This window comes from Pyrus communis, chromosome 8 (assembly GCF_041283825.1).
Source record: "Pyrus communis isolate YQ-2024b chromosome 8, ASM4128382v1, whole genome shotgun sequence".
In the NCBI taxonomy this organism is placed as follows: Eukaryota; Viridiplantae; Streptophyta; class Magnoliopsida; order Rosales; family Rosaceae; genus Pyrus; species Pyrus communis.
In genome coordinates, this window is record NC_142572.1 from 5,813,206 (window position 1) to 5,885,294 (window position 72,089).

Below are 72,089 nucleotides of genomic sequence, written 5' to 3' on the forward strand. Positions count from 1 at the left end.
AAAAGATTAATTTCAATAAAGATCTCTAAACAAGACCCTAAAGTTTTTGTGATCACTGAAACCTAATTCTCAGGTTTAGAAGAATAGTTTACTGAGACAAATGCCTAAACCAGGAGTAAATAGGATAAAATTTGGTAGAAAGTTTGAAAGAACAACTTTAACATAAACTATTCTCCTAGGCTAAGTGACATGGGTGATCAAGTTTAGTATGATGAAAAATCAATTGTTGAATGGAACTGTAGACATCGAAATTTCTGTGAAATAAATGATCACCAAACACATTAAATTTTGGCATGTGAAGGCTTATGAGGCATGTTAGGACTTACGTAGCATATGACTTATCAAGACTGGACGAGTCATCAAGGACACATCTCAACACTTGGAGGAAATTAATATTTGATTTTAATTTAGATTGAACAAATTAATTAATTTAAATTAAAACAAATAGAAATGTCAAATTGGGCAAGATTGATTATTTGATTTTATTTAAATTAAATAATTGGTTTATTGATTGACTGATGGAAACAAACCACGAGCCAAGCCACAAATCAAGTCCTGGTTCTTTTGTGAATTAATCAGGTTCACAATCAAGGTCAAATCCATATGTAGGCAAGGCTTGAGAAGTCTATAAATACAAGGCTCCAAGACAAAGGAAAGGGGCCAGAAAATCATTTCAAGCCCAAACACTAAAGCTTTGAAAATCTAAAGCTCTCAAGCATCCAAATTCTCAAATTCCTGAAGACTCCCAAGAATTTAGAAAGCATTCTATATTCTTCGCCAAAACCTTTGAAGAATCAACAAGCACCACCACACGTGTCGGTTCTTCCTTCGCCACAAGCTAAATCCTTGAGGCAATCGTTCATAGAAGATCAAGTCATCGTGACCTTTAGATTAACAACCCTTACGTTACACACCTTACATTTTGGAGATCGAATAAGAGGATCAAATTGTAAAGAGATTGTAACCCTACAAATTCATAAATATAAATCATTTATTTTGTACATGTGTTCTTGTCTTATTTGTCACAGGACATTCATGTTTACAAATTTGGCACGCCCAGTGGGACAATCTCTACCTTTCGTCTCTTTCTCCGTTCAAGAAATCCAAACACACTTCGAAATCGATGGCTTCCAAAAAGGGCCAAGTTGTTTTTGCAACCAAGGGAAAGAGCGTCAGCACTTTCACTGCAAGCAAAGAATTCATTGGCATCACGACCCAGAGTAAAGCAAAAGCGGTCGCCATTTCAAAATTGGTGCCGCTAAGGGAACAAAGGGAACTTTAGAAGCGCAAGCCCATCATCAGCCTAGCCTTGCTAGGGGCACCAAAGGTTGCTGTTGTGGCACGCGCGAGGGTGTCTAGAAGTGACGAGCAGGGATCTTTCATGTCAAAGAGTTCACGGGATTGCTCATTGTCACCGGCTTCAAACGCGGACTCAAGCACATGTGCCTACTAGGGATCACCGAAAAGCATTTGCCGCATGGAGACTTTGCCTGCACCTTCGATGTTCGCTGAAAAGTCGCATCTTTTGGTTGCTCAGGTTATAACCACCAGCACCACCTCCATTGAGGATCAACTTGCACAGATGAAAAATGCGATCACGAAGCTGACTAGGACAGTCGAGGAGAAAGATGTGCAGATTGTTACACTCATGACCAGGTTAGAGTCACAACATGATGAAGAAGTCGACCTTGACTTAAAGAAGAATTAACATGATGAGAAGTTTAGTGAAAGAAGGCGGGTCATGTCGACAAAGTTGGAGGGAAATAAAAGCCAAGGTCTAAAGCTACATCAGAAGGCTCTCCTTCCATCTAACAACTTCAAGACATGATTGCAAATACCATCAAAGCACAGTACAAAGACACTTCATGGGATGCACTAATGTACTCTAAGCCATACACAAAGATGATTGATGGTTTACGGATGCCAACAGGTTACCAATCTCCGATGTTCATGCAGTTCAAAGAAAAAGGGAACTCGAAGTAGCATGGCGCTCATTTTGTTGAAACTTGCAACAACTTTGGGACAGAATGAGACTACCTCTTGAAGCAGTTTGTTCGTTCCTTGAACTATTTCTATAGCACCCGTCACACCGTCGGCATGATAGAGCTCATGAATACAACGCAATGGAAAGATGAGCCGGTCGTCGACTACATTAACTGATGACGCTCATTGAGCCTCAACTGCAAAGACATGCTTTCAGGCATATCCCTGATCAAGATATGTGTACAAGGCCTACATTAGGGATTGCACTACCTTATTCAAGTCATCAAACTGCAACCATTCGAGGAGTTAGCCACCTGCGTCTACGACGTGGAGTTGAGCATCACCCGTCATGGGAAGAAAGACTTGGTTGTTAACTACAGAAAAGACAAAGTCTGTGGGTAAAAATGGACAAATCTGTGAGAGAGCTTGTCAAGGAAGCAATGGTGGTCAACATAGCTCTCGTTAAAATCTCTGAACAAGACAAGGTGAAGCGGACCAAAGCTCTTCATGACCAAGAAAGGCTCAAACGCACTTTGAAGGAGCTTGAGGAAAAAACTTACCCATTCATTGACTCTAATATGGCTGCCATGTTGGAGGACTTGCTCGACAAAAAGGTGATCGATTTTCTCGAGTGTAAACAGCCGAAAGAGATGAATCGCACCGACAACCTAAGATACTACAAGTAACACCATGTCAACAGTCATCCAGTTGAAAAGTGCTTCGTGTTGAAAGATTTTATCATGAAGCTGGGCCAAGAATGAGTCATCGACCTATGCCTTGATGATGTGGTGGAGTCAAACCATACCACCGTTACTTTTGGCTCTTTTGACATGACATCTTCACCTCGATCACTAGGGGCATGCTCCAAAACCATGCAAGTCAAGCCAAATGCAGTTTAAAGATGGACCCATGTCACTCTAAGGAAACCGTACAAGAAGTATACACCTCGTCTATAAGTCAACCAATCAAAGATAAGGCAAATAAGCTCTTGTCAACCTCCAAAGCTACATGAAAGTGTTGAAGATGATGAAATTTCAATATGAAGATCGTCTATCCCCATCAAGATCCATAATTTCCTTACCGAAGACTTCTTCAGTTAATCGATCAAGACTCCTTGCTATGAAGTTTACGAGGAACACTTCTCCAAGATCGTTTAATAAATTCACATCAAATGCTCCTCGCCTACACGAGTTGAAACTACAAGATGACACCAAACACTTATTGCCTGCATGAGTTGAAACTGCACTAAACACAAACACACTCATTGCCTGCACTAGCTGAAACTGCAAAAGGCACCAAATACCTAACAAACGCTCATCGTCCGCACAAGCTTAAAATGCAACACCAAAACGCTCCTCGTTCACATGAGCCTATAAGGTGACACCAAAACGCTCATCGTTCACACGAGCCTACAAAATGACACCAAAATGCTCCTTGTTCGCATGAGCGTAAAAAGTGACAAAAAAATGCTTCTGGCCCGCAAGAACATAAACTGCATACGACACAAAAAAAATGAAGATAAAGTTCATTGAGTTAAAAACTCGAAAATGGTGACTTAAGCAAAAGTTAGGACACAAAAAAAAAAGAAAAAAAGAAAAAAAAAAAACACACACACAAAATTTTTCGAAAGGGTACGTAGGCCGCATGAATGTCGAGTTCAATCAAATCAAAATAAAAATAAGGGTTCCAACCTTTGAGATGAAGATGCAAGCCTTCAAACGTCTTCAATACATCGGTGTCTTCCACAGACGAGTAAACGGTAAGAGCAATGTGGGGCAGAGAATCTTGGAAGCAGTGTGGTCATAGAGGCAATCTAGTCGCAAGAGCAATGTGCGTTAGAGGCAGTGTAGTCCTCGAGGCAGTGCAGGTGCAGATGCGGCACTTGCAGCAATGGCAGCTAGCAGGGGCATCATAGCTGGTCTTCACAACGGTATCACATCTTATTGTCATAACAATGTGTCATCGCAAGCAGTGGGGTTTTATCCTATTCACAGTGGCATCAAGGCTTGTCATCACAGAGGCATCATAGTTTGTCTTCACATTGGCTCATCTTCGTAGTCAGCTATATATCTTCGTCTTCGAAGATAATGGTAGTGATTACAATCCAGCGACTCCCTTGCAGTGAGCAGCCTCATTTACAGCAAGCAACCTCACTTGCGGCAATCATCCTTCCTTGGGGTAGTGCAAGCAGTATTCCTTGTGGTAGTGCGTGCAATCCTACGTCAAACTCTCTTGTGGCGAGCACACTCCTTTGCTGCGAACAGTCTATCTAGTGACGCACAATCTCCATTACGTTGAGCAGCCTCTTTTACGGTGAGTAACCCCTCTTGTAGCAAGAAACCTTCATTGTGGCTGTGTGTGCAATCCAGTGAGTCCCTTGCAGCAGTGGCAGTGCGTGCAGTCCATCAAACTCCCTTGCAGCAGCGACAATGGGTGTAGCTTAGCAGCAGTGGCAGTGCGTGCTGTCCAGCAACTCATTTGCAGCAGCAATGACGATTCTATAACGATGACTTTGCAACAGTAACATAGTAATAGTCCTACAACAATAGACAACAACAACAATAGAAGGCAATGATAGCGATATAAGATAGCGATTGGTAGTAGCAGGCAGCACAGAACCAATGCCGAAAGCCGTAGCAAACCCAAAAAAAAGGGAAGTCGCCACATATAGTTGGAAATTGCGCTCGAAGATGACACGCAGGCTCGAGTGGCAAAACACACTAGAATCCAAGGAGGACGACGTAGAAATCCGAAAGTGCATTCACCTGCAAAGAAAACTAGAATGAGGATCCTCGTCGGATCCTCTTTGTGAGGATCCTGGGGATCTTCCAATGACATTTGTTTATCGTATATCATACGGTCAGAAATCATTGTAAATTTTTTTATTTAAAATTGAATTAAACAGTACTTGACGAAAACTGGTCGCATGATATACGATGAACGAATGTGATTGAAGAATCCCTAGGATCCTAACAAAGAGGATCTGGCGAGAATTCTCTCTAAAAAAATAATCATAAAAATGGGAGCAAAATGATAGAATATTAAAAAAAAAAGTTCAAAAAAAAAAAAAAAAAAAGCAAACAACGAAAAAAGAAAGAGAGGAGAGAAGAATAAGAAATATGCACCAATTTGCTATAAAATATATAATATATATGTGGATGGTGATGTCTAAGTAAGGTAGGGGGCCCACTTACAAATTCCATATTCATTTGGCATAGTTGTTCCAAAAGTTGAAGGCACATGATGCAAGGGCTATGCACGGCTAAAGCATGGAAATGCTGGGTGTGAAAGCATATCAACATTAGAAGGCTCAACTGCACGCTTTTGCCTTAGAGACATCTTCAGTTTGCCGATGCTGCTTCCTTTTCTTTATTTGGAATTCCCATTAAACTCTACATTGATGCAGCGGGAAACAGTAGAATTACAGTGTGCAGCAATTATCAAGCGTGCAGCGGCAGTAGCAGCACCAGCAGAGTCATAGTGGGCAGCAGTAGCAAGCAGCGGGGTTGCAGTAAATCGCAGCAACGGACCTAGAACGCAACAAGAAGGAGCAAGCAATAAGAGCAGTCGCTGTTTTGTAGGGAACTCACTTCGCTACAACGTCCATTCACCGGGGCATATGTATCGGTCGCAACTAGCAACAAGGTTGCCTCCATTGAATCGTCAAATCATGTTCGCCATCACAGAAGTGTTACTTTAGCTTTGTGCTCACAACCAAACCATGCATTCGTCAGGGCCGGTCTTGAGTTTTTTGGTGCCCATTGCGAAAGCTCAAAATGTGCCTTTTTTTAATATGGAAACATATGTTTAAAAGAAAAAAAAAATTAACGAGGGCTGGAACCCAGTCGAAGCTGGAGGGGGGGCAAGGCCCTAATGCCCAAATTATATTACTTGAGAAAATATACAACGAGGGGGACATAGTACCTAAACCCCAACAATCAAAAGTACAATAATGTACAACCATTCATAGCAAAGCTCCTTGAAATTTCAACCTTTAGGAAATTGTCTTCTGACATGTTTTGAAGCAAAATCATCAATTATATCATCATACTCCAAGTTTTCAATCTCATCCTTTTCAATGTATAAGATTGTTAATCTATTTAGCCTATCTTGAGTCATAGTAGTCCGCAAGTAAGATTTTAATAATTTCAATTTTGAAAAACTTCTTTCTGCAGATGCCATGTCACAGGTACAATTAACAGTACACGACAAGCAATCAAGACATTAGGACACATGTCAGTTTCTTTTACAAAATTTGCTATTTCCATGGATATCCAAGGATTATTCTAGAGAAATGCTTCTTCAAGTAACATCATTTGCAAAACCTGTAATTCGGAACATAAATCGACTCATCTACATCCATGGTATTTCCATGTTTCAAATGTGCTTCAAGATTCATACAATTTTCTTTTAGCTCTTGATCATCCAATGAAATTAACTTTGGTGCATCAAACAAGAAGTTAAAAATATATTCAAAAGCCTTTAACTGTTCAAACCTGTGTTTCAGTTGAGAAAGAACAATATCCACTATAACAAGAAAATAATATGTTCTAAATGATTCTTCAGCAAACTGTTGTTCCCTCTCATTACCATCAACTTCATCATGATGTCTTTTTCTAGGTCTATGGCGTTTAGCTTGAAAAATATGGTCAATTTCCGAATCATGTGGAATTTCTTTAGCATCACTCATGGCAAAAGCAAAACTAGTTTCTCTGTAGTTTTCAAAAAAACGTAACAAGTGCTTCCAATGCCTTTATAGCAACATCAAGTTACAAGTCTTCAGATTGTAATTTTGTGCTCACCATGTTAATCTTCAACAAAATGTCATACCAAATAACCAAACTTAATACAAAATCAAAACTTGAAAGCTCTCCTGATGCTAAACATCCTGCATCCCTACTCAATTGGGGATTCTCAGTAATTTCCACCAACTTAAACAAAACATTTCTGACCTACGCTACTTGGGATTTAATTGCTTTAACACTTTCAATGTGACTTTCCCATCGAGTAGTTGACAATGACTTTAAAGTTAAACCATCAATATGTTCAAGCAAAATATTCTTACACTTTGTAGAGTTGGAAAACATCGTATATATGCATTGACATGCTCCAAAATAAGATTTTTCTTTAAGACATGAACTAGCCATATCACAAACTATTAAATTAAGACAATGAGAACTACATGACATGTAAAAGGCTCTGGGATTTATGTCTAGCAATTTTTTCTGGACACCTTGGTGTTTCTCTCTCATGTTAGATCCATTATCATAATCTTGTCCCCTCATATTATCAATATCAATCAAGAGACTTTAGGACATCTTGCAACTCATTAAAAAGTCCTTGTCCTGATGTATCTTCCACACTTAAAAAACCCCAAGAAATACTCCCTTATATTTATTGACCTACTTGACAAGTCAATACATCTCAAAATTAAAGTCATTTGTCCCACATGACTTGCATCAGGAGTACAATCAAGCATGACAGAATAAAAATTTGGGTTCTTTTACCTTTTTAATGATTGCAGTTTTGACTTTTGAAGCTGAAGTAGCTATCAACTCATTTTGGATTTTATGGCTCAAATAGTGATGAGGAATCTCTTTATTCTCAATGAGTTGAAAATGCTTTTGCATTATTGGATCAAACTCCGCAATCATTTCAAGTAAACCTAAGAAGTTGCCATTAGAGTCTTCATAAGGTCTTTCATTTGTTCCACGAAATGCTAAATTATGTGTGGCAAAACATTTCACAACAACAATAATTCTAAGCATCACTTGTTTCCAATGATTTGTCTCTTTCTTGATTCGTATTTGAAATTCTTTGTTAATTGTCTAATTTTCTGTCAATCTACTTTTCAACCCAACCCAAGTTTTCAAATTAGTGAGATGCTCCTTACTCTTTTCATGTTGGTCAAGCTTCTCACCAAGATGTCTCCAATCACTAATTCCATCTTTTGCTAACTCACTTTTTGAGGCAATTGTTTTAAACAATTTACAACAAAAGCAAAAGACTTTATCCAACTCTTTTGAGTACATGAGCCATTTCCTGTCATAAATTTCACTCGTTCGTAATTTTCGATCATAGTAGTGTGGGGAAAATTTTCTAGATAGTTTGTCCTTAGGATAAATGAGATTAGTTTCTCAAATTAGTCCATTTTCTACAAGTAAGTCTATCATTTCTGCATTAAGACCATCCCAAACTCTTGGATCATAAATGTTTAAATGGAAAATAGGTTCAGGAGATTCAATATTTTTCTCTACACCATTATGACCATCATCAACATTTAAATCCACACCACCATTTTCATGGTCTTGAGACTCATCACCAACATTTTCCTTTAAATCACCACCATTTTCACGGTCTTGAGACTCGTCATTAACATCTTTCTCCACATAACCACCAATTTCATGATCATGAGACTCCCCAACAACATTTTGTGACTTTTCAGCAACATCATTTTCTCTTAAATTTTCAACCGACTCATTCTTTATAGAATTTTTTTTTAATTTTTTTTTATTAAGAGATCCTTTTAAACTTTCGGCAATTTCGTTATCCTTTGCCAATTCTTCCTTCGCCACAAGTCAAATCCTTGAGGCAATTGTTTATCCAAGATCAAGTCATCGTGACCCTTAGATCAACAACCCTTACATCACATATCTTACATTTCGGAGATCTAATTGGAGGATCAAGTTGTAAAGAGATTGTAACCCTACAAATTCATTAATACAAATCATTTATTTTGTACACGTGTTCTTGTCTCATTTGTCATAGGAAATTCGTGTTTACAGGAGCATTGATGGACAAACAAAATATCAGATAGTTAATACCATGAGGCATGTGATGATGTTCTCATCTGCGACTAAGTTGAATGAAAATTCTAATAGAGGGATTGCTCAGGCTATAGTTGTAGGCCTCGAGGTATAACTTTTGGGATTACCAAAAAGCGTGGGATATTGTATTATGTTTTCAAATTATGATATTCCCACACATGGTTTATTCAGCTTCGCCTTCATACTCTAAAAGAGTTACCAAATTGGTTTAGGGTCTGTTTTCGTCTCTTGGGACCAATGCAGAATATCTTCATCAGCCAATCCATGAATCATTTTTAGAAAGGTTCAGGGAATCCAATGATGATTATCCTGATAAAATGAAACTATTTCTGTGGTTCATGATGATCTATGAATTCCCTTGAATCCTGATGTCTTTGGGTCATTATTAGCATATCACTAGACTATGTTAGGCTTATATAGCTTGAGATTAACCCAAACTTGAACTCAAGCCTTAATCAAGATAAACTAAAATTAGCTCAGCATAGTCAAATAAAACTCCATCAAGGAAAATTGAGCTGAACATGTTCAATTATTTATTTTGCTAAAACAATTGAGCTGAATTCATGATATTTGAGTTAACAATACTATAGTTTAATGGTATTTCTTAATTGTATATATGTGGAAAATCTTAGATTCGACTACAGCTTTAATAATAATAAAGACCTTTTAATATTTGTGTTGAGTTTAATACTAATTATGATGGATCCATTATGTAAACCTACATTATCCCCTTTCTTTAAAGGAAAAATATCAATATTGTAATGTATAAAGACCCAATTGACAGTACTCATGTATGATATTCAACATATGATCTTTTCTGAGGTAGTTAATAAACCATAAACTCATAAACTCTTATAAGCTACCTATCCATATGAAAGAAAACTAACTTGTAAAAATTGTGTTGGAGAATAGAATTTTACATCGGGTATATAATAAAATAATACACAACATATATATGGAAGATTTAACTCCTAATATCATCAAGGCTCATTAAGATAAACCTAACACCTAGTAATAGGTAGTTAAGTTGCGTCAATATCAGTGATATTGTTAGTGTACATGCTGGGCCTATAACATTTATTATGTTATCAGAGCAAGCTATTCTCTCTACACGTTAGAAGCTTGAATTATTGGACTCGAATGTGCTTCCTTTAAGTTGGGCCTTTGAAAACATTGGCGTTGGCTCTAGCTACTAACTATTGACTGATTGGACTCTAAAAAAGATTGGCATTAGCTCAAGTATAATGATTTGACCAGTTCAATATGTGGGAATAGGTTTCCTGTATGACCCCGTGTGGGGTGACTCGTGAAGAGGCGTGTTGGGAATAGAATCCCACGTTGAGCATATGACAAAATAATATACAACTCCAGGAGATTCCACCCCTAATATCACTAATGCATTTTGTGATAAAAATCAAAACCTAGTAATAGGTGATTTAGGACAATTTAGTAATATTGGTAGTAGACCATGTTGGGCCTATAAAGTTTATCAATTTGATTTGATGAGGACGATGTATGATCAAATACAATCCCGTTCCTTCTCCTCTCTGACAAAAGCTTAATGCTTAACCAATAATAGGCTCTCGGGTTAGAAATTAAGTGTATCTTTATAGGAGCAGAGACCTCTACATACACACCCACACACACACACACACACACACACACACACACACACACACACATATAAATCTATATATTATATTAATTACCAACACTCATGTAATTCTCCTATTAGAATTCATATACAAACCAACTATGTTTCTATGTTCAATACGAAGTGTTCAAGCCAACATTCATACTTCAAAATAATCCGCACATCTGTAAGATTAGTACCCCTCTCTTGAGACTTTTCTGTACCAACTAAATCCTAATAGCCGGCCTAACGATTTTGGTTTTATGATCATACTCTAACAAGTCCTACATGTGCCCGAACACAGTTCGTATTAATGTAGACAAATACAAAAGACTATACAATATGAAACCACTATTATAAGCACTTCTATAAGAATTTTTTCCTTTATATTTTTACAGCTCTAAAAAAGTATTGTTATTAAATTGTATCACACATAATTACATGCATATACTCTCTCTCTCTCTCTCTCTCTCTCTAAAGAAAAAGAAGCAGAAGAAAAGGAAACATGATAAGAGTGTGTAAAGTTCAATGCATGACATATTTTATCTGACAATGAATTGAACCATATAAAATAAAGATCTGGGCTTGAGTTTAAGAAATGGAAAGAATAACTGAATAAGTGATGTAAGTTACAAAATATATGCATTGCAATATAAAAATACATGGAATAAGTACACAATTTTCAAACAAAGAATAAAGAAAAAGTATGATCTCACCCAGATGTAACAACCGCATTTTTTCACTGGTTTGGTTCGTTTTTAACAAATCACAATCTATGTCATTGTGATTAACTATCATGCCTATAAGGCTTACCATTTTGCGAGAGTTGGGAGAATAACTATCATGCCAAATTTCAAAATTTTAAGAGCATTGGGGGGAAGCTGTATGCATGGGAACTGCTAATTAGAATGTTTTGTTGAGGCTGATCCCCATGCCATGTGAACCAGAGCCACAACTGGCTAGGGTTCTGGTTACAAAGACATTAGTTATGTTATGGCACCTTCCTCCACAAACGGGTCCCCGTGGGTATAACTGTGCTGCTCTTCTCAGATGAAATGGCAGCATTTGAAGCCTGCCCTGGCTCTGTTGAAGGCGAAAGAGGTTGTGTTGTTTGCTTAGTCGACTTCTCTTTTTTTTTTTTTTTTTTTCTTATTTAATATGTAGGCGAATCGAGAAAGGTTTCGAAGTAAAGATAAGCGAACTTGACTTCCAATGGGTCTCCCAGTAGCAGACTTTTAGCATTTATCCAAGCCTCTAAGAAGTCCAATATAACTGGAAGGTGAGGATTAAGGAAGTTACTGTCAAATACCCTACTACATCTCCGCTTCCAAATAAACCAACACACAGTAATGCAGACACTACTCCAAAGAAGTTTACTAGATGACAAACATGCTTAAAGCTCAAGGCTTGGCCTGCTTTCGATGGCATTGGATCACGTGACCAGCTGTTGTCGTCTTTACTTAAAGTGCACAAGCCTCCCTTTCCGGACACCCTAATATACGTATCATCAACTTTCTCTCAGCCTTGATTCCCAAGCAGCATGTAGCTGGCCATGGCCTCTCATCGATCTGCATCTTGCCAAACGCCAATATTACAATCTCAGAAAATCTCTCAGGGCCTCTCATCAGCTGCCTCGTTTTTCACACCTTATACGTATCGCTTTCCCCTGATCCAGCTTAAGCCTTGCATTCCAAGCCTCCCTTCTTTTTTTTTTACGTTCTTTTTAAGGTTCCAACTTGGAGAAGAAGTTTATTGGATAATAATTTCATGCATTTAGCCTTTACCAATGCCTCAAAGTAGAAAAAGATTTATCCTCTGTTTTACCGTGTCTTTATCCGTGCAGTTTATTCTGTTTTATGTGGTGTATATCTTTATTCAATAATGCACCAATTTTTTTTCTTTCTAAATATCCCTCTAAATATGAAAATTTGTGATAGTTAAACATAGATGAGGGTTCAAGGCGAAACTTTACCAAATCAATTGGGGATGTTCTTTTATTATGTGACACATAGGAAATGTTCTTTTATTGTCTTATGTCTTCAAACACATGTGTATAATTCTAAATTCAGTCTGATAATATAAACATCTGTTTCACAAAAGAATGTTGTTCATCCTTATATTTTGTATTGGTATGGCCAATTGTTTGCATACATAAAATGCTGTGTGTGTTGATTTACATGCATGCCAATGGCACAATTTTGTTGGAAAAGTCCAGCTGGGTAAAGTTGGACTGCACCCAGCAAAAGTGTTGCTCTCCTAGGCCTACCCAGAGTACCGGCCTTTAATTTATAAATGTTATCCTCATCTAACTTTTGTGGCATGAACGTTTATTAGATTAGTAACCCTAACTACTCTTACTGCTTAATTTTCGCTTAGGGACTTAATAGGTTAGAGAAACCATTTATGAACTTGAGGTATACTATTATAGATAGATACATATATCATGACTAAATTAGTTGGACATAATACCTCATACCCGTGTTACAATCATACTAAAATATTTCTCAATGTTATAACAAAAGTTTCTGACACAAGTTAGCTGAGTTCTTTCAGAAACACTTTTTTTGTTTCATATATAAACAATTTCAGTCGTCATTTTCTGCTTGCAATAATATACATGAAGAATTGGTTAAATGTAACAGAAAGACTGATGAGGATATGCATAGAATAAAGTTGTAGTGTTTGCTTGTGATTTAGGACATCTCACAGGAGCATATGGCGCTCATGGCTTATTTATCTAGTCAAATATTCACGTGTGATTTTTAGATTGTGTGACATAGAAGGCATAAATTATTTGCAGACAATCATAACACGTGTATTTGCTTTCAACCTCATCCAGCAATAATCATCATAGATATTCTGCTCCTTCATGCATATTAATATTTAGCCTACGATACCAAATTCTTTGAAGTTGTAACCATACGTTTGTTCAAAGTTTCTTGAGCATAAAGACAAATGTACAATAGTGGGATATTGAAATCAGATCAAAGAGTGGGGTTCGTCGATCATTTGGTATTATGTACAGTTGTAAACTTTGACTAGATTATTCTTAGCTTTTAGTGAGCTCAGAATTCACAAAGTGTGTGATTCTCTACGGATTTAATGCCCCTTTGTCACCTTTGAGTCCACCCCTGTTAAGTCATATCTTGAAGAGAATGACGCAAATGCCTACTAGGACTGTCGGCAAGTAAAGTCTAATATGTACATGGATTTTGGCTTAAGAACCACATCAAAAAAGTGTTGCAACATGGCTTCATTACCCCATCCTCTATAATCTTGTAACCATTACAAGAGATGAGTAATATTCTCTTGCCAAATAAATATTACTGTATGAATTTGGGTTGCACATATAGACAAGAATCAACATAATTCACTGTTGAGTAACATAACCATAGAAAATTTGGCAAGGGAAAACTTTCCTATTCATAAGTTTGGTATATATGTTATGTCTTTGGTTTATCCAAGGACTATTGGAAGAGAAGCGAAAACAAGACTCAGGTGCATGAATTTATACTTTTAACAACTTGAGCGACAAGCCTATTATTTGAAATGTAAGGTCGACATACTATTGTTATATAAAATCTTAGTATTTGAAGGTATAGTGTATACTTCATCTCAACTAGTAGTTAGTAGACCTGGCAAAAGAGTCGTATTTGTCATTTTCGTGTCATACTTATTATCTTAAAAAATTGTACCGCACCAAACCCGTCATCTTGGCGCATTCTTAATAGTGACTCGACAACAACCTGACCCGTTAACATGTTAATCTGAAACCTGTTCGTTTTGTATTATTTCATATCGGATTAACGAGTCATGTAAGCAATTGTCAGGTTTAGTTGTCAATTTAATAACTTAATGACACATTGCCTTACAGAACAACGTTACCATTGCACGAACAAATAACCTCTATCCTCCTGTTAAATAAATGACCTCTAATTCATCATCAGATCGGTGTTTAAGATTTGGTAACCTTTCAAAAGCACAAGCCTAACCTAAGTTCTGATTGCTTGACCTCGTATAAGATGGTAGGTTTTAGGAATCTCATTGCATATACCGAACCAAATTACTGTGCTAGCTAGTTGAAGTGGCACGTCGATCGATCATATATTAATCATATGAGATTATGTGGTATACCTTCCAAATTCCAACTATTAATAATTGATGGAATTATATTCGTCAGCCAAATTGTTTGAGAATTTGTGAGGTTGCTGCTAGGGTTTATAAGCCGGCACCGACTAGATATGTCACCACCAGACATGATGGGGGCAAATTCAGGACAAATATTCTCACAAACTTTCCAAATCAATTGCATATTTTTAGGTCCTACAACATCGCAGACCAAAACACATTCAAATACCATGGACTTAGTCGCTTTTCTGTATAGAACAAGTTTGGTCGACAGTCCCATCTATTTATGCATAAAGAACAACAATTGCAATTAACAAAAGTAACGCATTACACTAGCCGACAACGACAAGAAATATAATGTAACAACCAATTGGTCTTTGTGATAAACAACGATTAATATGTTCACCTAATACGGGATTTATCAAATCGATAAAGGAATTTCAGCAAGGGAAATTGTTGTAATTGATTTAATTTGGCTATGTATTTTTCAACTCAGTACAATCTTATTTTTTTATAAATTTATTATTATTAAGAGAGAGGAGAGAGTTCGAGATTATTACAATAGTTTAGGGGGGAGTATTGAACACGAGAGGCATGTGTGGAAACTCAGCACCCTATCCACTATGATATTGGATCACATGCGAATTAATGCAATCTTTTTGTTTGTGAGGACTATCTCAAATAAGGGTAGTAAAAGTTCCAATAGTTTATATATCTAATGTCATTCCATATTCGAATTTTCAATTCTCAGATTCGAGGTCATTTCTTTATTTTGGTAAATAAATTCAGTTTATAAGTAGTTAGAAATTCGATTCCAATATTATTTAAATTTTCATTTCTCAGGTTCGAAGCCAATTGTCCTTGTCATGCTAAATTTTTGTAAAAAGTAATTTTAGGAAGACCAACTTTTAAAATCAAATCATTGTTGTGGTCTATTTTATCTGACAAGGTGAGTGAGGGCTGGCGACAAGAAGAAGAGAGAGAGAGAGAAAGAGATGTGTTTGTAGAATTGTAAGGGAATGTGTGTTGTTATCCCTCCTACATTGTGCCCTTATTTCTAGTAGTAAAAGGAGAGAAGATATTCCTTCTTCCCCAAGTAATACAAGTTGTAATAGGAAAGGATAACTAGAATCAAATCTAATTTAGGATTTACACAATCACAATTAAACTAGGAATGTTTACAACACTCCCCCTTGAGTGTGTAAATACTCAAGGTAGATTCAGCGTCATGCAAAAGTTGAGGAAGTCGACTCGTAGGCACTGATTCTAAGGAACAACGCTTATTCTCAATAAGGTAGGAACTTGCATAAGTAGTAAGTCTCACTAAAAAACCCTAAGGTTATGGCAAAAACCTAAGGAGGGATAAAATCCATAGTCTAAGGAAAAATGCGTGAGAAATGCAAAGTCAAAAGAAACGTCTATGGGACATCATCAGGGATATCGCCAACCCAAGGTGGGTACCTCGTTAAAACCTAGTTAGGTAGCAAAAACCCAGTGGGAAAAATGCTCCTAATCGTAGGGAAAAAGAGTACATTAAGATCAAGCAAGTATCTTCAGGATACTCCCCCTGAGTTTGACACAATTCCAAAGAGAAATAACAATGTTACAACTCAAAAAGTTTACGCATACCAATTCCATGAACAAGCTTCTGAAACATTGTCTTCAGCAGTGGTTTGGTGAAGAGGTCGGCCAAATTGTCTTGTGAACGGATTTGCGTCACTTTAATCTTCTGATGCTCTTGTTGTTGATGTGAAAATAAGAACTTAGGCGCAATGTGCTTGGTGTTGTCTCATTTGATATAACCTTTCTTGAGTTGTTTGATGCATGTTGTGTTGTCTTTAAAGATCGTCATTGGGACATCAATGGCGAGATAAAGATTGCAGGAGCTTCGAATATAGCCCACTACTGCTCTCAACCAAAAGCATTCCCAAGTTGCTTCATGCAAGGTAAGAATTTTAGCATGGTTAGACAAAGTGGCAACTAAGGCTTGCTTAGTTGACCTCCAAGAGATTGCGGTGCCTCCAACAGTAAAAACATAACCCATTTGAGAACGCGTCTTATGTGGATCAGATAAGTATCTTGCATCGACATAACCAACAAGGAGAAAATCGACTCAAGAAGCAGAGGGTGCGACATTACTCGAGGATCCATAGGGATAGAACAAGCCCAAATCCGTAGTACCCTTAAGGTAACGAAAGATGTCTTTCACACCAGTCCAGTGTTTGCGTGTTAGTTTACTATATCTTGCCAAAAGATTAACAGCAAAGGAGATGTCTGGTCTAATGCATTAAGCTAAGCACAATAAAGCGCTTATCACACTTAGATAAGGAACTTCAGACTCAAAAATCTCTTCATCATCCTCATTCGGACGGAAGGGATCTAGTTTTGCATCTAGCGATCGAACGACCAAAAGAGTACTCGAAGGGTTCGCTTTATCCTTATTAAAGTGGTGCAACACTTTCTAAGTGTAGTTCGATTGATGTACTAGAATACCATCCGAACAATGCTCTATCTTAAAACCGAGACAGTATCGAGTCTTACATAGATCTTTCATCTCAAATTCTGATGAGATTCATGTTATCGACATATACTGCAACATTCGTAAATCCGGAATGTGACTTCTTAATGAACACACAAGGGCATGGTTCGTTGTTCATATATTCCTGACAAGTCAAATAATCACTTAGACGGTTATACCACATTCTTCCAGATTGTTTCAAACCGTAGAGTGAACGCCTCAACCGAATTAAGAGCGTGTTCCGGGGTTTAGAAATATTTGAACCAGTCAATGTAAGTCATTCGGGAATTTTCATATAGATTTCCGTATCAAGATCCCCATAGAGATGCCCGGTTATTACGTTCATCAGATGCATATCCAGTTTTTCGAAAACTAACAAACTGATAAGATAGAGAAAAGTAATCACATCCATAACGAGTGAATAAGTTTCATCATAGTTAATCCCGAGACGTTGTGAGAAACCTTGTGCAACAAGACGAGCTTTGTAATGCACACTTTTGTTCTTCTCATTACGCATCCGAACGAAAACCCATTTGTAGCCAATGGGCTTCATATGTGGAGAAGTATGAGCCACAGGTCCAAACACCTTATGTTTTGAAAGCGAATCGAGTTTGACTTGGATTGCTTGTTTCCAGTTTGACCAATCAATTCTACATCAACATTCATCAACATAACGTGATTCAATATCACTGCTCAACATGATCTCAGTAGCTACTGCAAATGTTAATGCATCTTCGACAATCATCTCATTTCTATGCCACACATTATCTAAGCTAGCATAATAGACCGAAATCTCACGATTTTCTGGAGGAAAATCCGTCTCTTCAAAGACACTCCATAATCTAGAATTTCCTCATGAGTTAGATAGAATGAGTAAGCGATAGTCGGATTCACAGTAGGCTCTTCGGGACCTTGTGTCGTGGGTTTCCTCTTCTGGGGGTGTGAATCCTTTAAACTAAGGGTTCTGCCACGTTTTTGTGTAAGAGAAGATGATTGGCTAGCCTCTAATGTACGTGGATCACCAATATTAGCATCCCGAGCCTCCAGGAGGGAAATCCATCGTACATTTGGTACATCTATCTTTGCAAGCGTATTCACAGCTTGAATATGTGATCTTGTCACGCGCACTAGATCGGTGAAAGCATCTGGTATGCTCTGAGCTATGCTTTGGAGATCTAATATGCGTTGCACTTTAGTTTTAGACTGAGCGATGCAGGGATCTAAATGAGACAAAGTGGGAGTCGTCCACGATAATTCAAGTCGTTCTTCATAAACGTTGACGTTCTTATCTCCCCCCTGACGACAGGAAGACTGTCTTATAAAAGTGACAATCCACAAAACAAGTAGTAAATATATCGCTTGTCAAAGGTTCTAAGTAACAAATAATTAAAGGAAAATTATATCCGACATAAATTCCCATCCTTTGTTGAGGCCCTATTTTTGTACGTAAGAGCGGCGAATCGGCACATATACCACACAACCAAAAACGCGTAGATGCGATATGTTGGGTTTGTATCCAGTAACCAACTGAAGGGCACTAAATGGTTATGTCGTAACAGGCCTCAGGTGGACAACCTTTGCTGCGTGCAATATTGTATGACCCCAAGCAGCGATCGGGAGCTTGGTACGTATAACCAACGATTGAGCAATCATTTGTAAGCGCTTAATGAAAGCCTCTGTCAGGCCATTCTATCATATCCCGACCCGAGCTCCACCATATCCCGGGCCCTGCCTCCGCCATTGCACGATATTGTTCGCTTTGGGCCCCGACCACACCCTCATAGTTTTGTTTCTGGGAACTCACATAAGAACTTCCCAGTAGGTCGCCCATCCTGGAACCGCTCTTCCCCGAACTCGCTTAACTTCGGAGTTCCGATGGAACCCAAAGCCAGTGAGTTCCCAAAAGGTCTCATGCTATATGGATGTGGGTAATTACATTTAAGGCATAGAGGATCCACTCCCCTGGACGATGTGGGATCAAACAATCTACTCTCCTTAGGGGCCCGACGTCCTCGTCGGCACACTTCCGACCAAGGATTAGCTCTGATACCAAATTGTCACATCCCGACCCAGGCTCCAACACATCCCAGGCCCCGCCTCTGTCGTAGCACGATATTTTCATCTTTGGGCCCTGACCACGCCCTCACAGTCTTGTTTCTGGCAACTCACACGAGAACTTCCTATTAGGTCACCTATCTTGGGACCACTCTTGCCCAAACTCGCTTAACTTCGGAGTTCAGATAGAACCCGAAGCCAGTGAGTTTCCAAAAGGCCTCGTGCTATATGGAGGTGGGTATGTACATTTAAGGCATAGATGATCCACTCCCCTGGGTGACATGGGATCTAACATGTTCTGGGTATGAACATGGGGTACAAGATGTTCAACTTCAACCCCAACTGACATGCAATAGCCATCAAAAGTTTTAGATGTGAATTCTCCAGCATTATTCAATCGAATAGATTTGATCGGATAATCAGGGTGGTGAGCCCTGAGCTTGAAAACCTGAGCCAATAGTTTGGAGAATGCAGCGTTCTTTGTGGACAACAAGCACATGTATGACCAACGTGTGGAAGCGTCAACCAAAACCATAAAATATCTAAATGGTCCGCAGGGAGGGTGAATTGGTCCACAAATGTCCCCCTAAATCTGTTGTAGAAAAATAGGAGGATTTGAACGAATCTTGTCATAAGAAGGCTTAGTAATAAGCTTTCCCATGGAACATGTTTGACATGCGATTCCTTGGATTGAACCTGTACTTCGGGTTAGTGGATGCTCGTGTGAAGATTTGAGGATACAACGCATCGTTATTCATCCAAGATGTCCTAAACGATCATGCCAAAGTGTAATTTCGTGCTCAATCCCAGTAGTAGAGCCGGCCACATAGTGGCATTCTATGGGGTGTATGGTCGTAGTACATAGACCACTCGGGATACACTCCATCTTCTCTAGAATACGCTTCTGGCCATATTCGTAGGAAGTTATGCACAGAAATTCAACTCCGTTTTCTACATGGGTTTCAACGTGGTGATTGTTATCTCTAATGTCCTTGAAACTTAACAATGTTTTTCCGGAATGTGGAGAATAGAGTGCCTCAACAATGGTCAAGATTGTACTATTGGAAAACATTATACATGCCTTACCGTATCCTTTTATCAGGTTGGATGGGCCTGAGAGGGTTGTCAGAAGTGCATTCTTAGGTATGAGATTAGCGAAATAGATGCGTTCACACAAAACTGTGTGTGTGGTTGCACTATATACCAGACAACTAACTTTCCCACTAGTCATACCTAGAATGTAAAATTAATTTGAATCGGTCACATGCATAAAAGTTCATAAAAACAAATATCAATTCAAAATAATTTCATTTATTCAGGGATAGTAATGAATTAAAACTTAATATCAAAATAAAAATAAAAATAAATTAAAAAATAAAACAAATCACCAACAAATAATCCAAACATAAAGAAAAAATTGTTCAAAAAACAAGAGGGGTGTTCGGCCACTAAGTGGAATTGGGCCCCAATGTGCAAATTTAACTAACTAAAATTGTTTATGTCTAAGATTCCAATCTTCCATAGGGGTGGTATCTTCCTGAAAATCAGAAACCTTCATCTTTATAGTCTCTAAGTCGTCCACTTGCACAAAGTTTGATTCAAACTTCTTACGACAAGAATGATATTCATCTACAACCTTCTTGGGAGCTCGGCAAACATAGGACCAATGGTCTTTTGAACCACAGTGATAGCATATATCCGCATCCATGGTTTCAGGTGCTTTGCCCTTATTCTTGAAGGTCAAGGCCTTGGGAGCGAGATTTGGGCGCTTCCGGGCTTTGTTTACTCCCTTGGATGGGCCTTGACTCTAGTGACCTTGGTGGGATGGCTTTTGGCCGCCCTTACCACGCCTCTTTTGGCATTTTGGGCGTTGGTTTGTGCTATAATGTGCTTCAGGCACAGTAGTCACCCCAGTAGGTCAAGCTTGATGATTCTTCATCAAAAGTTGGTTCTGCTTTTCAACGAGAAGTAAAACAGAGATCAAATCCGAGAACTTAGTGAACTTCTGAGCTCTATATTGTTGCTACAAGGCAATATTAAAAGTAGAGAAGGTCGAATAAGTCTTCTCCAGGAGATTCTTTTCAGTCAAAGTTTCATTACAAAACTTAAGAAGTGATCGGATTCGAAAAACTTCATAATTATATTCATTCACAGACTTAAAGTCTTGGAAACACAAACGTTGCCAGTCTTGTCTTGTTTCAGGCAAGAATAAGTCCTTTTGGTGATCAAAACGATAAGCCAAAGCGACCCATAGTGCACGTGGATCCTCCTCAGCAAAATATTCAGTTTGCAAAGCATCATGGATATGTTTACGGATGAAGATCATAGCAATGGCTTTTTTCATATTCACCAACAGGGTTGTCCATCTCTTCTTCAATAGCGGGACATAAGTTCTTGGTAGTGAGTTGGACCTTCACATCTTGGACCCACTTGAGGTAGTTCCTTTCAAAGACCTCCAAAGAGGTGAAGTTGGGTTTGTTCAAATTCGACATGTTCCTATCATAAAGAGATGAAAAAGATGTGGTTAGTGTAGTGGAGAAAAAATCAATTCATTCACATAGGAGTAGAGCATACAGGTTCTATTAAACATGTATTGGTTTCATTTTGCATGAAAAAACTTCGGGTTTTCATGGCTGATGTTTTTAAAGGAAAACTTCAGGTTTTCAAACAAGGCATGTTTATAAGAAACTTCAGGTTTCAAATTAATTATGAACTTCATGTTCATATATTCCTACAGGCAAACACAAATATATACAGAAATATGTAACAAGAATATGCAAAATATAACTTTTAGGTTTACGATTATAATTGAATTAATTATTTAGACTTCGGGCCAAATTAAAGTGTGGGTGAAAAAATATAAAACCCATTGGTCCTAAAATAATTAGACGAATAAAACTCGGGGCCCAAGAGAAAAAATAAGCCCCCGGGTGGCTTAAAAAAAATTGGTCCGTGAGACCTAAGCTGAAAAAATTGGGTTGTGGGTCTCGAGTGGGACTGCAGGCTCAGGGGAGGATTGGGCAAGGGAATGGGCTGCTGCAGGCAAGCCCAACGGTTTTAAAAAAAAAAAATTCAGCAGGCCACTTCAGGCGAGCCCAAAAAACAACTTTTTTTTTTTCACACACGAGCTGAGAGAAACAATTTGGGCCGGGGAAGCTCCAAAGTCCAACGGACTGGAGCAAGATGTCAACAGAGGGCCAAGCCCTAGTGGCTTGGGGTCAGGTTAGTAGCCAAAAAGAAAAAAGTGAAACAAGTCGAGTAATAGAGCCCAATTGGGCTCGGGTTTTGGAACCAAACACCCCAGTGTGTGCTGGGTGTGTTTCGCCAGAGAAGAACGCCTGACTTGTCGCTCTTAGCGGCAGTTCGGGGTTGGTTAGGACTCAGGTTGAGTCATGGTGGTCTTTGATGACCACGGTGGTGAACGAAGATGATGTAATCTCAACATTATACAAACCAAACCCTAGAAAATTTAAATTAGATTTTCGACAAAATTTCAACAAGATTCAAGTGAATCTCATCCCAATTTCTGATGTGGGACGACTTCTGGTCGTCGGAGACATGAACCAAAGGTTCAGGGCTGCAGGCCATGCCGTGGTTGATGTGGACGGGGACACCATGAAAGGTGTCAGGTTTTCTAGGTTTGAGAAGCTCAGAGCTTCTAGCTCCGTGGATCTCGACTTGGCGTGGGAAGTCTGTCTTCATGGTGATGGTCACAGGTTTGAAAGAACCCTAGGTTTCCCCTTTTTTTTTTTCAATTCAATTCAATTATTTGCACATTCAAAACAATAATATGTTAATTTAATTCAATTTGATGCATATACAAATATATTTGATTCAATTCATAGTAAATAACAAATTCACATAATTTAATAATTATGAATATAATGCATACACAATTTATGTAGAATATAAAATTTGAAAAACGTAAAGTTGGGTCATGCATTATGGTGAATGTTCATGCTATCAGGGCTGCAAAAATATCGAGATAAAAACCGTTGTTTTGAAAGAACCCGATTGCGTGATGATATGGATGAACTGGTTTGATGCAGAAATAAATTCTTCAATGTCAAATTCCTAAGCGCATCGGTATGAGCGTGCTGATGATGTGTTGTGGTCTATTTTATCTGATAAGGAGAGTGAGGGTCGGCGACAAGGAGAAGAGAGAAAGAGAGAGATGTGTTTGTAGAATTGTAGGGGAATGTGTGTTGTTATCCCTTCTACATTGTGCATTTATTTATAGTAGTAAAAGGAGAGAAGATATTCCTTCTTCCCCAAGTAATACAAGTTGTAATAGGAAATGATAACTAGAATCAAATCTAATATAGGATTTACACAATCACACTTGAACTAGGATGTTTACAACAATAATGTGAGTTTGATGATTGAATTACTACTTAAATATTGATTAACGTGTTTAAACTAACACATTATTTAATTTGCAAATTTGATCTACATGGCATCTACAAAGCTCCTTTCCTATGTAATCATTACTGATAACTCTAGGTTATTGAAGAAGTTGGGTAATATTATAAGTTAGGGTAGTTTGTAAATTTAGTTTCTAAATTTAATCTCCCATGCATTACCCTATAAGTTATTCAATTTTGGAAACTACAAGCACTTCATATTATTTCAACCTACCAAATTTCGAATGTGAGTTGAGCTTCCCTTTTCCTTTTCGCAGTGGGGGATGACTTTTAAAATTGAAGTGTGGATTTAAAATTGGTCTCTTGCTTTTAGGATATATCTAAAAAATAATTTGATTATTGTATTTAAAAAGAAAATATAACAAACACTATTTTTCTCTCCCAGCACATTCTTACTTAAAATTATATTCATTGTTTGAGTATGATTCATTCTATTTATTGTTTTCGTATGATTTATTCTATTAGTATGATTCATTCTATTTAATTGGGAAAGCTTAATTTAGAAGACTTGCAGCTATTCCCTATCAGGTGTATGCATTGGTCAACTTCTCAGTTTCTAACCAAAAGTTTAACAAAGACAACTGAATATTAATCAGGATTTAACAAGCCACTTGTCATAGTTTTTTAAACTCACATCCTCCAAATTTGTCTAACAGTAGTGCGATTCAAACACCTATCTTTATTTTTCACTCATTTTAATTTTTAATCGTTAAAAATTAATAAAGATACGTATGAAGTAAAAATGTATATCGAATAACATTATCCTTGTCTAATTATCTCACATCCCAGCGGTATACGTCTCGTGCTTCGTCAAAAACATGAGCCTCGGCCACCAGAAGAGGTTGGGAAGTCCCTTTTTCAATAATCTTATTTATTTTCTAATCATATCACCTTTAGCTGAAATTTTGTGAATAGTAGTGCCCTGTCTTCATTCTATATTTATTTAAATTTAATTTTTTATATTTCACATCAATTGGTCATTAGAATAACGATTTTGGGAACCCTAATAACAAAAAGTCTTATACTGGGGCTAATCCTTTTTCTTGAAGACGCTAATTAAGTTTATGGTTTTGACCCTACACACAGCCTCTACCAAAATAAACCTCACAAAAAAAAAAAAAAAAAAAAAAACAAGATAAAGTTGGCTTCTTGGAAGCCACTCTAAGGAGGCTGTGAGTTTATTTAAACACCCTCGGGATAATATTCTGTTTCAAAAAAATCCTTCAGGGTGAAGCCATCTCTTGAAAAAAATATTTCCCATATATTTTAAGCAAGTCTTTCTTTTTTCCTTGTTCATTTAATTGTTTTCTGCTATTATACAGATCCTAATTCTACATGTTATATTAGTTTTTAACGTGAGTTTTAATACACCTGTCTTCTATAAGTAGCTTCTGCTGTAGGTACCAAAAACTTGAAGAAAAAAAATGGCAGATATGGCAAAGTACAAGGTGGGAAATGAATTGGGTTGTGGTTTTATGGGTGGGATTTTCCAGTGCAGTAGCTACTGGCCTAGAAAATCATCTGTTCATTCACTACCCTCAAATACTAGCACAAATGATTTGAATGCACCAATCAGTGAATATTGTTCTTCAAAGTACAATGAATCCAAGAACCAACAAACCGAACCCACAGAGGGTAGTGCTACTGTAATTTCCTTGAATTCAGGTAAACCTTCTTCGAATTTGGACTCAAAACATGCCGGGAAGCCTAGCTTGAATCATCCTGGGCCTTCAGCTTGCCACCAAAAGGTTCAACCAAGAAGACATTCAGATGCTGCAAGAAGCTCAATTTTTTCATCCAATGGAGCAGGGCAAATTAAGGTGTCACAGCACCCTGACTTGGCTAAAGAGATGAAGCTACGAAGAGCGTTCACTGCTAGCTCTGCAGAGCTCAGTAGGAAGATCAGTGATCACCAGCAAGCCAATGAAACCGAAGCTCCGGTCCAAGCCACTTCAAGTAGTTTAATTTTTACAGGACAGTCTAGGAACTTGAGGAAGCCCGGCTTTACCAATCAGATAGCAAGCAATAGTCCCAGTGCCATTTCAACCAAGACTCTGGCTTATCATCCTAGAAACCTCGAAGACTCGAATTCCACACCTAGCCGAAAAAATGGCTTTGGAAAACTAGGAGGCAATGGTGTGATGGGCAACATTGTGAGGAGAAACAGCGATGACCCTGAGGTTTTGAAGTCCATGGGAAATGAGGCATACAAGGAGGACAGATTCGAAGAAGCCTTGGGTTTGTATGATCGCGCAATTGCGTTGGATTCAAACAAGGCAGCCTACTATAGCAACAAAGCAGCAGCTTTGATTGGTTTAGGTCGTCTCATTGATGCGGTTTTCGAGTGCAAAGAAGCAATCCAAATTGAACCCTCTTACCACAAAGCTCATCATCGGTTGGCAGCAACATATCTCAGGTAACATATTTTCCTACATGACAAAAATTCTCAGGTAACATATTGAATTCTTTTAAGACATTTGCTTAGTCAAGAACATTAATCTGTCATTTAGATTGGGAGAAGCAGAGAAAGCATTGGATCACTACAAGCACTCGGGTCCATACGCTTACTCGAAAGACGTTGACCAATGTCAGGCTCTTCAAAAATGCCTCAGTAGATGCATTGAAGCTCAGAAATTACAAGACTGGAATGTTCTGCTAAACGAAACCCAACTGGCAATTTCCTCAGGTGCCAATTCAGCTCCACAGGTAATTAGCTTTTTTCTTTAGTCAACCCCTAGCTATGCCAAAGGTTAATTAATCTAATCTGTTAATCAGAATAATTTATCTAATGTTGTTTAATCATGGTTAGGTGTTTGCTTTACAAGCTGAGGCCTTGCTGAAGCTTCAAAGACATCAAGAAGCCTATGCCACCTACCAAAATCGACCCAGTTTTGGCACTGATATTTGCACCAAATTTTTTGGCGTGGCAAATAGTGCTTACCTGTTAATGATAGGAGCTCAGGTTTACTTGGCTGCTGGCAGGTTAGTTAGTTAATTAATTAATTAATTAGTACTAATTAATATAATATAGGATTTTAAATATGTCGTGTATTGCATCACAAGTTAGGTTGGTCCCTATAATTTATTTGCGGCCAACTTAAGTACACTTAGCATCCTGATCATTAGTAATTTAGTAGTAATTTATCTTAGGTCAGGTAAGATGTTATGTCAAGATTTTAACATCTTAGAGCTACGGGGTTGGCAGGTTTGAGGACGCCATAGGTGCAGCTCAAAATGCAGAACGGCTAAATCCATGTGACAAGAATGTCGGTATGGTGGTGAAGAGGGCTAGAGCTGTTGCGTCAGCCCGAGTAAGTGGTAACCTTCTCTTCAAGGTATCAAAGTTTTCGGAAGCGTGTGTAGTATATAGCCAAGGACTACAGCACGATCCACACAATTCTATTTTACTATGCAATCGAGCAGCTTGTCGTTCTAAGCTCGGTCAATTCGAAAAGGCCATTGAAGATTGCAATGCAGCACTTGATTTGCAGCCTTCTTATAGCAAGGCCAGGCTACGCCGCGCGGATTGCAATGCCAAGGTGCATTGTTGTTACTTGAAAGCCAAGCACACTTTCTGCACAAAAAAATTGAGTCTGTAATAACCCTTTACTAATTAGTACACTTCTATTTCTCAGTTGGAAAGGTGGGGAGCTGCAATTCAAGATTATGAGATGCTGATACGGGAAACTCCTGGAGACGAGGAAGTTGGAAAGGCTCTGTTTGAAGCCAAGATCCAGCTTAAAAAACAACATGACGAAGATGTTGAAGACGCGAAATTAGGATCAAATTTGGTTCTTGTTACCAGCAATGAGCATTTTAGACACTTTGTGACATCCCCAGGTAGCTGAATATTCTTACGTATATTCCAACTGCTGAATGTTCTAATTTCTGCTTAAGTAGATTAGAAAGAAGTCAACAAAACTAACACTTTATTGTCTCAACAACAGGGATGTCTGTGGTGCTGTTTTGTAACAAAACTAAACAAAAGGAAGTGTTTCAAGCCCTGCACCAAGTCTGCAAAAGATTCCCATCTGTCAATTTTCTCAAGGTTAGTTATTACTAAGATTATACGGCCAACAGGAAATATTCACAAACAGAACTTGTTGTAAACTTTTGATAAAAAGTAAAATGAGGGACACTAAACAAACAATAAGTTGTCTATAAATCACGGTTTAATGTAAAGGTGGGCATAGTCTAGTTTTGGCCGGGACCAAAAATCGCACTGATGTCAGTATGAGATTTTCTCTAAACCGAAACCAAAACATCGACCCCACCAACCAACCCGGTCTACTTTTGAATACAAGTTCGTAAACTTTGGTTCCCTTCCAATTTTACTTTTACTACAAGTTTGTTACCAGTTCTGTTTCTACTTTTTTTATTTTTTTATTTTTTTATTTTTTTATTTTATGAAAGTTCTATTTCTACATATTTAATGAGATTATATTAGTATTGTTTTTTAACTTTCAGAGTAATTTTTTAAATTAGGTGGAGGTTGAAGACCACCCCTACTTGGCCAAAATGGAGGATGTGAGCACAATCCCAGCTTTCAAGATATACAAAAATGGATCAAGGGTCAAAGAAATTCCAGGCAAAAACCATGAATTATTAGAAAGCTCAGTCAAATTGTATAGCAGCTGATCGGGATAGTTAAATTAAACAGAAGATAAACAAAAATTACAGTTTATATAAGGTGACTGGCAGTCGAAACTTCACATCTTGCAAAAGAATAAGGCCACATGAAAAAATTGATTGGGCCAATCATATCTGCTTGATAACTTTGCCTGCACTGCACATAAAGCGAAAAGGATGGGAGGAGAATCGGTGTGATCATAGGTGAAATTTAGAATAAGGGAATTTGAGTGGACTTGAATTTGTATACCTTCATGATTGTTTTTTTTTTTTTTTTTTTTTCTTTCACTTTGGTTTTTGTTCTCCCATATGTTGCACACCAACATGTGCCCTGGGAAAAGTGAATTGTGGTTGATTAGAATTTAGAGGAAGTTTTAAATATTCATACTGTCTGTTAACTCTGTTATTTTTGTTATTTTCCTAGAAGTGATAGTAGGTAGAGAAATCGAACAAGAACTTTATTATTTTGATGATTATATATATATATATATATATATATATATATATATTCATAGCAGAAAAATCGAAACTAGGACATTAGGTTGAAGGTTAAATGCACTTAATTAACCACTTGAGCTACAACTTCTTTTTGTTTGATCAGAGCTTAGGGAATTTATTTTATTTTTTTCTTTTTCACAAACAATATTATCTACACTAATGGGGTGGGGTGTGAGTTAAATCTCACAATGGGCTAACAAATCGCCTTTGGCAAGATCGAATCTAAGACCTCTTAGTTACAAGTGAAGAGGAATATCACTAAACTGTAGTACTAAGTGGTAGAGCTTAGGGAATGTTTGATGACCATTTCATTTTACATTTCACCTTTTAAGACCAAACCTAACCTTGGGCTAAATGCTATTTTTTAGGTTTTATTCCCCTCCCCCCCCCCCCCCAAAAACCGAACCCAACACGTGTGGACTAACAGCTAAAAACCAAACAAAAGTCAAATCCCCCCATGATTTAGCCCAGAAAATGGTGTCGGCACCACCAACGGAACCCCACCCACATGGGCATCTCTCCTAGGGTTTATTGAATCCAACGACTGAGATCGAATATAATCAAATATAATGGTAAAAAAAAGATCTAACGGCCCAAATTTAAATTCAACAGCTAAAATAATTAAAAAAAAATATTTAACTCAAAATTCACCCAAATTTAGTGATTTTTCAATATTTATCGGAATTTAAATATTTTTAAGTTAAAATGTTCAAAAATTAAATTATGATAGTTTACATAATTTTTTTTAATTTACTTTAAAAAAATTAATCTAAATTTATTCTTTAATAATCTCAAGCTAAAAAATTTAGATCATAAGACTTGAAGCAAAAAAGCTACCTAAATTTTAGGTTTTAGCCCAAGAGTTGAAAATGGTCCAAGGACCTATTGATAACTATTTCATTTTTTTTCTTTTTCTTTAAACAAAAATTGAAAACTTGTCTCGTTAATACTTTCAGTTTTTTGTTTTAAAAAAAAAAAGAATAATGAAAACTTGTTTAGTAACAACTTTTAAATAAATCAACAGCTCCTATTAGCAATGATTGAACAACAAATTATGAATTGCCTGAATGATGTGTTGGGAGCTAAAAGTCCAATAGTTTGGCATAAGAGATATATCGTTGATGGTTGTTGATTTTGAAGTGGCGAATTAAGGTTTCTACTGGGTTGGTAATTTTGAGGGATAAGGGAGGCTTATGGAAAATATCAGAATAAAAGAAATGCTAAGGCTCAAATTAGGGTTTTACAGCACTTAGAGTTCACTTGCTCTGCTTGGTGCGTTATATGCCTTCCAAGCGCGCTAATGGCTTGAATTTATAGGCGTAGGAGTTCCTCAAGGTACCGTTTGGTACGTGGGACGGGACGGAACAGAGTGGGACAAGGCGTTCCGTCCCACGTTTGGTGCGCCTAAAACGGCTGTTCCACGGGACGAGTTTTGGGTGAATTTTCGTTCCACCTCACCTCCCTGGAACGACTCGTTCCACATCCGTGGAACACAAAATTATAATCTCTCCGTCTCCTTCTTCTTCCTCCTTGTTTCCATCCGAGGGCATCTTTGCTCCCGCTCCGTTCCGTTCCGTCCCATCCCGTTCCGTCCTGTCCCGTCCCGTCCGTCCCATCCCGTTCCGTCCCGTCCCGTCTGCATACCAAACGATACCCAAAGTCCCAGCTAGAGAATCCTTGGTTTTCTTTCTTTTTCGTGTGTTGTTAAGCATTCCTTTCTTCTTTTTTTACATTGTTGCAGCCACATAATGCCTCTTTTGATTTGTATTGTAGAGTGTTGGTAGCCTCGTGCGTTCTGCTCATAATCCCTCCTTTCGTGCACCAAATCTCATAGCAAAACTCAATCTTTGGCTAAGCTCCTTCTCCATTTTCTCTCTTGGTTTCCTATGCGAGCTTAAATTGGTAAGTTTCTTCTTGCACGTTAAAACGGGGTGTAAGGTTCAAGGTTGGATTATGTCAACGCATGAATCCAGGGAAAGTGGGTTTTGAATATGGTTGGGTTTGAAGTCTTTTAGTAGGTTTGTAAGGAAAAAGTAAGAAATTATGTCTCACATCCTTCTTAAAGTTGTGGGTTTGGACTTTGGTGCTCTCAAGCAGCCCAAAACCTTAACAAGCTTTAATTTCATACAGACCCAATGGACATTCATAACTTGTCTACACTACAACCCACTTGGCAAGTCCCATTATGTGGATTGGGCCCAGTTAAGCGTGTTGGGTAAAGAGTAACTAGGCGTGATTCGAATAAAAATGTTAATGTATTAATATTATAAACTTGTTTCGATATAGCCTGACATGATGAATACACGTGGTTTTGTATGGGTTTAGCATAAATTTATTGACTGTCCGTATTATGAATTTTATTTTTTATTTATTTTATTATTTTTTTTTGGCATGCATGATTGTGAATTTGCATACCCTTTGCACTTTACGCTTGAATTTGAGTTTGGTTTGCTATGAAAATATAATGACTAGGCTTCCGAATATAATTAGGCTTTTAGGTGAAAATTTTGAGTCGTAACAGTGATTATAGTTGATCAATCATATGATTGCTCTTATACAACTGAAAAAATGTGTGTTCTTTGGAATATTTTATTTTGTCAAGGGTTTCACAAATGTGGTTCTTTGAAGAATGTAAAGTCCATGACACAATTAAATACAACATAAGTTGTTGCACTACTGATTGCACCAAGTTAGGCTATGCCCTCCAATTGGGCTCGTGGTCCAATCGTTTCTTTGAATTTCACTTTTGGGTCTTCATTGCGATCTGGACCTGATACATAGAGATTTAGCCACAAATTTCGGCTTCGTCCCAATATAGGCAACATTTTGACTGAGTTTTATTTTTGGGGCTTATTGTACAAGTTAAAAACATGAAAAAAGTGGATAATATGCATGCAGCAAGAGAGTTCAAATCTTCTGCACTCAAACTTTTCTTCAAACTTTTCTGTAGCTTCTTTGTGATCTATCTTATTTGTTAACACATAATCATTCATTAAAATATTAAAGATAAACTAAACGAAAATGACATGTGTCACTCAATAATACAAGTCACAAAAGATTTTGAGAGTAGGAGATTTGAACTCGTAGCAGGAGTGACAAAAATGTAATCATTTAGGTAAAATTTTATTAAGTTTGAAATCACTTATACTAAGATGAGATCTAAGAGTAAATAACACCTGATAAATGGATAATACGCATTTGTGAAGATTGGCAAACAAGTAATCGTGAAGACAAATTTGGGGCAAATGGAAAACATGCATATAGAAAGATTGGAACAATTACATTATAGAATGCTTATCTATTAAGATATGACTTAGTTTTACTAAAGAAAAGGCCTATAAGGTAATAACAATTTTTTATTTAAAAAAAATATACTAAGGGGAGGGGATAGGATTCGAAATTATTACACTACTTTAGGAGAGGGAGAGTTTCAAACCCAGAACGCATAGATAAAAACTCAACGCCTCATCCATTAGAATATTAGAGCACATGCAAATATAAGGTAATAAAAACAATATGCATTTAGGAAGAGTGATAAAAACGTAGCAATTGTGACAAACTGTAGGACAGATGGATAACATGCACGTAATCGTCAAAAGATAACAATGTAGACAAACTTATTAATCACATTGTAGACCCATTTATGTTTAGATAGAACTTACTTGCATGCATAGAACAAGTGACAAAATGACATCAATTCTCACTCTAAATGAGCAGTTAGGAATCCATTTGAAGATTATCTTTTTGTTCATACTATGTTTGGAGTTTTGGTAGATTGATCATACTCCACATGAGGAAGGTGCTGCTCTGAGAATCCCTCTAGGGTTACTCAGACTTGCTTGTCATGTTTCTTTGTCCTACAATTCTGACTAAATGTCAGTCCTTTTTCTACTTGGAACATTCTCCTTGGTTCGACACTCACCTGTATGTCTAACACCAAAAACACACACACACATGTTTTGCACTTAATTCCCTGAAAGTCTAAATTTTACAGTGCATCGATATTTGAGCTGATATATTTAACGGATACATTTTGACAATATTATTCTAGCCGTTTAAATTGGAGGCACTGCATTCCTGTTTAGGTGTCATTTTCATCTTTTTTTTATTTGTACAGTTACAGTTAAACCACGTTAACATTTTATATTCTTATTGGTTTTTGTCTTATTATCTCTATAAAAAACTCAATATAAAATATTAACGTGACTTAACAAAATAGAAAGGGACGAGATGGGCATCCAAACAGGAGGGCAGACAACCTGCCTCTGCTTAAATTGCAGTGTATCCCTGCACCAGCGTGTATTGTAATAAATAGCAGTTAGCAGACAAAAATTAAAAATCACAAATAGTTTCTATTTCTAATTTCTGAAGCAAAAGATATACAGGACGAAAGTGTAAAATGCTGGCAAAACCCCTTTGCAGCAAAAAAGAAAGAGAAAAGCTGTACATGTACTAATCTAGAACAACAAGAATGAAGCAAAAGTAACACTAAAGGAGCTTTGGATTGACCAGTTTCCCACTGAATAATTCAGTGGACAAAACAGCTCGCAAAAATAAAAAATAAAAAAATAAAAAAATAAAAAGCAAATCAAAGCAGGAGATTAAAAATTAAAATAAAATAAAATAAAATAAAATCATCTCTTCCAACTTCGACTCCTGGAAATTGCTTCCTTCAATCCACCAACAACCCACGTCTCCTTTGCAATGTCTGATGAAATGTTGTAGAAATCAGAATCATATGCCATCGCCACCAAGTTCTCCAACTTTTTGTTCTGCTTGTCTTCCTCCATTAAACTCCTCAGTGTAACTTTTGCTTTTTTCTCCTCTTTCTCCATTCCATTTTCTCCTTCTTTTTCTTCATCTTCGTCGTCGTCCTCCTCCTCCTCCTCATCTTTGTCTTCTTTCTCTTCCAGCCATGTTTTTGCAGGGGCGGACCTGCACCTCATTAGCAACAGAGCATTCGGCGGTGGAACGGCCGCTGCCGGAGCTTCAGAAGTTGATCCAATTCCGACATCATCATCGAAATTTGGCGTACAGTTTCTCTTTTTCTTGTCCTCTTTACAAAACCCATTAATCTGATTTTCCTGTAAAATCATGAACCACTTCGAAAACACAGTGCTTGAGCTACTCTGGTCACCACCGTCACTAATTCCCTCACCACCCACATGGTTTTCTCGACGGTCTCTGTTCTCTTCTTCCTCTTCTTCGTCTTCTTCGTCCTCAGAAGTAATACCGGATTCGTGAGGAAAAGAACCGAAACACCGAAAATCGAACCTAATGCTTCGCAAGCAAGTCAAGAATTGCATGACTTCTTTCTTGAACCCAAGAGCCTCAGCCCAATTGGGCCTCTTCTGTTTCCTCTGTTTTTTGTTGTGAATTCTCTCTATCTCTTCCATCACTGTTTGCCAGCTTTTGCATGAGCCAGACCTGTGCCGGACTTTGATTTGTCCGGCACAGGTGACTTTTGGGGAGGTGGGCTCGGAGTTCTCTGAGTCCGCATGCTTAGTCTTGGTCCACAGCAGAGGACTGGCGTGGCCAAGACCACTTTTCCCAATGCTCGTTTTCTTCACGAGCTGTTGGTGGTGGTGGGGATGGTGGTGGTGGCGGTTGTTGGGCTCCGAAGGCCTCGCCGGACTGCAAATTGGCTTTGGCATGAGTTTTAGATTGGTTCTTGAAGGAAAACATACCAAGAGATCAGCTGAGAGCGCTCCTTTGGCTTCCCTTCCCTTCATCTTTTGATTGTTTGTTGCTTAGATCATGTGCTCTGCTCTGCTTTCTTGCTGAAATTGTATGTTTTTGGGCTTTTGATGTGTGTTTTGGATTGGCTTTTAAAAGAAAGGTGAGAGAATTTGACAGCTTTCCTCTGCTTTTGCCTTTATTTGATGTATTTAGCTTCTCTGTCCTTCTCTTTTTTTTTTTCCTTTCCCTACTCTTTTTTTCCGCAGTAATTGACTGATATCGACTAATAATTTACAATATTTAATACATTAATAATATTTGAGAGATTAGTCGTCCATATTACCAAACACTGGCCAAATATCAATTCGCTTGTAATAAGTATTGACAAAGTATTAAAAGACTGTATAAAATACTATAAACTGATATCCCATAACAATTAATATTTTTTCTTTCAACACTCTTTAATAAATATAAATAAAGTATCGGAAATGTATCAAGTCTTATAAATAAAGTACCGTATATATGTATATACGGTTCGATAATAAACATAGGACAGATACCGAACCGATTTATATAGAACAAGTTCTATTTTTTGCACCTGTACCGAAATCAGCAAAAAAAGAATCGAACCGAAAGGTTTTTTTCCGATTCAGTCCGAGTTCGGTTTCAATCCTCGGGAGAAAAGGAGATGGATTGTATGCCCTCCCATTTTCGTACTTTTTTCATGCTCTCCTGTGATGTGTGGTCACGGTTAAACCACGTCGATATTTTATATGTGGCTTAACCGTGACCACACAAATAAGAGAGCATGGAGAGAATATGGAAATGGAAGGGCAAACAATCCACCTCCGGGAGAAATGCCCACCCCTACTTGGCACTCTTCAACATCTGTTTGACATTTGTTGTGACACTACTTTTTGCACCCTTTGAAATGGGGTCACAGGGTCACAAGACATTGCTTCTTTCGTAGCCTTTACTTTTCTCTATGCTTCCAAAACATGTTTAAGTTTTTTAGAAGAAAGGTGCACGGGAAAGTAAAAGGCCACGAGCCTTGTTTGATGATTGCTAGTGCCCACAAAGCAAGTGAACAACTACCAAACCACTTCTCTTCAATTGAATTGAACCCCACAAGAATTTTGGGGGTCTTCTTAAGTCATTCCTAGTGATTTTACACCCTTTCATCTTGATGGGATTTATAAATAATTGCTTAGTGATTCAGGTTGCATATCATTTCATACAAATCACTTGGTGTAACTACCATTAGGCATAATAACGAACATTGCTTCGTGGTTCCTCTGATTTGTTCACCTGCAAATCACAATTTGACACATCTATAAAGATATCTCAAGACAAATATAATGCGAAAATTTATACTATGTTAAACGATAAGTGACAGAGAAAGAGATTGATTCCTTTGAGAAATTCCAAGAGATAATAGGCAAGTGATAGAAATGAAAAGAAAATATCAATCAAATTTAGATAACCATTTGCAAAATGTAGTCAATTTAGCTAAAAACAGTATGCTACACTTTTTACCCATCAAATAGCGCGTGAATAAGAAAAATTAAATATCATTTATAAGTTAAAAGATTGCTTCTTAATCTTCCAAATATGTGAGAGAAATTACCAAACTTACATTTTAAATTCTAATTTTCTATCCTCTCTCTCTCTTTCCAACTCTCTATAGCCAAACACAAGATGTAGTGGCGGCTGGTGAGTTGTTAGAATATGAGCAATGCATTGGTTAACTGAATTTGCTTAGACTAATAAACCCAAGAGGGTTGTGAAAAGCAGATCGAAAGCCTAGAAAATAAGGGATGGGATCCGCAGAGTTCATCATAAAAAAAGAGGAATGGGATTAAGCAAAGTGTGGATGTCATGATGAAGTGAGAGAGAAATGTACTTGAGAGCTTGGAAAAAATATGACCCCTCTAACCACAACTTGCCTTAGCAATTAGGATTAGACTTTACTTTTATTTGGGGCCTTCCATGCATGTCTAAGCCGAAAAAATTCTCACTCTATCTCATGATGAAAAGAGTACAAAATCTTACATGATACATCATTAATCCCAAGGCCTTGAACAATTATATAAAAATTTTGAAAAACGGGACTTTCTATGGGCTCTCCATCACCGCATCTTTTTGGGATTCAAGTCAACATCATAAATATTGTGCCAAAATGATGAAGTGGCGGAGAGTCTTCTTAGCATTTCTCACCTCTCTATTGATTCGATATTAGTTGATTTTGAGTTGGATGTTCGAGTCTTAACATAGGTTCGTAGAGAAAAACAAAACCAAATATACTTTCACCCACCATAACTAGTCCACACACATATTTATATATATATTTTTTTTTTTACAAACAAATAGTGTTAAATAGGTTAAATTGTTAGTTGTTAGGAGGGAAAATAATTGATGGAGTTCAAAGCACCAGAATGCATAGACATTATCCACGCCGTATTTGACTTAACTTATCACACATGAGGGATAACAAACCAAATGTAAATTTTTTTTTTTTTACAAACAACAATGTTAATATGTTAAATTGTTAGTTGTTAAGAGAAAAAATAATTAATGGAGTTCAAACCTCCACTAGAATGCATAGACATTATTCACACCGTATTTGACTTAATTGATCACACATGAAAGATCACAAACCGAATGTAAATTTTATAATCAGGATGCAAGGCAAGAGTAGTATGAAAATGTTGCACCACCTTACATACATAGAAGCAGATCAATTGGCTTTTGGTGAATTAATATTTGTCTCCACTTGATTGGAGTAAGTTTCGAAGTTTGACTTCTACGGATAATAAAGACAATATATATTTATGATGAGTTTAATACCAAGTTACGGTCACTTAGTACAACAGTATAATGCTATTTCTCTTCATTTACAAGTGAGAGGTCTTATGTTCGATTTTTACCTAAGGAGAATTTGAACCAAATTATTGTTAGCTCATTATGAGATTTAGCCTAACCCGTCATCCTTAGTGTAGATAATATCGTTTGTTTAATTAAAAAAAAAAAAAAACACCAAGTTGCAAATAGTCCATTTGTGACACTATAAATGAATTTTTAAAATCTTTGTAAATATCTTATTGTTGGTATAACATAAACTACTTAGGGCTAGTTTGGTATTGTTGTTTTTTTTTTTAAAACTGTTTTTATTGTGCTGTGAGAATAAGAAACTGTAAAATAAAGTGGGTGTTTGGTAAACTTTTTTTTTTTTGTAAAAATGCTTTTAATAATAATAATAATAATATATAAAAAAAAGCAGTGTTTGAATGTGGTAAACTTTTATGTTAATTGTTTTGAATATGTTAAATGACTAAAAAAAGATATAGTACTTAATGTGATATAATAATTGTTAAAGACAATTATGTAGGTGCAAATATTGTAATTTTATAAAACATGTAGGGGTATACTTGCTATTTTGAAAATTTCATTAAATGAGAATTGATTACTATGCTTTGGAAAAGAAAAAAAGAAAAAAAAAACTATTTCTTAGAAGTATGGTAAACCCTGCTTCTGCTTTTCTACTTTCATTGACAGTAGTTTAAAAAAAAAACACATTTTACCAAACAAATTTAAGTTCTAACTTTTTTAATAAGTTGTTTTTTTTTAAAGCACCACAATCTCAAACCAACCCTTAAACCATCTCCAAAGGAAATGTCAAATTATAACAGTCCAATTCAAATTAATAGCTGATGTGGCAATCTGAAGTTTTATATCAAATTTTGTATTTCTCCTACCGAATTGTCAAATGTTATTTTCTTATTAAAATAGAGTTTAAAATGCTTGTAATTATTTAAAAAATGTTGAAACAAAATTTTTATATGTTGAAATACTAGTGAAATAAGTGATCCACCATTAAAATTAATTAAAAATAAATTTGACATTGATATCAAATTAGACTCCTAATCACAAAGCTTTTAAATCTAGTTGGCAAATAACACTTCGTTTAGAAAGATTTTTGAGATCAAATATACACGGTGATATTACACCTAGAATTTTGACATTTCTTTTTGAGGTGCTCTTATGAAGAAAAAGTACATCGTCTGTATCTCCTCACAAAACCTGCTAAGCACTGCCTCTCTTGTTTAAATTGCAAGCCACAAACACTAAAATTTGAAATGCAGTCAAAGCCATTGCAACTCCCTTAAATGATACAGAGAGTTATGGTCGTTAAATTATTGTTCATTGGACCTTTGACCACGCATTTAATCATTCATTATTCCAGTGCATGTCATACAATAAAACATAGTATAAACTTCCCAATGAATACTCCTCAACAAGCAAGGAATTGGATTTCATAATACCATGCTAACATGGATTTTCATAATATTGTATTATCCTGCGATATTCTTAACCACTCTAATCTATGAACAAGTTCAAACTGGAGTACAAGGGAGCGAGCACAGTGTCTGTCCAATCGACTAACCCACATGTACTATTAATACCGTGCTCACTTAACTAATTCATAGTCTTCTGTTCATTTAATACATAAGTTGAGATAAAAAATATAAAAAAAAAAGTTCAATAAACATGGCGGGCAAGCAAGCTAGCCCAAGTCTAAAGTTAGCGAAAAATAATGAAGAAATTGAAAGGCACCATCTATGTTTGTTGACCTTGCTTATCTTATGCATCATTGAGAATTTGAGACATGTACGGTGAAGTGAACATGGATGGAGAAGAAGAATTTCAAAAAGTGTGTGAGGTGAGAGACGGATGATGTCACAGACCCATAAACACAATGATTCCTCCTATATCTCTATCATTCTCAAACACACTGTAAACAACATTAATACCCTAACATCGTCCTTTCATAAAATATTAAAACATAGGTGAAACCGTGAAAGTTGAACGAAATAGTGAGAAGGATTTGAACTCAGGTGCATATGAGGAACACATCCGCTTTAGATAACTTTGACGTATGAAGTTTAATTTACATAAAAATGTTTCAGGTATGGAAACAGTTTGAATTATTATGATGGCCTATGAGCTTAAAAGCGGAGTTCGACTTTGAAGTAGTAAAGATGGATACGTTAGGCCATATTGGTAAAAATAAAAGCAATTAGGACTCAAAAAGCTAGTACTTGAATGGTCCAATCTAACTAAAAGTTGAGTTTCACATGTCCATGTATTGGTATCAGAACAGGAACATCCGAAAATCTCCTCTTCAGAGGAACTGCCCTTTTTTCGGCTATACACCGGAGGAGTCAAACTCATGACTCATCTTAATCCTAGTTCATTAATCTACCCTCCCTCACCGCTTGGCATCCCTTACCACTTTGCCTTTTGAGTACAGAAGTATACAAGCTTTGACATTCATTCCCAAGTGTCAAACAGAGTTTTCTGTGGCTCTGCAATATGTTATCACCTGAGGAATTAACAGCAGCATTGCATAGAACTACAACTACAACTGCAATCAAGTCGATTTTTTCCATAGAAGTGAAAATGAGGCAAACAACAGGCCCAAATGGTCCTAAATAGAGACGTACAATTAACCCCTAATCATCAGTTTTCTATTAGCATCACAGGTATTACAAAAAGAAACTCTATAGTGAAATTTAATATTCACTCTCAGATAGATGAACTCAATGAAACTACATGTACTTTGATTAGAGTTCATACTGTTGAACAATAAGTTTGCAGACTGCAATGCAATAAAGAGTTAATATCTTGCTCACCATCTGGGAAGCAAACTTATCTTTATTTAAATCATGATCACTAATATACAAACAAGGAAGACCAAAGTAAAAGCATATGCAACCGTAAGAGTCAAAACACACAGCAGAAACTAATAACCTTAGGTCAAGATATTGGTAACCTAGAGCCTAAAAGGGCCTAAGCATAACTTTCAGCAGCAAATATCGTTACTTGTTCGATGGTCACCCCTTTATATAGCATTCAAATTTTAAAAAAATTCAGAAATGTTAGTCACTCCTCCCATCGAATTCAAAGTTCAAAGAATTTCATAAACGAAGCAGTTATGACATTGATCGAAGATCACATTAATGTGAAAGTTACATCCTTACAAAGAATGAAAGAAAGAAACAGAAGTGCACAAAAGAAAATACCTCAGCAATCATCAGGAGATCTTGATTTCCACTCCATGCACTCTTCCTTCAAGTTCATTTGTATAAGGAACAACATATAATTCAGCAAACTTCTGTTCAGAGTACTTGCAGATTGTGGTCAAAGTAGGTGTTTTCCCAAGTAGTTTTTTCTTTTCAAGGATCTCCATAACTTGTAGTCGTGGTTTCAGCCTGTGCTTGACACTATAAATAAGCAATTCTGGGTGATTAACTATAAACGAGATATCATACTTGCCAGTGCTGAGAAGCATCTCTGTAGCCTCCTCAATCTTCTTCTCAGATACTCCAAACACCTGGGGTACCCTCCTAAACACCGCTGAGATATCATCTTCTGAAAGCCCCAAACTCTTGAAAAGCTTCACCTTCCGTTCCCATGTCTCGACAGTGAGCGAAGTCATGATCCGAATTGCTGATAGGAACCTCTTCGACTTCATATCAAAACCCATCTCGTCAACCCTTTTAATAGCATCCACAATGCTCTCCGGCTTATGCACAAAAAATCTCGGAAAATGAAAAATGTATTTGATAATTTGTGACGATTTTATACCAGAACTCTGTAAGACCTCAACATTGGACATCAATGTCTTCTCCAAGTCATATTTAAGAACTCCACCAGACAACTTTAAAACCTTGAGCACACTAGCATTCGATCCGAGAATGTTCTTCAGCACCAACAGAGCAGGGCCAAGCTGATTATCGGCACTTCGCAACAGAATCCAGGGGTCAGAGGACACAATATCAACAATGTCGGAATCCGAAAAGCCCGAGTCCTGGAAAACCTTGAATTTGGGTTTGAGGACAATGTCAGGATTGGCAATAAGAATCCTGGGGACCCTTTTAACCACATCTTCCAGATGGGTTTTCGAGAAGCCGCTTTCCCTGAGAAACGAAATCACCGAACTGGATCCAGCAGGGCTTTTCAGATAAGCGACTGTTGATGCGGCTTTCAGAGCGGCTTCTGGGGAAAACTGGTGCTGGCTGATTAAGTATTCAGCTACTGCAATTTTGGGTTTTGATTTCCACTTTTTGGGTTGGGACGAAGAGTAGAAAAAGAGAGAGATTGAGTTGCATAGAGGGGATTTGTGAAGCCCGACAGAGGTTAGTGAGAGTGAGATTAGCTTTTTGTTACTCAGGGTTATCATATTTTGGGGGGTTTATAGTGAGGTTTTAGCAGTGATTTGCATATGAAAGACAGAAAAATTGGATTTGAAATATAAACTTGCCTGTGATGCCTAGCAGTATGCTTTGTCGCCAACTCCGCTTGTGTTAGGGTTCTTCAAACCCTGCCCCTTTTTGTGTCCCTTCCTGTCTGTATTTGGCCAAAACCTTTTTCTTCTTGATTTTCCTTTTTCTGTTTTCAAACTTCTTTTTACTCTATAGGCTTATTAATTGAAATGCTCATAAATCTGTCATTCAATCTCAATTTATCTTCTGAAATTGATTTTGTCTCATTTTGTTTCGTCTCACTTATAGGTAACCATTTTTCACTTTGTTATTCACTTCTCTTAACCATGATTATGATGTTTATGATGCTGGCAAGTATTTGGATGACGTGATTAATCAAGGACGCAATATGAAGTCCATCAATGAAGTTCTGATAAACTCATATTTATATATATTTTACACCAAATTCATTTGTTTTTTTAGTTAGTTCCTTATATTTTTTAGCTATTTACTTTGTTTTTGTGTTTTGTAGGATTTGTCAAGCAAAGAAAAGAAAAATAGCACAAGTGAGATTTTAAGTAACAAATTCGTCAAAACTGCCTGTACAGGTCAGATGACTTTGGAAGCAAGTGTCGGACAGTTCAGAATGAATTAGAGAATGAACCTTATATACTTGGAAAGCTACAGATATCTATTTTCAGGAACATTTCGCAGATTGTTCATATCATTTTTCTAGAAGAAGTTATGACCGTTTTAACACTGAAAGGTTTCCAAGAGGCTGAGCAGTTTGTAACTGACAAGGAGGCATTGAAAGCAATAAATCCAATAAAACTAGCAGCCAAAACTGATGCAGCCAAGAACAACCCAGCTGACACCTATTCAAATATCAGAGGAAATGGAAAATTAAGTGAGAGTAATGGGCATAAAGGTTGCCCAAAGAGTTACAATTGTTTTAGCATTTCCTCTCACTTATTGTCATCACTAAATGACTGTTAGTGGGGTGAGTTATGGAGAAAAAAATTGTGCCAGCAGAAAAGAAGAAAAGGGTTGCAGGTTGCAGCGGTAAAGGGTGGAAAAAAAGGGTGGAAAAAAAAGATAGAAAAAAAGGAAGGAAAGCAAGGAAAAAAGGCATGGTTGCAGCGTTGGGGAAGGAAGGAAAGAGGAAGCCTTAGTCGATTTCCTTCGGTTTTATTTTCTCAAACTCATATCTATCTTTTGTTTTAACTTAAGAATTGTGTAACTAAATTTTTAGTAGTTAGGGGCTGTTTGAAGCACCGAATATGATTGCAAGTTTGTTATGACATTTCGTTTGAATTACTTTTATGAATGGATGAAAATTTTCACATTAATTTTCACTTACTTTTATGAGTCCTAGATATGCTTGCAAGTTTGTTATGACATTTCGTTTGAATTACGTTTGAATAACTCATGTCTATTTATGTGTTTTCTACGGATGCATACTTAGTAAACATATCTAGGATTCTAATGCTATAAATATGTATGTACCTGCCCTTGTCGAATGAGGACCTACATATGTCCTATAGTAGTACTGGTTAATTACGATTAACATGTGAACCAATTTCTAGGATAAATAAGACAATGCCAGTACTTACAATGCCTTGTGAGAAATCAATAGGACATTTGTGTGCTACTTTGTGGTGTGCTTTTAATCCTATCAAGTTCACGATGGTAAAAATTTGGAGATGACATTCAAATTTGGACACACAAGATGACAAATCATCACCAACGTATGGACAAAGGTAGCACAAACTTTTGCCGAGTTTCAATTCCATAACACAATTTGGTGGGATTTTATACATACTTTCATCAAGAGGTTGAGTGGAAGGAATGAATTGTTTAAGTGTTTTAATTTTTAATACATTTTATGGGTATCCTAATAATTTATTCGAGCTCAAGAGATGACCAACCTCCTTACATTCTATGCAACATATCTATTTGTAAGTTAGAAGAAGAAAACAAAGCATTGCAGGAAAGAATGGTTGCTACACTTCGTGATTTGGCTTGAAGTTTACTCAAATAAAACTTGAGAACAAGTTTTCTTCGACAAGAGGAAATAAAACTTGAGAACAACTTTTTTTTAGAAGCATGGTAAACCCTGCTTCTGCTTTTGTACTTTCATTGACAGTTAAAAAAAAAAAACACATTTTACCAAACAAATTTAAGTTCTAACTTTTTTAATAAGTTGTTTTTTTTTTTAAAGCACCACAATCTTAAACTAACCCTTAAACCATCTCCAAAGGAAATGTCAAATTATAACAATCCAATTCAAATTGATAGCTAATGTGGCAATCTAAAGTCTTATATCAAATTTTGTATTTCTCCTACCGAATTGTCAAATGTTATTTTCTTATTAAAATAGAGTTTAAAATGCTTGTAATTATTTAAAAAATGTTGAAACAAAATTTTTATATGTTGAAATATTAGTGAAATAAGGGATCCACCATTAAAATTAATTAAAAATAAATTTGACATTGATATCAAATTAGACTCTTAATCACAAAGCTTTTAAATCTAGTTGGCAAATAACACTTCGTTTAGAAAGATTTTTGAGATCAAATATGCACGGTAATATTACACCTAGAATTTTGACATTTCTTTTTGAGGTGCTCTTATGAAAAAGTACATCGTCTGTATCTCCTCACTTAACCTGCTAAGCACTGCCTCTCTTGTTGAAATTGCAAGCCACAAACACATAAACATGGCACCATCTAGCCCAAGTCTAAACATGGCACCACCTAGCCCAAGTCTAAACATGGCACCATCTAGCCCAAGCCACAAAAAAAAAGTTCAATAAACATGGCGGGCAAGCAAGCTAGCCCAAGTCTAAAGTTAGCGAAAAATAATGAAGAAATTGAAAGGCACCATCTATGTTTGTTGACCTTGCTTATCTTATGCATCATTGAGAATTTGAGACATGTACGGTGAAGTGAACATGGATGGAGAAGAAGAATTTCAAAAAGTGTGTGAGGTGAGAGACGGATGATGTCACAGACCCATAAACACAATGATTCCTCCTATATCTCTATCATTCTCAAACACACTGTAAACAACATTAATACCCTAACATCGTCCTTTCATAAAATATTAAAACATAGGTGAAACCGTGAAAGTTGAACGAAATAGTGAGAAGGATTTGAACTCAGGTGCATATGAGGAACACATCCGCTTTAGATAACTATGACGTATGAAGTTTAATTTACATAAAAATGTTTCAGGTATGGAAACAGTTTGAATTATTATGATGGCCTATGAGCTTAAAAGAGGAGTTCGACTTTGAAGTAGTAAAGATGGATACGTTAGGCCATATTGGTAAAAATAAAAGCAATTAGGACTCAAAAAGCTAGTATTTGAATGGTCCAATCTAACTAAAAGTTGAGTTCCACATGTCCATGTATTGGTATCAGAACAGGAACATCCGAAAATCTCCTCTTCAGAGGAACTGCCCTTTTTTCGGCTATACACCGGAGGAGTCAAACTCATGACTCATCTTAATCCTAGTTCATTAATCTACCCTCCCTCACCGCTTGGCATCCCTTACCACTTTGCCTTTTGAGTACAGAAGTATACAAGCTTTGACATTCATTCCCAAGTGTCAAACAGAGTTTTCTGTGGCTCTGCAATATGTTATCACCTGAGGAATTAACAGCAGCATTGCATAGAACTACAACTACAACTGCAATCAAGTCGATTTTTTCCATAGAAGTGAAAATGAGGCAAACAACAGACCCAAATGGTCCTAAATAGAGACATACAATTAACCCCTAATCATCAGTTTTCTATCAGCATCACAGGTATTATAAAAAGAAACTCTATAGTGAAATTTAATATTCAATCTCGGATAGATGAACTCAATGAAACTACATGTACTTTGATTAGAGTTCATACTGTTGAACAATAAGTTTGCAGACTGCAATGCAATAAAGAGTTAATATCTCGCTCACCATCTGGGAAGCAAACTTATCTTTATTTAAATCATGATCACTAATATACAAACAAGGAAGACCAAAGTAAAAACATATGCAACCGTAAGAGTCAAAACACACAGCAGAAACTAATAACCTTAGGTCAAGATATTGGTAACCTAGAGCCTAAAAGGGCCTAAGCATAACTTTCAGCAGCAAATATCGTTACTTGTTCGATGGTCACCCCTTTATATAGCATTCAAATTTTAAAAAAATTCAGAAATGTTAGTCACTCCTCCCATCGAATTCAAAGTTCAAAGAATTTCATAAACGAAGCAGTTATGACATTGATCGAAGATCACATTAATGTGAAAGTTACATCCTTACAAAGAATGAAAGAAAGAAACAGAAGTGCACAAAAGAAAATACCTCAGCAATAACCAGGAGATCTTGATTTCCACTCCATGCACTCTTCCTTCAAGTTCATTTGTATAAGGAACAACATATAATTCAGCAAACTTCTGTTCAGAGTACTTGCAGATTGTGGTCAAAGTAGGTGTTTTCCCAAGTAGTTTTTTCTTTTCAAGGATCTCCATAACTTGTAGTCGTGGTTTCAGCCTGTGCTTGGCACTATAAATAAGCAATTCTGGGTGATTAACTATAAACGAGATATCATACTTGCCAGTGCTGAGAAGCATCTCTGTAGCCTCCTCAATCTTCTTCTCAGATACTCCAAACACCTGGGGTACCCTCCTAAACACCGCTGAGATATCATCTTCTGAAAGCCCCAAACTCTTGAAAAGCTTCACCTTCCGTTCCCATGTCTCGACAGTGAGCGAAGTCATGATCCGAATTGCTGATAGGAACCTCTTCGACTTCATATCAAAACCCATCTCGTCAACCCTTTTAATAGCATCCACAATGCTCTCCGGCTTATGCACAAAAAATCTCGGAAAATGAAAAATGTATTTGATAATTTGTGACGATTTTATACCATAACTCTGTAAGACCTCAACATTGGACATCAATGTCTTCTCCAAGTCATATTTAAGAACTCCACCAGACAACTTTAAAACCTTGAGCACACTAGCATTCGATCCGAGAATGTTCTTCAGCACCAACAGAGCAGGGCCAAGCTGATTATCGGCACTTCGCAACAGAATCCAGGGGTCAGAGGACACAATATCAACAATGTCGGAATCCGAAAAGCCCGAGTCCTGGAAAACCTTGAATTTGGGTTTGAGGACAATGTCAGGATTGGCAATAAGAATCCTGGGGACCGTTTTAACCACATCTTCCAGATGGGTTTTCGAGAAGCCGCTTTCCCTGAGAAACGAAATCACCGAACTGGATCCAGCAGGGCTTTTCAGATAAGCGACTGTTGATGCGGCTTTCAGAGCGGCTTCTGGGGAAAACTGGTGCTGGCTGATTAAGTATTCAGCTACTGCAATTTTGGGTTTTGATTTCCACTATTTGGGTTGGGACGAAGAGTAGAAAAAGAGAGAGATTGAGTTGCAGAGAGGGGATTTGTGAAGCCCGACAGAGGTTAGTGAGAGTGAGATTAGCTTTTTGTTACTCAGGGTTATCATATTTTGGGGGGTTTATAGTGAGGTTTTAGCAGTGATTTGCATATGAAAGACAGAAAAATTGGATTTGAAATATAAACTTGCCTGTGATGCCTAGCAGTATGCTTTGTCGCCAACTCCGCTTGTGTTAGGGTTCTTCAAACCCTGCCCCTTTTTGTGTCCCTTCCTGTCTGTATTTGGCCAAAACCTTTTTCTTCTTGATTTTCCTTTTTCTGTTTTCAAACTTCTTTTTACTCTATAGGCTTATTAATTGAAATGCTCATAAATCTGTCATTCAATCTCAATTTATCTTCTGAAATTGATTTTGTCTCATTTTGTTTCGTCTCACTTCTAGGTAACCATTTTTCACTTTGTTATTCACTTCTCTCAACCATGATTATGATGTTTATGATGCTGGCAAGTATTTGGATGACGTGATTAATCAAGGACGCAATATGAAGTCCATCAATGAAGTTCTGATAAACTCATATTTATATATATTTTACACCAAATTCATTTGTTTTTTTTAGTTAGTTCCTTATATTTTTTAGCTATTTACTTTGTTTTTGTGTTTTGTAGGATTTGTCAAGCAAAGAAAAGAAAAATAGCACAAGTGAGATTTGAAGTAACAAATTCGTCAAAACTGCCTGTACAGGTCAGATGACTTTGGAAGCAAGTGTCGGACAACTCAGAATGAATTAGAGAATGAACCTTATATACTTGGAAAGCTACAGATATCTATTTTCAGGAGCATTTCGCAGATTGTTAATATCATTTTTCTAGAAGAAGTTATGGCCGTTTTAACACTGAAAGGTTTCCAAGAGGCTGAGCAGTTTGTAACTGACAAGAAGGCATTGAAAGCAATAAATCCAATAAAACTTGCAGCCAAAACTGATGCAGCCAAGAACAACCCAGCTGACACCTATTCAAATATCAGAGGAAATAGAAAATTAAGTGAGAGTAATGGGCATAAAGGTTGCCCAAAGAGTTACAATTGTTTTAGCATTTCCTCTCACTTATTGTCATCACTAAATGACTGTTAGTGGGGTGAGTTATGGAGAAAAAAATTGTGCCAGCAGAAAAGAAGAAAAGGGTTGCAGGTTGCAGCGGCAAAGGGTGGAAAAAAAGGGTGGAAAAAAAAGATAGAAAAAAAGGAAGGAAAGCAAGGAAAAAAGGCACGGTTGCAGCGTTGGGGAAGGAAGGAAAGAGGAAGCCTTAGTCGATTTCCTTCGGTTTTATTTTCTCAAACTCATATCTATCTTTTGTTTTAACTTAAGGATTGTGTAACTAAATTTTTAGTAGTTAGGGGCTGTTTGAAGCACCGAATATGATTGCAAGTTTGTTATGACATTTCGTTTGAATTACTTTTATGAATGGATGAAAATTTTCACATTAATTTTCACTTACTTTTATGAGTCCTAGATATGCTTGCAAGTTTGTTATGACATTTCGTTTGAATTACGTTTGAATAACTCATGTCTATTTATGTGTTTTCTACGGATGCATACTTAGTAAGCATATCTAGGATTCTAATGCTATAAATATGTATGTGCCTGCCCTTGTCGAATGAGGACCTACATATGTCCTATAGTAGTACTGGTTAATTGCAATTAACATGTGAACCAATTTCTAGGATAAATAAGACAATGCCAGTACTTACAATGCCTTGTGAGAAATCAATAGGACATTTGTGTGCTACTTTGTGGTGTGCTTTTAATCCTATCAAGTTCACGATGGTAAAAATTTGGAGATGACATTCAAATTTGGACACAGAAGATGACAAATCATCACCAACGTATGGACAAAGGTAGCACAAACTTTTGCCGAGTTTCAATTCCATAACACAATTTGGTGGGATTTTATACATACTTTCATCAAGAGGTTGAGTGGAAGGAATGAATTGTTTAAGTGTTTTAACTTTTAATACATTTTATCGGTATCCTAATAATTTATTCGAGCTCAAGAGATGACCAACCTCCTTACATTCTATGCAACATATCTATTTGTAAGTTAGAAGAAGAAAACAAAGCATTGCAGGAAAGAATGGTTGCTACACTTCGTGTTTTGGCTTGAAATTTACTCAAATAAAACTTGAGAACAAGTTTTCTTCGAGAAGAGGAAATAAAACTTGAGAACAACTTTTTTTTAGAAGCATGGTAAACCCTGCTTCTGCTTTTGTACTTTCATTGACAGTTAGAAAAAAAAAAACACATTTTACCAAACAAATTTAAGTTCTAACTTTTTTAATAAGTTTTTTGTTTTTTTAAAGCATCACAATCTCAAACTAACCCTTAAACCATCTCCAAAGGAAATGTCAAATTATAACAGTCCAATTCAAATTGATAGCTAATGTGGCAATCTAAAGTCTTATATCAAATTTTGTATTTCTCCTACCGAATTATCAAATGTTATTTTCTTATTAAAATAGAATTTAAAATGCTTGTAATTATTTAAAAAATGTTGAAACAAAATTTTTATATGTTGAAATATTAGTGAAATAATGGATCCACCATTAAAATTAATTAAAAATAAATTTGACATTGATATCAAATTAGACTCCTAATCACAGAGCTTTTAAATCTAGTTGGCAAATAACACTTCGTTTAGAAAGATTTTTGAGATCAAATATGCACGGTAATATTACACCTAGAATTTTGACATTTCTTTTTGAGGTGCTCTTATGAAAAAGTACATCGTCTGTATCTCCTCACTTAACCTGCTAAGCACTGCCTCTCTTGTTGAAATTGCAAGCCACAAACACATAAACATGGCACCACCTAGCCCAAGTCTAAACATGGCACCATCTAGCCCAAGCCACAAAAAAAAAGTTCAATAAACATGGCGGGCAAGCAAGCTAGCCCAAGTCTAAAGTTAGCGAAAAATAATGAAGAAATTGAAAGGCACCATCTATGTTTGTTGACCTTGCTTATCTTATGCATCATTGAGAATTTGAGACATGTACGGTGAAGTGAACATGGATGGAGAAGAAGAATTTCAAAAAGTGTGTGAGGTGAGAGACGGATGATGTCACAGACCCATAAACACAATGATTCCTCCTATATCTCTATCATTCTCAAACACACTGTAAACAACATTAATACCCTAACATCGTCCTTTCATAAAATATTAAAACATAGGTGAAACCGTGAAAGTTGAACGAAATAGTGAGAAGGATTTGAACTCAGGTGCATATGAGGAACACATCCGCTTTAGATAACTTTGACGTATGAAGTTTAATTTACATAAAAATGTTTCAGGTATGGAAACAGTTTGAATTATTATGATGGCCTATGAGCTTAAAAGAGAAGTTCGAATTTGAAATAGTAAAGATGGATACATTAGGCCATATTGGTAAAAATAAAAGCAATTAGGACTCAAAAAGCTAGTACTTGAATGGTCCAATCTAACTAAAAGTTGAGTTTCACATGTCCATGTATTTGTATCAGAACAGGAACATCCGAAAATCTCCTCTTCAGAGGAACTGCCCTTTTTTCGGTTATAAACCGGACGAGTCAAAGTCATGACTCATCTTAATCCTAGTTCATTAATCTACCCTCCCTCACCACTTGGCATCCCTTACCACTTTGCCTTTTGAGTACAGAAGTATACAAGCTTTGACATTCATTCCCAAGTGTCAAACAGAGTTTTCTGTGGCTCTGCAATATGTTATCACCTGAGGAATTAACAGCAGCATTGCATAGAACTACAACTACAACTGCAATCAAGTCGATTTTTTCCATAGAAGTGAAAATGAGGCAAACAACAGGCCCAAATGGTCCTAAATAGAGACGTACAATTAACCCCTAATCATCAGTTTTCTATCAGCATCACAGGTATTATAAAAAGAAACTCTATAGTGAAATTTAATATTCAATCTCGGATAGATGAACTCAATGAAACTACATGTACTTCGATTAGAGATCATACTGTTAAACAATAAGTTTGCAGACTGCAATACAATAAAGAGTTAATATCTCGCTCACCATCTGGGAAGCAAATTTATCTTTATTTAAATCATGATCACTAATATACAAACAAGGAAGACCAAAGTAAAAGCATATGCAACCGTAAGAGTCAAATCACACAGCAGAAACTAATAACCTTAGGTCAAGATATTGGTAACCTAGAGCCTAAAAGAGCACTAAGCATAACTTTCAGCAGAAAATATCATTACTTGTTCGATGGTCATTCCTTTATATTGCATTCAAATTTTAAAGAATTTCAGAAATGCTAGTCACTCCTCCCATTGAATTCAAGGTTCAAAGAATTTCATAAACGAAGCAGTTATGACATTGAACGAAGTTCACATTAATGTGAAAGTTACATCCTTACAAAGAACGAAAGAAAGAAACAGAAATGCACAAAAGAATATACCTCAGCAATAATCAGGAGATCTTGATTTCCTCTCCATGCACTCTTCCTTCAAGTTCATTTGTATAAGGAACAACATATAATTCAGCAAACTTCTGTTCAGAGTACTTGCAGATTGTGGTCAAAGTAGGTGTTTTCCCAAGTAGTTTTTTCTTTTCAAGGATCTCCATAACTTGTAGTCGTGGTTTCAGCCTGTGCTTGACACTATAAATAAGCAATTCTGGATGATTAACTATAAACGAGATATCATACTTGCCAGTGCTGAGAAGCACCTCTATAACCTCCTCAATCTTCTTCTCAGATACTCCAAACACCTGGGGTACCCTCCTAAACACCGCTGAGATATCATCTTCTGAAAGCCCCAAACTCTTGAAAAGCTTCACCTTCCGTTCCCATGTCTCGACAGTGAGCGAAGTCATGATCCGAATTGCTGATAGGAACCTCTTGGACTTCATATCGAAACCCATCTCGTCAACCCTTTTAATAACATCCACAATGCTCTCCGGCTTATGCACAAAAAATCTCGGAAAATGAAAAATGTATTTGATAATTTGTGACGATTTTATACCATAACTCTGTAAGACCTCAACATTGGACATCAATGTCTTCTCCAAGTCATATTTAAGAACTCCACCAGACAACTTTAAAACCTTGAGCACACTAGCATTCGATCCGAGAATGTTCTTCAGCACCAACAGAGCAGGGCCAAGCTGATTATCGGCACTTCGCAACAGAATCCAGGGGTCAGAGGACACAATATCAACAATGTCGGAATCCGAAAAGCCCGAGTCCTGGAAAACCTTGAATTTGGGTTTGAGGACAATGTCAGGATTGGCAATAAGAATCCTGGGGACCCTTTTAACCACATCTTCCAGATGGGTTTTCGAGAAGCCGCTTTCCCTGAGAAACGAAATCACCGAACTGGATTCAGCAGGGCTTTTCAGATAAGCGACTGTTGATGCGGCTTTCAGAGCGGCTTCTGGGGAAAACTGGTGCTGGCTGATTAAGTATTCAGCTACTGCAATTTTGGGTTTTGATTTCCACTTTGTTAATCAGGGGTTAGTGAGAGTGAGATTAGCTTTTTGTTAATCAGGGTTATCATGTTTTGGGGGGTTTATAGTGAGGTTTTAGCAGTGATTTGCATATGAAAGACAGAAAAATTGGATTTGAAATATAAACTTGCCTGTGATGCCTAGCAGTATGCTTTGTCGCCAACTCCGCTTGTGTTAGGGTTCTTCAAACCCTGCCCCTTTTTCTGTCCCTTCCTGTCTGTATTTGGCCAAAACCTTTTTCTTCTTGATTTTTCTTTTTCTGTTTTCAAACTTGCTCTATGGGCTTATTAATTGAAATGCTCATAAATCTGTCATTCAATCTCAATTTACCTTCTGAAATTGATTTTTTCTCATTTTATTTCGTCTCACTTCTAGGTAACCATTTTTCACTTTGTTATTAACGTTCTCTCAACCGTGATTGTGATGTTTATGATGCTGGAAAGTATTTGGATGAAGTGATTAATCAAGGACGCAATATGAAGTTCATCAATGAAGTTCTGATAAGCTCATATTTATGTATATTTTACATCAAATTCACTTGTCTTTTTTTAGTTAGTTCCTTATAGGTTTGAGCAATTTACTTTATTTTTGTGTTTTGTAGGATTTGTCAAGCAAAGAAAAGAAAAATAGCACAAGTAAGATTTTAAGTAACAAATTCATCAAAACTACCTATGCAAGTCAGTTGATTTTGGAAGCAAGTGTCGGACAGCTCAGAATGAATTAGAGAATGAGCCTTATATACTTGGAAAGCTACGGATATCTATTTTCAGGAGCATTTCGCAGATTGTTAATATCATTTTTCTAGAAGAAGTTATGGTTGTTTTAACACTGAAAGATTCCCAAAAGGCTGAGCAGTTTGTAACTGACAAAAAGGCATTGAAAGCAATAAATCCAATAAAACTAGCAGCCAAAACTGATGCAGCCAATAACAACCCAGCTGACACCTATTTAAATATCATAGGAAATGGAAAATTAAGTGGGAGTAATGGGCATAAAGGCTGCCCAAAGAGTTACAATTGTTTTAGTATTTCCACTCACTTATTGTCATCACTAAATGATTGTTAGTGGGGTGAGTTATGGAGAAAAAACTGTGGCAGCAGAAAAGAAGAAAAGGGTTGTAGGTTGCAACGGCAAAGGGTGGAAAAAAAGGTGGAAAAAAAAAGATAGAAAAAAAGGAAGGAAATCAAGGAAAAAAGGTAAGGCTGCTGCGTTGGGGAACGAAGGAAAGAGGAAGCCTCAGTCATTTTCTTTCGGTTCTATTTTCTCAAACTCATGTCTATCTTTTGTTTTAACTTAAGGATTGTGTAACTAAATTTTTAGTAGTTAGGGGCTGTTTGAAGCACCGAATATGATTGCAAGTTTGTTATGACATTTCGTTTGAATTACTTTTATGAATGGATGAAAATTGGTTCATTACTTGTCTCATTGATGAATTATTTATTTGTTTTTTATGGATTCATACTTAGTAAGCATATCTAGGATTCTAATACTATGAATATGTGTGTGTCTGCCCTTGTCGAATGAGGACCTACATATGTTCTAGACTAGTACTTGTTAATTGCGATTAACATGTGAACCAATTTCTAGGATAACTAAGACAACGCCAGTACTTACGATGCCTTGTGATGACTCAAACTCTTTCCATTCTTAATGATTTCTATTTGTTAAATCTATGAAAACGCCATTCTAGATTACATGCTAGGGACTAAGTTAAGTTGAAAAAGTCATTCTCTTAACATACTACATAAGAAAGAGTAATAGGTTGAGTTCTAACATTGAGCCAACTTGAGTATCTACATCTGGAAATAGAAGGAATTTGAATGAAACATAACATGTTTGTATGATTATTTGGTGGTGGATAAAAATTCCCCTAACTCGTTTTTCTTAATTTGTGAACTACTTAAAAATTTGTTTATGTTCTGTTTTTGTTCGATTTAATTTAAATAGCAAATTAACTCCAAAAATCCCAAAGATTTGTGCGAGTGTAGCTCTGTGTGTCTAGTGTTTGCATATAAAATTTCGTAGACTTTAGATAAGTATAAGTCGGTCTATTAATTATTTTTTGGTGGCTGGCCAGTAGGAATAGCAGCCAAGTTTTTGTGACATTTTAAGTAGTTATAAAAAACAATCTTCTGCGGGAAAGACCCTTATTTTCATATGCTACAATTGACAAATCTTAGTGTTAACAAAGAAAATCAATAGGACATTTGTGTGCTACTTTGTGGTGTGTTTTTAATCCTATCAAGTTCACGATGGTAAAAAGTTGAAGATGACATTCAAATTTGGACACACAAGACGACAAATCATCACCAACGTATGGACAAAGGTAGCACAAACTTTTGCCAAGTTTCAATTCCATAACACAATTTGGTGGGATTTTATACATACTTTCATCAAAAGGTTGAGTGGAAGGAATGAATTGTTTAAGTGTTTTAACTTTTAATACATTTTATGGGTATCCTAATAATATATTCGAGCTCAAGAGATGACCAACCTCCTTACATTCTATGCAACATATCTGTTTGTAAGTTAGAAGAAGAAAACAAAGCATTGCAAGAAAGAATGGTTGCTACACTTTGCGATTTGGCTTGAAGTTTACTCAAATAAAACTTGAGAACGAGTTTTCTTCGACAAGAGGAAATGATGCGGGAGCCAAGGCTTAAGGAAAACAAATTGAAAACCTCTCATTGCCATTGAAAATTAAAGTAAAGGTTTTTATCACAAATGGTCTCTAAAATTGACATAAATCCTCATTTTGGTCATTGAATTTGAAAATCAATCAATGTCCTTCCTAAAATTTGTTTTAAAAAATCAATGTAATCATTATGTTAGAATTCTGTCAGAATTCCGTTAGTGCATTGACATGGCACACATGTGAGACCCACAAGTCCAATGAGATGTCGCCACCTGGACAAAAAAAGAAAAGAACAATAATTATATTTTTTGAGAAAAAAAACATCTTTCTTTTTCAAATTTTAAAAATCATAACTAAATAAAAAATAAACTAAACATTAACCTAATTATCTAGCCACCAACCCCAACCTCAGCCGCCATCTCCACCACCCCAACCATCATCTCCCCCACATACTAACTCGAATCTTACCTCCATTTTTAGAATTACTAGCCCCCCTCTCCACATATCTAGCATCTATCATCCCCCATATTTCTTTCGATTTCCAATTTACACATGGTTTTACTGGACTTGGCAATTTTCAAAAATTTCATATCTAGACATCAATTTCAAATCCTTTCGAGTGTTTGCCAAACCATTCATGAAAAAAAAAATACGTAGTGGAGAAAGAAAGAAACAGGAGAGAGGTGAGGTAGGAGGGGGTAAATAGAGAGAGACAGGTGGCTGGGTTGTGTTAGAGTAGCGAGGCGGGAGGGGTTTTGGGTATGGCCGCTGACGAGCACGGTCGGGAACGAGAGAAGGAGTTGCGATGGTAGTTAGGGCTGGTTTGGTATTACTGTGTTTTGAAAAAAAAAAAAAAAAAAAACTGCTTCTATTATGCTGTTAGAATAAGCAGCGGCAGAGTATTTGGTAATTTTTTTTTGTAAAAGTGCTTTTGGAAAAAGAAAAAAAAAAGCAGTATTATAGTGTTTGGTAAACTTTTATGTTAAACAGCTGTGACTGTGTGAAATGACCAAAAAGGGTATAATACTAGATGTGCTATTAATTTAATTTTCTTAACAAATAAAGGTGAATTACTAAATATACTTTATTTTTAAAAGAAAAATATTTATAAACTTTATGATTGAGTGATGGTTAGGAAATGTTAGAGTTGTAAACACCGAAACCAGACCCTTTTCCGCCTCCGTCCCATTGGCGATAAGGCGGCGGATATTCGGCATCGGAGCCTTGAATTGGTACCCAAATCGAAACCCATCTGATGAAACCAACAGAACAACCGGATTATCAAGTTTTCTCAAAGGTCGAGCCTTAGATTTCGCTGATGAGGAGTCGTAAACAGGGGAAGATTTTGATGATTGATTCTTGTTTTTTCTTCGATGGGTCGGAGAACTGAATACTTTGGGATGTGCGTATTGATGGTGAAGCGTTTAGAGAGAGAAATTGGGGGGTTGGAGTGAGAAGCAAGGATTAAAGGTTGAGTTTTTGGGTGGAGTTGCAGACGCTGGTTTGGTGGAGGTTAACTTTCACAGCTTTTGAAGAAGATAACTTGTTAATGGATTCTGGAGGAGATTGGGTCAAGAGGGAAGTCGAGGTTCGAAAATGGGTTGGAATTGAATAATATAGGAGTTTTATGTGGTAGGAGGTGGAGGCTTCAACTGGGATTGAAGTTCCAAGTCTAGTTCTTCAATGGTTTTGCGAGAGGGTGTGCGAGAGTGAAAGTGTGAGGAAGGCAGGAGAAAGGAGGGCAATGTTGACAAATTGAAAAATTCATTAATGAATTTACTGTTCACCCGTGTCTTTCAAATAAGCTGGTTTTTGCAGCTTCAGGTTTTTGACTTTTTTTTCATCCTAAACTTTGAAATAAAGCTGGTTTAAGGTGTTTACCAAACACCAAAAGCTCTCCCAACTTTTTTTGATACCCACTTCTTTTTTAAAATCACCTCAGTACCAAACCAAGGCTTAGTGTGGTGGAAGCAAGTTAGCCACTTCCAATGTAGAAGGTTAAGGGGTTATACGGTCAAAATAGGGTTTGATTTAGACAAAATCCATCTCCAATTGAAGGTTAAGCGAAAAATTAGTGGAGCCCACCAGGTCAAAACATGGCCAAATGGCTATCAGGCTGACCAAAGTTAGCTTAGTACCTAACCCGTTTTCTGGGCCCAACAACTACAAATCCAATGAGTTATACAGATCCAACAGCCAGGGTTGGTACTATTGGTACTATAATTTACATTTATGTTATCATTATTTGTTTAACAATGTTTTGGAGAGTAGAGCAAAGGTACTAATTAATACTAATTGCTACTATCATTTAGACCTGACAATTTCTTACACAAATGTAAACGACACAAAAATAACAGATTTCGCGTTGACACAATAACTAATCAGGTCGCTATTAGGTCACGCAATAAGAACCCGTTAGTAACAAGTTCTTAATAGGTTTACACAAGGGTGACATGGGGGTAACCTATTTCGACACATTAAGAAAAATGTTATTTTGATGATTTTTTTTTTTTTAAACTTATAAAAAACTTACTATAAAATACGATAGCCACAATGTATATGTATATATTGTATATCAAATATATACTATTGTATTATTATTCTATATAAATTTTAAAAATTAAGTTTTATTTATTTTTATAGTATACTATAGGCAAGGGGTGAGATTAAAAAATTATAAAACACATTAAAAATAAAAATATCAAGTAATTTAAAAATACCAAACACATTAAAAAATTAGAATGATTAATTTATAAGTGTGAAAAATGTGAAAAAATAGGTAAACGTTCGTGATCGCATCATCTATGCTTTGAGGATGGGTACATTGTCGTTTGAATTTTTAGAACCATACAAACCTTCATGAATAGTATATTTAAGGGAGTTCAAAATAAATAAAATTTGTATTCATTAATGTATAAGTTTGAAAAATGCGAAAGCATATATAAATGCTCATGATTGCATTCTCAACCTTGAAACACAACTCTCGTCATTTTGCATATCCTTGAACATTTGGTATTTTGTAGTAATGTACTAATGTATTTTCATTAGGCTCTTATTTTGGAGTATGTAATACTTGAAAGACAATTTCTTTTTTAATGTTTTTAAAGTAATATATGTGTGACAATGTGATATGCATATACTAATTTAGTATCAATTTTTTTTGGGTCAAATTATATTTTTCATTTTCATTATTTATTGATTTAAAATATATTTTCTTTAACGGGTAACGGATTGGGTCATATTACCTAATAATATTAGTAGGTTGATTTTGGGTCGGGCCATATTACCCATTTACTTTAACAAATGTTACACGACACGACCTGTTAAGATATCAAGTATGTCACCAAAACGACATGAACAAGGAAAAGACAACATGAATGCCAGGTTTACTATCATTAACCCCCTTTTTCAGCTCCGAATAATTATTAGTAGTTTAATTAAATTAATTAATAAAGTTAAAACTAATAAATTATTAAAGGGCTGCCTATTTGGTTAGAGATGATATATGAATATGACGTGATACTATTCATTAAAAAATGATTTCTTACAAGGCCATAATTCTAGATGATTATTTTTTGCCTTTTTGGTTGGAGGTAACCTTAGTGGTGGGTTTACGCTCGGGGTTTTATGTGAAGCCAAATTACAAAAATGGGTCTTGTAGTTTGACCAAGAGTCTAAACTGGTCAATGAAACTTAAACAACGTGAAACTTAGAAGAACATTTAGCGATAAGTGACAGTCAAAATATGTCTAGAAATATTATTTTAATATGGTAGTTTAATTCAATTAACCAATAAAATTTGTTTGTACCATAATTGACCAATCCCAAAATTACCAAGCACCGCTTAACTTCATACCTTCAAGGACCCACTGAAGAGTTCATGCTGAGGCACCCCTGTCGAAGCACAAGAGTTTCTCTCCACTCAGGAGATCAATCACAATATGACACGTGTCAATGTCAGAATAAAGCTCCTAGAGTCCCACATCGACCGTAGATGAAAGCTAAAGACTCTCCTCAACTATAAAAGAAGACCATCTGCCTCGAATTAAGGGGGAATTTCATTATTATACTTAAACTAGTCATTAGAATCTACTAATGATGATTATGCTTGAACCTATGTATTTGTGTAAACCCTTCACTATTAATGAAAACTCTTCTACTCCGTGGACATAGCCAAACTTAGGGTGAACCACGTACATTTTGTGTTTGATTCCCTATCTCTATCTCTTTACATATCATCCTCACTAGATGACCGAAGCAACCGAGCGAAGGTCGCAAACTTGACAGTTTACGTTGTTCCAAAGTCTTCACTGATTTTGTGCATCAACATTTGGCATCATTTGTGGGAACGAAACTTATTACTACTCTCTCCATCTTTGTCAAGCTGGTTTTCATTGTTTGTACACTCTCATTTGATCAGGCATCCGTCTTCAACATGGGGAGCGAAGGGAGCCACAACACGCAAAATGACACCCCCCTCGTGCCTAGTGTGAGGAAGTGAAGGAAGGAAAGAAAAAAGTTTTCTCTTCCAGCCAAGGTCGAAGAGCTAGAGGCTCATAACAACAAGATAGTGATCAGAAATGAGATCATCCAAGAACAATATGAAAAGCTCTTCGAAATGCTCCACGAGGCTAGACATACTCAGTCTTACGAGCTTATCACCCCTGTAACTGTGAATCACCACAAGAGTACTCACCAACGCGAGAGTTTACAAGTTTTCAACATGGGTGTTCTTAGTGAGGAACGACCTTCTTGCCATAATGTCGATCAATACGAGACTTCTCTCAACACAGTTTCTTTATATCGAAGCAAAATATGTGGAGGAAGATATCTTTTTACAAAATGAATGGAATGATCGAGAGCTGCTTACTTTGACTGTTGACACTTCTTGAGACAGCGTCGAGAAAATTCTATCTATATAAGCTCAAAGATCAAAGACCCAAGGGTTATTGAAGGGTTCAGTCCTCTACCACAACATAGGTTAACCCTCAATCCAGGAAAGAAACGACAAACCTTCGGGCAACAAAAAGGCGTAGGAGACTCGAGGGACTTTCAACGGGCACATTTTGACAGCCAATATGTTGAGTCTAAGGAAAGGCCACATGTCCTTAACCGATCTTCCCTACTTTCAATAAATGATGGAAAACTACAAAAGAAAGCTTTAATGGCATCTGACTCCACTTAGGACCCTTTTATCCTGCAGCTCTTTAAGGAAGTGAACAAGTTAAAGGCCGAGCGTCATGCTAGGATACTTGACTGGAATCAGCCAAGGCCAGGCCCTTTGACAAGGAGGATCCTTTGCACCATTCTACGAGGAGAAATAAAACATAAGCTTGGCTTGTAATCGTATGTAGGGAGAGAAAATCCATTTAAACATATCCACCTTTTTGAATCCACCATGACTTATAGAAGATATAGTGATGAGGAACGATGTTTCATTTTTCCCTCCGCTCTCTCTAGTGGAGCTCTTAATTGGTATTGTTGTCTTCAACCTGATACAGTAGATTCTTTTGCTGAGCTAAGAAGACTCTTTGTGGCTCAACACATCTTCCAAGATGATCGCTTACACTTCGATGATTTGTTATACACCATTCGTAAAAAATCAGACGATTTATTGCATGAATATGTCGGTTGTTTTAACCACGAGTACTTTCGTTGCGCTGAGGCAGATGACAAAATAGTACTCAGGGCCTTCGCGGTAGGCATGCGTGAATGCTTCTTTAAGTACATGATCAATGCTGACACTTGGAAGACTTACTTTGAGGTGATGACGTAAGCTTACAATCATGCCTTTACTGAGGCAAGGATGTACCAAGGGAACCCTCATAAGGTAAACTTCTATCAATAAGTGGGGAGCGAATGTCAAGTTCAACCAAGTGATAAGGTTTTGGCCATCCAAACACTCATTGCATCTCTTCCTGCCCCCACGTAGCAACCTGCCAGATGACCGGGCTGACTCGCCTCTTGGCAAGAGGAAGAATTTTTATTCTCAGTAAGCTTATTACAACAAGAGGAATAAAGGTTTGTATCTAGACAATCAGGGGTAAACCTACCTTCAACTGTTATGACCATGGGGTCAAGCATCGCTGTTTCAAAGTGGAAGACTGGGTACTGACGAAAAGGCTATTATAGAAAGGCATAAGCATTACAAATGTTTCAACCTTCAACTGTTTAACATTGTTTGTAACATAAGCCATTTGGAAAATATTTAATGAAGAGGCAATTCAGACAACTTCGTCTAAGTCTTCTGCATTCCTAGCACTGGAACACTTGCTCTAACTCTGACTTACCTCTATACTCCAACTTAAAGCTTCAGCATAAGTACTTTAACACCAAGTAAGTGAAACTAAGTGGTATAACCAACACGGTTCACATCCAAACAATGGATTCCTTCATGCATAGCAAAACATTCATAAACAACATGCATGTCATGAACATCACTTATGTCAAAACATTCATACATAAGCCAACTGAGTTACGAAAGGGTGTTAACATACATGTTTTCCTTTTCGCATGTGCTACAATGTACCTAGGCAACTTGCCATTCTTTCCATCAACCAAGTGATGAAAATCAACAATGTACCTCGGCAACTTGCCATTCTTGCCATTCTTTCCATCAACCAAGAAATAACTACAACATGTAGATTACCTTCCACACTCTTGACCAAGAAATAACTACAACATGTAGATTACCTTCCACACTCTTGCTCAAGAGTGTGGAAGTAAAATCAATTTATAGAGTCCTATAAAATGCTTCCCACACTTCGAAGGGAGGAAACTTCCCACACTATGAAGGATAGAGCTTCCTATACTTTGAAGGGAGGAAGCTTCCCACACTTTGAAGGGTTGAGCTTTCCACATACCCTTGAAGGGAGAGAGCTTCCCATACCCTAGGGAAAGATCTTCCAACACCCTTGAAGGGAAAAAACCTTCACACACTTTGAGGGAGGAAGCCTCCCACACCTTGAAAGGAGGAAGCTTCACACTTTGCCTAACTACAAAAAATTCAAAAACCTCCCATACTCTTGCTTAAGAGTGTGGAAGCAAAATCTATTTATGTGGTTCAAAAAAGCTTCAACCGAAAGCTTTAATAAAAAATTCAAAAAGCCTTCCACATTCTTGCTAAAAAGTGTGGAAGTAAAATCTATTTATATGGTTCAAAAAAGTCTCAACCAAAAAGCTTCAACCAAAAAGCTTTACCTACAAAACTTCAACCAAAAGGCTTCACCTACAAAGTTTCAGCCAAAAAGCATCACCTACAAAGCTTCAACCAAAAAGCCTCACCTACAAAGTTTCAAACACTCAAGCTATGTGCCCAAAGGAAAAAGTTTCACCTACAAAGCTTCACCACTCAAGCTACGTGCCCAAAAGAAAAGCTTCAACCATTCAAGGTATGTGCACAAAGGAAAAGGCTTCAACCACATTTTCTTTTCTCACCAAAAAGAAAGAAGGAATTGGGTTTCAGAAAAAATATATATATGCTTGGGCTACATTCAAAAAAAAAAAAAAAAAGAAAAAAAAGAAAAAAACAAGGATGAGAGAATTTTTGAAGTTTTCTTTCTAGTGACTCAAGAATATCAAGCCACCTCCTTTGGCTATCCTCTTCACTTGGAAACTTGGGGGACTCCCATTATATTTTACTACACTTCGGTACTTAGAAGTTTCGTGATTACTCAATGACTTGGATTTTTCAAGTCCCCAACCAAGAAGTTTTCCTCACTCGGGAACTTAGGGGAGCGATGTTTGTACCATACTTAACCAATCCCAAAACTACCAAGCAGCGGTCAACTTCATATCTTCAAGGACTCACTGAAGAGTTTATGCTGAGGCATCCCTGCTGAAGCACAAGAGTTTCTCTCCACCCATGAGGTAAATCACAATACGACACGTCAGAATAAAGCTCCTAGAGTCCCACATCGACCGCGGATGAAAGCCGAAGACTGTCCTCAACTATAAAAGAACACCGTTCTCCTCCAATTGAGGGGGAATGTCATTATTGTACTTAAACTAGTCATTAGAATCCACTAATGATGATTATGGAGCTAAAAATAATCGAGAAAAATATGGAGGTGACACGTGCATTCTTGAGTTAAAAAGACAAAATTACCCTCAAGGCGCACCGGAACTCCCACGTGCGAGCAGTGGACATTCACAACTTAATTAAGGTTAAAAGTGATCAAAATAGGTATCTATTCAAAACCTATTTCATCCATCTTCCTCAAATCCTCCCCACAAGGTAACATCTAAAATATTTATTCAAAATAGGATTAATTACCTAAACTAATTGATTAAGTTCCTAATTGATTGCAAGGTATTATTTTGACATAATATCTTGCAATTACACCCAAAACCACCAAATGTGGCCGGTTCACATCTCTCCCAAAGGGGCCGACCACATCCCTATAAATACGACCTCATTTCTCCAAAAATCCAAGTCCAACTCTCTTGCTAAATTATTCAAATTTCTCTAAACACTTTTCCCTCAAATTCTAACTTTGGCATTGGAGATTCTTTGGCCAAAGCACCCCCCCCCCCCGAATTCATCGTGGGCGCGTGAGGCTCTTGGCCTTGACCTAAGGTGTTAATTGTTTTGTAGGTGCAATTTTGTCCAAGAAGAAGAAGGCAGAAATTTGCATCCAAAAATTGGTGCTGCCATTAAGAGATTGAGTCACACACTCGTAGAAGACCCTCGCATTCAAGGTTTTTCGTTTTATTGTTCATTTGTAGATTTTGTTTGTACGTTCTTATTCTTAGAAATGCAAAAGAGAAGTACAACGATAAGAGATTCGGAACCCTCGACGAAGGGAAATTCCAACGTTTAAGAAATAAGACGACGACGATCCATAAGACTTAATACGACAATGAGTGGAGTGACACCACCCCCACGGGGCACAACTGTGGCAACCACCACGGCAGCCACCATCGGCAAAGTCCACGACGACACAACCACGGCCCAAGCTGTGCCATTCAAGCCCACATGGGCCCAAGCCCATGGCGAGCTGGCTCAAGCCACTCAAGCCCAACGCGAGCCCAACACGTTGCCAAGCAAAGCCCTAGCCTCGCACCCACATGCGTTGCACACCTAGCAGCCCACACCCATTGCCCAACCCACTCCCATGGCCTTTCAAGTGGCCCAAGTCAATCGAAGACTGGTTCAACCGTCCTGGCTTCAAATTTCTGGGCTGACAATTGAATCAAGGGTATTTTCACCATATTTCTCACGGATTTGACATTCCCCAACTCAAATCTCGCACTCGGAGTCTACCATACTTCCATTGCTCAAGGAGAGGCATTCCTTCCAAGCTCTTCCAACCCAAATGGAGAACAATACTTGTCTCGACAAGTTATAGAATTGACGAGCACCCTCGCATAGTAGACGACCTTGGTTAATCAGCTCTTATAGCGCACCGAGATGCAACATGCCTCAGACAATGTGTCCTGAAGTACGACAAGGGCAGATGCAGAACCTCTCTAGCAGCATCCCGGCAAGCAGCCACTCGACCAGCCACGAATCGAGCGTTCGGACAGTGTACACTCCCGATTGGGCCCCCAAAATAGCATATACTCCCATCTTAGAGTGCAGAAGAGCGTGCATTATTGACTAGGTCCACGGACAAGCATACATTCACGATTGGGGCCACACTCCGATAGTCAACATAAGCAACCTTCCAGGCAAAGTGTTCATTCGCAACTAGGCCTGCAAGGAGCATTCTCCACCTCACATCGGAGTAGGCAGCACAAAAGACGGATAGAAGTAGTCATTCAATCCGACTCAAGTTCAACCAGCAGCCTGCGAAGAATTCCCTCGCCTACTAGGAACGAACCACATGCACCATTGTCGCGACATAGACTAGCCAAAGATGTAGAATAGCAGCTTAGACCAGCAAGTCAAGACCAGGGGCAATCGAGAACTCCGCTACCCCAACAAAGGCAGATTCAGGAAGAGGTAAAGAGGCTCTTAAATGAGCGATGAATTGATTTCCAATGCAACGAAATTGCCGACGAAGCGCTACAACGGGACATAACCAATATAAACAGGTCACCATTCACGAACGAGATCGAGTAAGCAGGCCCTCAACACAAGTTTAACAGCCTACCTTTCACATCTTTCAAAGGAGATGAAGATCCGGAAAAGCACTTGAAGCATTACCAAAGCACGGTGGTTATTTATCGGAATAACGATTGATAGGATTAAAAGCACACCACAAAGTAGCACACAAATGTCCTATTAATTTTCCTTATTAACAATAATATTTGTCAATTGTAGCATATGAAAATAAGGGTCTTTCCCGCAGAAGATTGTTTTATCTAACTACTTAAAATGTCACAAAAACTGGGCTGCTTTCCCTACTGACCAGCCACCGAAAAATAATTATTAGACCAACTTACACTTATCTAAAGTCTACGAAATATTTGGAGTTGATTTGCTATTTAAATTAAATCGAAAAAAAACAGGACAAAAACAGATTTTTAAGTAGTTCACAAATTAAGAAAAACGAGTTAGGGGAATTGTTATCCACCACCAAATAATCATACAAACATGTTATCTTTAATTCAAATTCCTTTTATTTCCGGATGAAGATGCTCAAGTTGGCTCAATGTTAGAACTCAACCTATTACTTTATTATGTAGTATGTTAAGAGAATGGCGTTTTCAACTTAACTTAGTCCCTAGCATGCAATCTAGAATGGCGTGTTCATAGATTTAACAAGTAGAAATCATTAAGAACGAAAAGAGTTTGAGTCATCACAAGGCATCGTAAGTACTGGCGTTGTCTTACTTATCCTAGAAATTGGTTCACATGTTAATCGCAATTAACAAGTACTACTCTAGAACATATGTAGGTCCTCATTCAACAAGGGCAGGCACACATATATTCATAGCATTAGAATCCTAGATATGCTTACTAAGTATGCACCCATAGAAAACACATAAAAAATTCATCAATGAGACAAGTAGTGAACCAATTTTCATCCATTATAAAAGTAATTCAAACGAAATGTCATAACAAACTTGCAATCATATTCGGGGCTTCAAACAGCCCCTAACTACTAAAAATTTAGTTACACAATCCTTAAGTTAAAACAAAAAATAGACATGAGTTTGAGAAAATAGAACCGAAAGAAATCGACTAAGGCTCTCCCTTTTTCCTTCCTTCCCCAACGCTACTTTTAAACCAATTTTTGCTGCATCATTTTCTTCTCCTTAACTCACCCACTAATAGCCATTTAGTGATGACAATAAATGAGAGGAAATGTAAAACAATTGTAACTCCTTGGGTAGCCTTTATGCCAATTACTCCCTCTTAATCCTCATCTTTAATTCCATTTCCTGTCAGCTGGTTTGTTCTTGATTGCATCAGTTTTGGCTGCTAGATTTATTGGATTTATTGCTTTCAATGCTTTCTTGTTAGTTACAAACTGCTCAGCCTCTTGGGAACCTTTCAGTGTTAAAACGGCCATAACTTCTTCTAGAGAAATGATATTAACAATCCGAGAAATGCTCCAGAAAATAGACATCCGCAGCTTTCCAAGCATATAAGGCTCATTCTCTAATTCATTCTGAGCTGTCCGCAATTTGCTTCCAAAGTCAGCTGACCTGCACAGGAAGTTTTGACGAATTTGTTACTTAAAATCTCACTTGTGCTATTTTTCTTTTCTTTGCTTGACAAATCCTACAAAACACAAAAAAAAAGTAAATAGCTCAAAAATATAAGGAACTAACTAAGAAAAGACAAGTGAATTTGATGTAAAATATATATAAATATGAGCTTGTCAACGATGTTCTTATGTGCAAGATATTCACCACCATTTTACATGGCAAGGTGCAAGATTAGTTCCACACCCTATCACTCGATCAAGAAAAAGTTTGACCACTTGTTCAACGTGAAGAAGAACCCAAATGAGTCGCTCTGTGACTACGTGAAGAGTTCAAAGCAGAGAAGGCAAAGAGTTTGATGCGATGACTTAATAGCAAGTGCAGCCTTCCAAAAAAGACTCCCAACTGATAGGGGCATATTTATGCGACTTTATCAGCTTATTTCTTTGCATTTACTTAGTTAGTTTCTACTTATTATAGTGATTTAAGCTATTTTCGTGTGTTTGTAGGTCCAATTGGCAAAGGTGGCAAGAAAGGGCATTTTGAAGCGTTTTAGAGCAGTTTTGGACTTGTATTAGATAGCATGTGTATGGAGCATAATGGATGGACGTTTTTGGTGAGAAATGATGCTAAAAATGTGCTACAAATCTGGAAGAATTAAATTAAGGCTTGGAAGGCAAGGAATTAGCTGAAAACAAGGAGATCTTATCCAACCTTATCTTATCTTATCCCATATTATCCAAACATTATCCTATTTAATCCAACATTAGCTAAACTCATCTCCAGCTGCAAAAGGAGTCCTCATCCTATTCTAAATCCTTCCCATATGAATTTAGGAGTCTTTATCATGTTTTAACAATGCATATCTGATTCTAGAAGTCCTGAAATCATGCAAACAGTGTAATTCCTTTTCTCCTAGAATTGTGTCGTCCCCTATCCTTGTCCTCCAAGGATTGGTGCCGTGAACCCTACCCTATATATACACACATTGTGTTGCAGTTTTGGGGGAGATTTTTAGAGAGAGAGAGAGAGCTTTAGAGAGAATTTCAGAGATAAAATATAAAGAGTGTTGCAACTTTGCAAGGAAGAAAGGAGAAGCAGAGCTTTGTCCTGTGACCTGCCATCCAAGGCCCTTGGATTACTGGAGCGTTTCTAGATGTATTATGTCTCTAGTTTTTAGCTCAATGTTTGTTTTAATTTGCTTTTCAATTATGATAGACATGTGGAAATAAATTTCCTTTTAGCGAGAGATGAATTCGAAGCCATGATCATATGTGTGATATGAATTGATTACATCCAGTTATTGTTTCATAAATTGTGAATGCAATTTACTTATCTGTTTGATTGATAACTTATTCTTGTATGTTGATTAAGGAGGCCTACTTAGTTTGCATGCATGAATTTGATGCTAAAATATAAGGGAATTTCACCTAATAGTTATGAACTTTTATTTATAAGTAGTGGAAATCACTGGTCATGATTATGTTAAGTAAATTCCTGGTAGGAATATCATGCTTTTCATAGTTACAAATGCCATGTCAATGCTTATGATTTTCATAAAACTTAATGATCTTTGATATGTATCTCTATCATGTTGTTCATATAGGGAACTTGATAAGAATAATTTGATTGCGTCGCTGAGTCCAGTTCAATGAACTTAGGAAAATCTGATGGTTAATTTGTGCAGTTCACGGTTAACTTAAGGCGTTGTCATTCATGGTTTATAAGAATAATAATTGGAAATCGGTTTGTGTTGCATATGTGTCATGTGTGGAGAAAGACCCTGTAGCTAGCCTTTCACCCCTTTCATTCACCCTAATTTAGTCTCAATTAGTTTGTTTTCTGCAAGTTACTTAGTTTTAGTTTTAAATTTCGTCCAAACCAAACCCCCCGCCATTGTGTCATGTTAGTTTAGTTTTAAAATTCGTTCAAACTTGTCCCGTCTTAGTATTTTGAGTCAAGTTAAGTCTAGAATTCATTCAAATCACCCTTTAGTTCCTGTTTTGAGTCAATTTGTTTGTTTTACGCTATTTTGAGTCAGTCTGGTTAGTTTTGAGTCATTAGAGTCTAGTTTTGTGTTTTTAAGTCTAATTTGTGTTGATTGGCATCCTTTCTAATCCCTGGCCTAGAACGATCCCTACTTACGTATAGTACAATTGTCTAAAATGGGTTTAATTTGTGTGTTAGTTTCTATCACATCACTAGCAGACCACCCACTATTTGGAGAATTGATCATGAAAGAAGATCTAACCTTAGCATACTCTTTCATTCTGGCAGAGAAGCATGCACTTTGGGACAAGGCTCAGCGAGCAGACAAGAAGTAGTATGACAAAAGTAGACAAAAGGCTAAGCATAGGGATCGATCCATAGCTAAAGAAAGCCTAGCATCCAAGAACTACTCTAAGTTTTCAATCCTAATTCACCAAATCCTCCACGACATCAAGGGAGAACCATGGTTCAAGCTGCCGAAGCAATCAAAGGGAGATACTTCCAAGTTGGACCACACCAAGTACTGTGCATTCCACCAAAGTCCCGGTCACACAACTGACGATTGCTACACTTGGATGAACTACCTAGAGAAGCTCGTGAAAAAAGGAAAAGTTGACAGATACTTGGATAAGCTAGTTGCGCAGCCTAAAATGAATGCAAACGCCGACGAAGAGCCACCAACCAAGACGATTCGGATCAATGGCATCTTCGCTGAATTAGAACACTTGGGGAAGATGTCATTGATCAGAATCAGAACAACTCCAAAAAGAGGAAGATCTAGCAGCTCTACTAATCTCACAGGTCCAAGCAGTTGACACCCAACCTGGACCCATCATTCGCTTCACCGAGCAGGATGCCAAGGGCGTCGATTTCCCACACGATGACGCATTAGTAGTATCTATCCAACTAGCCCATGCTATAGTTGACAAAATGATGGTTGACAACGGAAATGCGGTCAACCTACTTCAACTCTCAGTAATTCATAAAATGGGCCTGGAAAGCACAACCATATGCCGAGCGGAAGTACTCACCAAATTCAACAGACATACCTCGACAGCCATCGGCCACATCACACTTAACGTGAAAACATCGCCAGTTGTCTTGAAGCAAATGTTCATAATGATAAGCGACCCATCTCCCCACAATAGGATTCTTGGGAAACCTTGGTTGATCAAGCTGGATGTTGTCACTTTCATCAAGTATCAAAAAAATCCAATTCTGCATCTCGGGAGAAAGAGTCAGAGAAATCAAGTATAACCAGGCCACATCTCGATGATACACTATACAAGTATTGAATGAATCAAAGAAAAAAAACCTTTACCCTCATAGAGGCTACTGAGGTCCAAAGGGACGATGAAGCTACTAAATAGTAATTACAACAAGTAGATCAAGAAGATGGTGTACAAACCAATGGGACAGTAGACGAAATAGGATGGAAACCCTAAGAGGACGCCGATGACATTATTCTTGATCGCTAGCAGCCAGAAAAGACGACTAGAATTGGCTCATATCTGAGCCCGAAAGAAAATAAGGAACTCACGGCTTTCCTTAGGGAAAATCATGCAATCTTCGTGTGGTCATTTTCCGACATGCCCGACATCGACCCCCGAGATAGCTTACCACAAGCTACACATTGACCCTGCTGCTAAACTAATGATCCAAGAACAAAGACATTTCACACCCGAGCGAGTGGTGATCATCGAAGCAGAAATTGACAAGCTACTTAAGGTTGGAATCATAGAAAAAGTAGCACACTCAGCATGGCTTGTCAACGTAATGCTAGTAAAGAAGAAAGAGAAGGGCAAATCGAAGGTTTACGTAGACTACATCGACCTCAGGAAAACATGCCCAAAAGATCCTTATCCACTTCCCCGAATCGATTAGTATATTCAACTTTTAGGAACTAGTTGCTCAGTTTCTTGGACGCATACTCCAACTACAACCAAATAGCTATGTACGAGCTCGACAAGGAGAAAACCACGTTCGTGATAGAGCAAGGCACCTACTACTACAAGGTCATGCCTTTTGGCCTCAAGAACGCATGAGCCACTTACCAAATGTTAGTAAATATGATGTTTAAGAAGAAAATTGGAGTAACCATGGAGGGCTACGTCGATGACATCGTGGTAAAGGGCAAGCAGCGATCAGACCACATCAGCAACTTGGCGAAAATTGTTAACATCCTTAGAAAGTACAAGATGAAGCTTAATCCCGCCAAATGCACATTTGGAATATCTTCAGGAAAATTCTCAGGGTACCTAGTAACCCAATTAGGAATCGAAGCACATCCCAAAAAAATTTGAGCGATCCTCAACCGCTTTCTCTCGCAATCCACCGATCAATGCAAACCCTTTTTTAAGGTTATCAAAAAGGCATAATGAGACAAATGGGATGAAGAGTGCGAAAGAGCTTTCCAAGACCTTAAGAAGTATCTCACATCACTTCCCTTACTGTCTAAGGTAGAAGTAGCGGATGACTTATACATCTACTTAGTAGTCTTCAAAGTAACAGTTAGCTCTGCCCTCATACGAGAAGAGTTGGGGGCCCAACTGCCGATATTCTACACTTCTAAAGCTCTTCTCGATGCGAAAACTAAATATGCAAAGATCAAGAAATTAATTTTGGCGCTAGTTATTGTGACTTGGAAGCTCAGACCATACTTTTAAGCTAACACGGTCATCGTCATAACTCAATATCCTCTACGATCAATCCTACATGGTCCAGACGCTTCTCAGCAAGTGATGAAATAGGCATTGGAACTTGGCCAATATGGTTTAATTTTCCAACCCCGTACGGCGATAAAAGCCCAAGCCTTGGCAGACTTCATAGCGGAATTCACGCATAGCCTAAGCAACGCAACAAAGCAGCCTAATGATGCTCTGGAGGCAGCCGAGCGCACCTTAGGCGCGCCTGCTCCACCAGATGGAGACTTCTGGCATTTGCATGTCGACGGTGCATCCAACTACAAAGGCTTGGGAGCAGGCGTGGTCCTTATGACCCTATTTTGTCTAATTTGTTCCTAATTTTCACGTTGGCTCTAGTCTAACACATGTGAACTTATCTTTGTTCTATCCCTAGTGGAAATCACATTGATTTGTCCAAGAGACATGAGGTGAAATTTTATCATAAATACTCCAGCTGTAAGAAAGGATATGAATTTTTATCCACAAATTTAACCAGATTATTAATTATTTTTAGCTATTAACATGAATACCATAAAGAGCATGATACTCTGGCAACATTCAATGGATCTTATCTTAATGAGGTAGACCAAGAATACGTTCATGGAAATATATCCTCATCATAATTCATATGAC

The 72,089-nt window shown here is 37.2% G+C and overlaps 3 protein-coding genes and 3 pseudogenes across 6 annotated transcripts; 1 reads left to right on the plus strand and 5 right to left on the minus strand.

The window, feature by feature from the left end:
- Positions 1-6,131: 6,131 nt before the first annotated feature.
- On the minus strand, positions 6,132-6,772 carry LOC148694655 (uncharacterized; annotated as a pseudogene).
- A 17,762-nt stretch (positions 6,773-24,534) lies between these two features.
- Positions 24,535-28,598, plus strand: LOC137717626 (TPR repeat-containing thioredoxin TTL1). Its single transcript, XM_068457044.2, has 7 exons — positions 24,535-25,984; positions 26,079-26,274; positions 26,378-26,550; positions 26,774-27,107; positions 27,204-27,408; positions 27,516-27,616; positions 28,054-28,598. Exons 1-7 carry the CDS (start codon positions 24,993-24,995, stop codon positions 28,204-28,206), a joined length of 2,154 nt encoding a protein of 717 aa, XP_068313145.2. The 5' UTR covers positions 24,535-24,992; the 3' UTR covers positions 28,207-28,598.
- Positions 28,599-33,027: 4,429 nt separating this feature from the next.
- LOC137716731 (uncharacterized) lies at positions 33,028-34,567 on the minus strand. Its single transcript, XM_068456110.2, has one exon. The coding sequence runs from the start codon at positions 34,425-34,427 to the stop codon at positions 33,330-33,332; it is 1,098 nt and encodes a 365-aa protein (XP_068312211.2). The 5' UTR covers positions 34,428-34,567; the 3' UTR covers positions 33,028-33,329.
- A 1,096-nt stretch (positions 34,568-35,663) lies between these two features.
- On the minus strand, positions 35,664-42,080 carry LOC148694656 (transcription termination factor MTERF8, chloroplastic-like). 2 transcript variants are annotated; one of them, XM_088698117.1, is made up of 2 exons: positions 40,458-42,080; positions 35,664-35,682 (listed from the first exon to the last, which is right to left on the minus strand). In XM_088698117.1, the coding sequence occupies exon 1, from the start codon at positions 41,615-41,617 to the stop codon at positions 40,469-40,471; it is 1,149 nt and encodes a 382-aa protein (XP_088554243.1). In that variant the 5' UTR covers positions 41,618-42,080; the 3' UTR covers positions 35,664-35,682; positions 40,458-40,468. The 2 variants fall into 2 exon arrangements, with proteins under 2 accessions (XP_088554243.1, XP_088554242.1); XM_088698116.1 differs by lacking the exon at positions 35,664-35,682 and adding an exon at positions 38,805-39,740.
- A 2,790-nt stretch (positions 42,081-44,870) lies between these two features.
- Positions 44,871-47,735, minus strand: LOC148694657 (uncharacterized; annotated as a pseudogene). Its single transcript, XR_015965077.1, has 2 exons — positions 45,992-47,735; positions 44,871-45,274 (listed from the first exon to the last, which is right to left on the minus strand). The product of XR_015965077.1 is annotated as an uncharacterized LOC148694657 (transcript).
- Positions 47,736-51,355: 3,620 nt separating this feature from the next.
- LOC137717127 (uncharacterized) lies at positions 51,356-56,402 on the minus strand (annotated as a pseudogene). The gene is made up of 2 exons (XR_015965094.1): positions 56,349-56,402; positions 51,356-52,690 (listed from the first exon to the last, which is right to left on the minus strand). The product of XR_015965094.1 is annotated as an uncharacterized LOC137717127 (transcript).
- Between the last annotated feature and the right edge of the window lie 15,687 nt (positions 56,403-72,089).

Excerpts from the sequence above, each read along its gene's own strand:
- LOC137717626 (XM_068457044.2), top strand. The coding sequence starts at position 24,993 with ATGGCAGATATGGCAAAGTACAAGGTGGGAAATGAATTGGGTTGTGGT. Across the intron at positions 26,551-26,773 it reads GTTTACTTGGCTGCTGGCAG|GTTTGAGGACGCCATAGGTG; the intron begins GTTAGTTAGTTA and ends CGGGGTTGGCAG. Across the intron at positions 27,617-28,053 it reads CATCTGTCAATTTTCTCAAG|GTGGAGGTTGAAGACCACCC; the intron begins GTTAGTTATTAC and ends TTTTTAAATTAG.
- LOC137716731 (XM_068456110.2), bottom strand. The coding sequence starts at position 34,427 with ATGAAGGGAAGGGAAGCCAAAGGAGCGCTCTCAGCTGATCTCTTGGTA.
- LOC148694656 (XM_088698117.1), bottom strand. The coding sequence starts at position 41,617 with ATGATAACCCTGAGTAACAAAAAGCTAATCTCACTCTCACTAACCTCT.